The 69,270-nt window shown below is 42.0% G+C and overlaps 7 protein-coding genes and 1 long non-coding RNA gene across 17 annotated transcripts in view; 4 read left to right on the top strand and 4 right to left on the bottom strand.

Moving 5' to 3' along the window:
• ttyh1 (tweety family member 1) overlaps positions 1-5,645 on the bottom strand; it is a 14,411-nt gene extending 8,766 nt beyond the window's left edge. For 2 of the 5 annotated variants that reach the window (XM_035384862.1, XM_035384871.1), the window contains exons 1-3: positions 4,579-5,640; positions 2,816-2,968; positions 877-1,106 (exon numbers count right to left, since the gene is read on the bottom strand). In XM_035384862.1, coding sequence (XP_035240753.1) covers positions 877-1,106; positions 2,816-2,941 — 356 coding nt within the window. In that variant the 5' untranslated portion in view covers positions 2,942-2,968; positions 4,579-5,640. Of the gene's footprint in view, positions 1-876; positions 1,107-2,815; positions 2,969-4,578 lie in introns of all 5 variants that reach the window. The other 3 variants (XM_035384853.1, XM_035384842.1, XM_035384880.1) reach the window with 3 other exon arrangements.
• Positions 5,646-6,102: 457 nt separating this feature from the next.
• On the bottom strand, positions 6,103-13,913 carry leng9 (leukocyte receptor cluster (LRC) member 9). 2 transcript variants are annotated; one of them, XM_035421242.1, is made up of 7 exons: positions 13,776-13,913; positions 13,103-13,288; positions 10,876-10,975; positions 10,443-10,576; positions 9,708-10,037; positions 9,038-9,516; positions 6,103-8,637 (listed from the first exon to the last, which is right to left on the bottom strand). In XM_035421242.1, exons 2-7 carry the CDS (start codon positions 13,260-13,262, stop codon positions 7,981-7,983), a joined length of 1,860 nt encoding a protein of 619 aa, XP_035277133.1. In that variant the 5' UTR covers positions 13,263-13,288; positions 13,776-13,913; the 3' UTR covers positions 6,103-7,980. The 2 variants fall into 2 exon arrangements, with proteins under 2 accessions (XP_035277133.1, XP_035277142.1); XM_035421251.1 differs by lacking the exons at positions 10,876-10,975; positions 13,776-13,913 and having other exon boundaries at positions 13,103-13,223.
• flcn (folliculin) lies at positions 13,316-24,340 on the top strand. 4 transcript variants are annotated; one of them, XM_035421272.1, is made up of 12 exons: positions 13,316-13,455; positions 15,094-15,300; positions 16,205-16,351; positions 16,575-16,796; positions 17,789-17,955; positions 18,180-18,271; positions 19,399-19,562; positions 19,686-19,799; positions 19,965-20,088; positions 23,100-23,228; positions 23,316-23,418; positions 23,639-24,340. In XM_035421272.1, the coding sequence occupies exons 2-12, from the start codon at positions 15,094-15,096 to the stop codon at positions 23,844-23,846; spliced, it is 1,677 nt and encodes a 558-aa protein (XP_035277163.1). In that variant the 5' UTR covers positions 13,316-13,455; the 3' UTR covers positions 23,847-24,340. The 4 variants fall into 4 exon arrangements, with proteins under 4 accessions (XP_035277163.1, XP_035277155.1, XP_035277148.1 ...); XM_035421264.1 differs by lacking the exon at positions 13,316-13,455 and adding an exon at positions 13,906-14,018; XM_035421257.1 differs by lacking the exon at positions 13,316-13,455 and adding an exon at positions 13,933-14,180.
• A 1,728-nt stretch (positions 24,341-26,068) lies between these two features.
• On the top strand, positions 26,069-29,895 carry zgc:174888 (uncharacterized protein LOC558116 homolog). The gene is made up of 5 exons (XM_035430467.1): positions 26,069-26,560; positions 26,962-27,059; positions 27,297-27,368; positions 27,664-27,795; positions 28,159-29,895. The coding sequence occupies exons 1-5, from the start codon at positions 26,548-26,550 to the stop codon at positions 28,480-28,482; spliced, it is 639 nt and encodes a 212-aa protein (XP_035286358.1). The 5' UTR covers positions 26,069-26,547; the 3' UTR covers positions 28,483-29,895.
• A 7,740-nt stretch (positions 29,896-37,635) lies between these two features.
• On the top strand, positions 37,636-42,649 carry grwd1 (glutamate-rich WD repeat containing 1). Its single transcript, XM_035380662.1, has 7 exons — positions 37,636-37,884; positions 38,302-38,419; positions 38,511-38,673; positions 40,193-40,406; positions 40,850-40,995; positions 41,120-41,311; positions 41,717-42,649. The coding sequence occupies exons 1-7, from the start codon at positions 37,656-37,658 to the stop codon at positions 42,023-42,025; spliced, it is 1,371 nt and encodes a 456-aa protein (XP_035236553.1). The 5' UTR covers positions 37,636-37,655; the 3' UTR covers positions 42,026-42,649.
• Positions 42,355-46,750, bottom strand: cdc42ep5 (CDC42 effector protein (Rho GTPase binding) 5). Of its 2 annotated transcripts, none has more exons than XM_035380684.1 (2): positions 46,544-46,750; positions 42,355-45,165 (listed from the first exon to the last, which is right to left on the bottom strand). In XM_035380684.1, the coding sequence occupies exon 2, from the start codon at positions 45,161-45,163 to the stop codon at positions 44,222-44,224; it is 942 nt and encodes a 313-aa protein (XP_035236575.1). In that variant the 5' UTR covers positions 45,164-45,165; positions 46,544-46,750; the 3' UTR covers positions 42,355-44,221. The 2 variants fall into 2 exon arrangements, with proteins under 2 accessions (XP_035236575.1, XP_035236567.1); XM_035380676.1 differs by having other exon boundaries at positions 42,355-45,168; positions 46,544-46,747.
• Positions 46,751-51,554: 4,804 nt separating this feature from the next.
• Positions 51,555-55,371, bottom strand: LOC118234868. The gene is made up of 2 exons (XR_004766737.1): positions 55,294-55,371; positions 51,555-52,763 (listed from the first exon to the last, which is right to left on the bottom strand). It is a non-coding gene; the product is annotated as an uncharacterized LOC118234868 (long non-coding RNA).
• Positions 55,372-56,136: 765 nt separating this feature from the next.
• Positions 56,137-69,020, top strand: leng8 (leukocyte receptor cluster (LRC) member 8). Its single transcript, XM_035431651.1, has 16 exons — positions 56,137-56,214; positions 56,361-56,453; positions 57,332-57,464; positions 57,735-57,935; positions 58,206-58,280; positions 58,435-58,876; positions 59,044-59,170; positions 59,302-59,472; positions 59,556-59,813; positions 59,902-60,069; positions 60,290-60,584; positions 60,681-60,782; positions 60,933-61,001; positions 61,083-61,212; positions 61,566-61,773; positions 61,896-69,020. Exons 2-16 carry the CDS (start codon positions 56,413-56,415, stop codon positions 62,056-62,058), a joined length of 2,583 nt encoding a protein of 860 aa, XP_035287542.1. The 5' UTR covers positions 56,137-56,214; positions 56,361-56,412; the 3' UTR covers positions 62,059-69,020.
• Positions 69,021-69,270: the final 250 nt, after the last annotated feature.

Here is a 69,270-nt window from a genome sequence, read left to right as displayed (position 1 = left end):
GAGTGTTTTGTCAGGGTTGGAGTGAAAATCTCCAGGAACAGCGTTGGTTACCACTACTGTAATAGCACAACCGTTCCCAGGTGACTTCAAATGTGACAAGCTCGAAAAAAAAAAGTAAGGAGAGAGTATAGAGAGCTCTATGCTACACCTTTCACAAACAAGAAGATGGCTGACATTTCAGTGCCTGTGACTCCTTCCAGAGTTAAAAGAAAACTTTTTTATGTTAACATATGTTTGTCCTGGCTGTTGAGCATCAGATTACTCCTCTTTACAATAACTGGGCTAAAGCATATCAGGCCCTTTCTGTTACAGTTAAGCTGGGTCTGCAGAAGGGGCATTGACAAAGACACCCAAGATAGACCTAACCCAAAGGACCAAAATAATGACATCAAGAGTAACAGCAATGCATTGACTAAATTAGATAATTTCAATGTGTATCTCCAGGCAAATATGAACAGACACTGTCAGGTTTTCATGAGTGCACAGTACCATCACTGTGATATCCTCTCTATTCGCTAAAAATGACATCACGCAAATAAACCTCACTACTTCATCATTAGCATTTCAGAAGTGTCTAAATCTTAACTATTCACCTGTGAATAATCATCTGACAGGAATTCAAACAAAACGTCTTTCCTCAATGCTTTGCATTGCAGCGTAGCTATATATTAACAAATAAATATCTTTTATCCCCAGAAAGAAAATAATTATTTGGAGCCACAGCAACATGTAGCACCAACAAATAGTATTTCACTCTCACATCAGACAGAGAAAAATGGAGGCTGTATTGTTCTACCCTAAACTGACGAACAACTACACCACAGAAGCCGGGAGGTAAACAAGACAGCCCATGGCATCATAGGGTGGTGACCTCACCAGCAGAGCGTGACTGCCGCCACAGAGACCCAGGTGACACAGCAGATGCCCCGCCCCTTTCGACCGCCATATCCGTGCCCACCGCTGGCATCGTCGTCCTCCTCCTCGTCCTCTGACCCCGAGCTTCCATCACCACGGCGACAGCAGCAGTAGTGAATCAGGAAGGAGAGAACGACAAGGAGAGAGAGAACAAGAGCAATAGCCGACAGGCTTGAGAGAACCAGTAGGGTCTAAACAAGAGAGACAGGGAAGACAGAACCAAAGAAAGAAAGGTTAGCACGCAGATCTCCCAGCTGATACATCCACTGGTTTTTAAGAGAGAAATGGGGTGAGTTATGGTGGCATTGCAAAGGTATACAAATGTGTATGTGAGCAACTGAAAAATTATTTTTGAAACTATTTTATCACTTTGGCCAGGAGCCTCTTTCACCCACGCCTTACCTGTACACCAACTGTCAGACTGCGTTTCTCCGGTACATTATCTCCTCTCATCTGCCCATCTCTCATTTGCTCTCTTTTGCTCCTGCTTTATGCCCTGTTGGCTGTAGATTCCTACACCCCAACTCCCCGCCCCCCCATACCCAGGCCTTTCCCCACATTTTCCCTCTCCCATTTCCTCTTCCCAACACTTTCCCTCCCCCTCTCAGCCTTTCTATCCATGCCACTGAATCTCTATTAATAATCTGTGACCTACTTAAATACATTCACTGCCGCTTTCTCTTTCCCTCTCTCACTCTCACTTTCTCACTACCTTCTACTGTTCCACTGTCCTCTCCCTGTCACTCGACCACTATAGTTCACCCCTACTGTACTCTCTCAAATCCTCCATTTCTTCCAGAACCCTGAATCCCTCTATCCATAACACAAAAACGTCCTGCATTTACAAAAAGCACAGAGTGTGCAGCTGAGTACAAAATGTACAATATTCAGTTCTGTGCTGGGATGGACAGATATAGCAGTTTACTTGAACAGAGTGTATATACAAGTATAAATACGCACACAGAATCTGTAGAATAATTCCTGCAAGACCAGTTCAGTATAGCAGAGATATGACAGCTGGCATCCATAAATCAATTGAATATCCTGGCAGCAGATCAAAGATGATATACAGTAAAACAAAACATTGTAAATAATACTACTGAGTCTCACTACAAGATAGTACAAAATTCAGTTGCTATTTTCAGCAGAAAAATCCAAGCCATTTTATTCAATTTCGAAAATCAATTTCTAAGTGTTTTCTTTTCAATTATTGCCATGATAACTTAAAGTGCTTGAAGTGCTTAAATACTGTAGGGCAGGTTCCTTCAGATGAATAATTTAGTCTGATGAATGTATGACCAAAAAGGTCAGAAAATTATGAGATGATCCACAACGGTCCCATAAACAAGCAAAGAGCACATTTACATTAAACAAGCTACAGAGAACATTGAGATAATGCCCTACAACAACACTGGGGAACAAAAAGCGCATTTACTTTTAACAACTTTAATAAAGCATTCTAAATGTAATATACAACAACAGCACCAATGAGAGCAAATTGTACATTTACTTAGAACAGTGTGAATAAAACATGAGATAATGCATCACAACAACCCCAATGACAGCAAAAAGCAAATTTACTTTGAGAGTTTTGACTTTTGTGAGATTTGCGAAATTATGTTTCAGTGTATTAACTTTTTCCCGTTGTCTCATTTTATCTTCACTTTTCAATGACATTGTGGTAGCAGTGTGTCATAGCCTTCTGAACCTCCCAGTAGGATCAAATTAAGATCTGATCAAGATTAACAGCTGCAGGCTTACGCCAAAGGAATGGGAGGAGCTTCCTCGAACGTGCGACAGAAAATCCCTTTTTCACTTTTTAAATTTTTTATCAAACGTATAAAAATATACATTTAACTTAAGTTGAAAAGCAAGCTTTGGTAAAAAGCCATTCATTTACCTGCTGATATTCCCAGCTGTCTGGAGTGAAGACATTGTCTCTGGTCTGCAGGGTGAGGTCCAATCGAGGGAGGGCGTGGCACACCCTTACCCACAGTGATGGGGAATAACCAGGAACTGTTGCCATGGTAACCACTCCAGAAACACCCCACTGCTTAAAAAATAGGAAATATAGTGATTAAGGTGAGGATTAGCTAGAGGTGAATAATAAGACAATTCAACTAAAATAGGTAACAAAGGGGTCATACTATATTTAGACAATACAATATCATTTCACAATTCAAATCAGTGTCTGTTTTGCCTGTTCATTTCATCCTGCATACAATGGCTTTTATTTATTTATTTCATAAGGAACAGATTCTTGTCATTTTCGTAGCTGTGCTGGAGTTAAAGCCAGTTGCTGCTGTCGGGTTGTCAAATGACTGGATTATACTGTGAAATATACTACATGTATTGCTTTGATTTAGCTTGTATCATGTAGCAATAAAGAATGAGTAGCAAAGTGACTATATTGCCATAAGGAAGCACCTTGAACCAGCAGTTACTGAACAGCTGTCTTGAACCACAAACTCAATTTGACGTGATGCCTCCTGTCAGCTAGTTATCATGGGGCTTGTTATTGCATAACTCAAGGCAAATAAACATGAGTTTAGTTTATATGACAGCAGGAGGAAGCTACGAAGCCAGGGAGAACGGCTCCAGAGAACGGCTTCGCAAACAAGTAAAATGCGGATGAAAAAAAATAACCTGTGAATTTCCAATTACATCTGACACAGTATGAAACATTACAAAAATATTTACAATGGATTAATGAATTAATGAGTATTCCTGGTATAGATCAAGAAGAAAACATGTTATACAGTTCATTCTTCAGCACAGTCTGCTCAATAACCATTTGCATTAACTGCAATCCATTATTAAATAACATTATTAATTCAAGAAGTTTTTATTGCACCATATAGATTGCCTTATTATGCTGTATTCTGCTTGATGCTTCACTCACAGTCCCAGATGTTAAGCCTGTCAAAATACATAATGTGCTGTACAATAGCCAATAAAACATGACAGCCAATATAGAATATAGGCAATAGCTGAATATGCCCTCTTTGAACAATTTGAGTTAATTTCCATTCTGACAACCCTATCACAAAGCAATTTGGCAGTGACATGATTCTTAATAAAGATGAACACATTTCAGACTTGTCCTCGGTGCACCCTAATCGGTGTCCATTTCTTAAACTTCCCTTTTGCTTGACAATTGAAGTCTCATCAGCATTCTCATCATTTCTGACTTCCTTCTATGTTCAGAAGCCATTAAACAGCCTGAGTACACCCAAAACAATTATATATTTACATTGCAACGTTCACATGAAAAATAATGAAGTGGTGTAGTTTCTTGCCATGGAAATTAAATTTTGACACTAATATGAACATTACGAGGTTCTTGTACAACATGGTTTAATTTTATATTATGATGAGCTGATCATTATAAACTTAAGACTGAATTTGTAATCATAAAAACAAAAATGTGTCCATGGTGGAATGCCATTAAATATATATGGTTAAATGGTCATCTGTCATGAGACTGAGTTGCCGTGCGTTAACAGTAATATTCACTATTATTCATTATAAACATGAATCTACCATAAATACAGCAGCTTCATAACTAGGTCATTAAAAACATGCTAATTGTTTCTAGACAAAATAATAAAAATGACAAATGAGTCACTGAATCAGAATCATGAAATGTTCCTAGTGACTTACCTTTAACTGTAGTTTTAGGAGGTATTGGAGTTCCTGGTCCTGTTTGGTTTGTAGGAAGTATTTGCCAGTCACTGTAATTTAAGTATCAGTGCATATTGCTTTTTTAGGAGTTTTCATCTTAAGAATAAAAATGAAACCTGAGATAAGTATAATTTTATTTTAGTTGTGCTTATATTGCTTAATATTAAGTCTAGTGACCCCAGGGATATGAGAGGTAGTGTCCCAGCAGTCAGTTTCTTAATGCGATTGAGCGTTCAAATAATTAATACACCATAGAAGTTAATTGCCACCCATCCTTCCACAGGAGCTGTGGTAAATGTGACTAAACACGGTTCCCATGTTTGGGTACTCCACAAAAAAAAGCTCAACTGAGAAAAATGGGATGTATTGGGGGCAATTCCTTTACACCCAATATTTTTTTTTAATCCGAAAAAAAAAGAAAATAATGAAAGGCAAAAGTGGAAAAACAATGAAAGATCCAAAGTGAATTCAAATTCCGTTCAGGACTACAGGAAAAAAACATCAAAATCAATCAAACCTTAGAGCAATTTCAAAATCCATATGGTCAAAAAATGTTTTGTTTTTTTTTTAGCACTGAAGGGAAAAAATCCAGTTGGTCAAATTCCTGAGTAACTTGTTAGATAGGAATGTATTGCTGTTGTTACCGTTTCAGCAAGGATGCTGAGAGAACGCGATGCACATATATATTTAGACACACTCAGAGAGCAGAATAAGTACACTTGGATGAATACTGAAAGGGTGGGGGGGTGGGGGGAGGGAGAGAGAGAGCAAAATAGATATTGTTGGGAAAAAAGGGATTTTCACACAAACTAAACAGAGGAAGGGAGAGATAAGCATGCATGGATCTGTAGATAAAACAAATTTCCAAAGGGACCTGGAAAGCAATGTCAACAACTATGGCTTTAGAATGAATAATACAAATTCTGAGATGGAAGCAGATGGAATGGGAGAGAAAGACAGAAAGAGAGAAATGGAGAGTTGCTCTCTCTTCCACGGTCTGGATGGTCTGACCGAAAGAAAAGGGGGGATTAAAAAAAAACAATAAACACAAACAGTGGAGGGAGACAGCGAGAGAGAGGGGTGTTTGTGTGCGATTGGAGGATGGAGGGGCAAGCGCAGGAGTGGGAGAGGGAGGGGGTGGCGTTCGTTTTTCTGTGTCACTGAGAGAGCAAGAGTGGGGGAGGGGAAGCTGAAAGATAACGAGACCCAAAGCGGGAGTGCGAACACAGTGACTCAGTGTGTGTGTGCACGTGTGTGTGTGTGTGTGCGCACGCGTGCGTGCGTGTGTACGGATGTATGCGTGAGTCTAGAGACAGCCAGAAAAAAAATGACACCAAGCATGCAAGAGTTATTCAGTGAATTAACCCCCTCAGTATCTCAGAAACAAATTCTATGTGCAAGACGGTTCCACTGTCACCAGTGATCACATATCAACTCACCTGTTTTCTGTTTAAAGAAATGAGCACCAATTCCATAATTAGACATATTAAAAATAATACAGAGTTTGATAGTAGTGCAAATGTATTTATATCCAAAATATAATTAAACATTTGATACAAATAGCCATTTTAAAAGTCAAACATAACAGTACACAATAATGTCCAAGGCTGATTCACCAGGGGACATTTAAGTTACATAATACAGCACATAAAAGCAGGATACATCACAAATCATTTTTATCATTTCATTTAACCCCCTATACCCCTCAGACTGCATGAAATGATTATAATTAGACACCAGTGTCATATTTAACGCCCACTGCAGTAAAAATTACTTTTAAAAAAATGATTTACTAAGATTGATTCACCTTAAAGAGTTATTAAATATTTGTCAATTAACATTTAAAGCAAACAGAAACCAAGATTTTGTGCGCACTGATGTTGGTCCCAAGTTGTGTTTTCAAATGTGCAGCACGTGCTATTGCACATTTAGGATATTAAGGTATCGATGATTCATTTTTCAGCGTCTTTTCATGACACTGCCACAAAGAAACACCTCAGAAACATCATTGCAAAATTAAAACAAAATGCATGTGCATTAAAGTGCATGTGCATGTTTCTTATGGCAGATCAAAGAATAAATTTGATAGTTGACTTGATTTGGTTAGTGATTCATTCTCCTTCAATTTCCATGAGAGTTGTTCATACATATAGATATGAACAGCATCTAAGCGGGGAAGTGAGTCTGTAAGCTTTGGTTTAGACACCCAGCACTCCCCACCCTCCATGCTGTGCTGCCATTCCCATGGGTTCCCATGGAAAAGGAGGTATGCAGCTATTAGTGGAAAAAAGTGCTTCCTTGCTTCCTTCACAATTAGTACATTCAGGCACATTCTCTTAGCAGCTCCATCCATTATTTATCTTAACCCATGTATTACCAAGTCACTTGTTATCTTTTTCTGCCTTCCCACCACCACGCCCCCAGCCAGCTTGCGTTTCCATGGTTATTTTTTCCCAGGGCACGCAAGATCAGCCTGAGCAGTACTCCTGCGCTGACCTCACAGACAGCCTTGGGCAGTGTTACCGTGCGGAGCGGTGATATCATGGCAGAGCTGAGGTGTTTGCGAAAGCTAATCCTACCGGCAACAAAACCGCAAACTGAACAGGCTATAGGGGAGCGCTAACGATAGAGCAGCGGAACGTTAAAGAGAAGCTACGCGATCTGCCAAACCAGCCCAGCTGTGGAGTCAGATCTGACACCATACAAAGGGAAATCAAACCTTCAGGGCATAACAAAAAGACTTGTGTGGCACAATATAGCCACTTTGTAGATCAGTGTCAGAGTAGATCGATGTGAATTTCATTTTTTAAACAAGCAAACAGCCTTCCCCATGGCTGAGCCCAACAGCTTCAAAACTGCAACTTCTCATCCAGGTCCTTCATTAGGGACCAGGACTACGCAGGAAGACAAAGGAACTCCCTCCTACCTGTACTGTGGGTTTAAGTTAATCAGGGTTCCTCCTGCTCGAATGGCCCTCAGCGTTTCACCAGGCACTTGCAGGTAAGCTGTTGTCCACAGTGAAAGACAACGCTCTCCCCCCCCCAATCTGGACGAGCTTTTGTGTGGTACGCAGTTTTGTTTGCAGTCAGTGACTCACAAACCATTCTGTGACTCCATCTCAAGACACCACTGAAATCCACATAGCCACCCTGCTTTGGGAACGTTTTATGTGGCATACTACTATGAAAACATCAATGCAAAAGGTGCCATGCTAAATAAAATGCAAACTAAATGGGCTATGCCAGTGCTTTGGTCCTATTCTCCACCTTGGTAAACTAATCTCATCACTCCTCAGCCTCAACCTCTCAACCTCCTGTCCCTTCTGGCATGCTCCTTCACTGACACAACCACACGTTCATTCATTTTCACTCTCACATTTCCTCACTGGAGGTTCACTACACAGAGAGTCTCGTAAAAACCATCCTCCATCTTGGATTTGCTGTTCACACACAGACACAGCTGATTCACAACCAGTTTCCCGAAATCTATGGCCCTCAATCGAGCCACGCTGTACATGTCCACCACTCTCTTGAACACTCTCTCACCCTCATTTCCCTTCATCTTTGCTAGCGTCAGGTGGTAATTGGGGGACACGGAGTCCCTGTGAAGCCAGCCCTGCTCGCCGTACACCTCCTGCAGGGGTCTGTTTAGAGACTGAAGTCCAGACAGGGGTTGTGGTGTGAGGAAAAGGACCCTTCCTCCAAAATGGTCCAGCTTTGGCGGGAAGGAGAGGGAGAGCGGCGGCTGGCTGCGTTTCTGGGCGAACTCCCTCAGGATCTTGCAGGCCGTACTGACCTCCTCGGGCCCTGAGAGGACCAGGAGGCTGAGCGTGATGTGGAGGGATTCGGGGGAGACCCAGTGAGGGGCGGAGCAGGGGAAGAGGGAGGTGATCTCCTCCCGGAGGCCTTGTAACCCCGAGAGTAACGTGGGCGTGTCTGCGCGAAAAGTGATGAAGTGAGTGGGCCTCCCCCTGCTAGGCCTCTGCCGCTGCCCCAGAGGCTCTGACCTGGCTCCGCCCCTGAAGACCGGACTCTGTTTCTAGAGGAGGAAAATTAATACATTTTGGGTTAAACATCTGACCTGGTTGGTCAGTACTTCCCTGTATGGGCTTGATTTGTATGAAATTTACTGGAGAAACATAAATGATTACTGAGCACGTGTTGCAACACAGTCAACACAGCAAAGACTAAGATAATAGATGATTTGGAATGCAATTATCTGCAACCGCAGCTGCGTTCATGCGTGTTTAAGTTTTCAAAAGTGAAATTAAATTTAAAAACACATTTCTTGTCAATGCATTGTGGTTTGTTTTCCCCAAAACTCTTCTGATAATGCTTTTTGAGCCGATGCAGTAGGAACTAAAGTTATTTGTGTTAACTGACTGACTTCCCACTTGCGGTAAGTGCAGGGTTCCATTTGCAATACTTCTTGGAATTACCTCGGTTTCAACTGGCGAGCGGGAGCCCTGTTTGGATGAAGACCAAAGCTGCCATGACAACTGTTCTTTTTCTTCCTCTTCCCATTCCTCTTTCCACTCCTCCTGTTCTCCATCACTTCCTTCTCTGTTGGCATTACCTCTCTCAGAGACAGACATTTGGGCTGTCGACATAGACAACTCAGAGACATCAACTGCTTCCTTTTCACACGTTTCTGATTCGACTCCTGCAGTCTGAGTGCCCTGCGGGGTGTCATTGAGAAAGCACTTTTGGCTGCTCTGAGGGTCTCCTGCTACCTCAGCCAATGTGTGAGAGAGGTCTCCTGTCTCTTTCTCCTCGTCGACCCCAGGATGCATGTGAAAGCTGTCCTGATCATGGGCTTCTCCTGCATGGCCACTGGTGCTTTCTTCTCGGAGTTCGTTGCACGTTTCGTGTAGTTCTCCTCCTGATTCCTGTGGTCTAGCTTCTTGCGATACATTTCCTGTGAACACAGTATGGAAAAGCTTGTTATGCTGCCAGCTCATCGTGACGCTGACATGAATTTAGAACACAGCAAAATCATCATTTTAGCAGATCATTTTAGTTTTGTTTATACATTGGCATATTATGGTTAAAGTCACTGATTTTTATGTCCTTAATCACAATCACTCCAGTTCCACTTGGTGTCCTTACCTTCCTCCTTCTCACCCCCTGCAGCAAAGGGAGGCTCAAGTGGCCCCCCAGTAGAGCCAAAAACCCCATCCATCCTGCTCTCCCTGTCCCAGACACGTCGGCCCCTGTAGGTAAAATACTGAAACCTGTGTCTGGGAAGAGCCAGCTCCTCTGAGTAGTCACAGCTGCAGATATCAGTGTCCCATGAGAATTCCGAAAAGGGACGTTCTAACACCCCCAGAAAGCGATCCAGGTACCCCACACTGAAATCGGTCGGATCCAGGGAGGGATCCCACAAAATCCTGGAAATTACATCATCGGCTGTACGCATACGAGGCTTCTTGGTATATTCTGAGTTGAAAGATACAGAGTGAGAAAGTTATTAATGTATATAGTACATTACTTGATACAGTGGTGTACATAATAACATACAACATATAAGTTGACAGATGACACAATAGGTCTTGGAGCAATGAGACTTACTGAGAGCATCCCCCCCTCTTAAAGGAGCATGCACTGTTCTAATCATTCAAACAAATGTTGTATATGCTAAACACAAAAACATGCCACAGCATTTCTCTGTACACATACACAACAGTACAGCCACAGCAAATCCAGCTTGGTTTTCTGCTCTGCATTAACTGACTTAATACTAATTGTTTTGTCATCTTTTATGTTTGTTTTATGAGGAAAACTTCCCAGTCTGTTTATACTAAAGCTGTGGATCTAAAGCCTCGTATTACAGTGAGCAATCACCTTTTCCCTCCACTTCCTTCACATTTTTCCCTCTCTTCTGCATTTTCTTCATCTTTCCAACCTTCTTTCTGTTTCCTGCATCCTGTTCTGTGTCATGTCTGCTCTCTGGGACATTTGAGGCAGACTGGGGCAGGCTGCGGGAACAGAAGAGGAGACTGAATGAGTGATTGATAGAGGTGGAAAGTCTAGGGGTCAGAAAGTTAAAGTTCTGACATGTGGTTCTTCCACCCATTAACACACTTTTACTAATTAGTTCCACCTCCTGAGAGAAGAATTGTGCTGGTTAGCAAATACTGGGGAGGGCTCACTTTCTGATCCATGATTTTCCAACCTCTGATGATTGACTCAACACTAAGCAACTGTGTCAATGCAAGCAATCAGAGTGATGATGGAAAGAGGTCACAGGGTGGGCGGGAGGCAGAGGATGACACACCTGTGTGACAAACGACATTTGTTTCCAAAATGACACCTGCCCAGCAAAAAGAACTGGCAAATGGCCACTCCATCAACCTCTTGTCCACAAACATTGTTCCCTGCAAGATATAAAGAATGAAAACCTGCATGTCATAATGTGTCCCACAATTAGCCAGTAAGTGCATTCCTCTCTCTCTTTCTCTTTCTCTTTCTCTCTCTCTCTCTCTCTCACTCTCTCTCTCTCTATGAGCACTTAACAACATATACACAGCTATCTGTACTCACTGTGGTCCATATTTTGAATTTAAATTGCCTCTGGTCATTCTCACCCTTCACTTTCACCAGTTAATTCCCTGAGACAAGTAGACGTTTGTGTCATTTTCCACACTGAAATGTATGAGCCCTATAATCCAGAAAAAAGCAGCTCAGGCCTATAATCTAATGCTGGCGGGTCATAGATGGTACGGCTCCCAAATGGCAAAATGAAGATTTAAACACGAAAAGGCAGATGCCAGATGGAGTCTGGCTGGGGGGACTTCTGGGATATCATGCCAGGAAAACCGTGTCCTAAAACGCCAAGCATTTGTCATCACTAAATGATCATTAAACGGTGGCAAACTGATTTGCCACCAACCCTTGATTGCTTGCTAGACTTAATAATGTTAAGACTGCAAAGGGCATTTACGTGAATTCATAACATGATTGCTCTTCGCTCAACAAATGGTGCTTTTATTACAGTGTCACTCAGTTGCTTCTTTCCTCTGTATTTAGCCATTTACATTGTCCTCCGCTCTGTGCAATTACCCACATGAAGACAATCTGTTCAAAACTGGCAGTCTAAAATATAGAGGAGGCGGTGTTGCCATTGGTAACCAACAATTGCAGTGTGTGCATGACCCTTGTGATACAGAGCCAAAGACAGTATGTGTGAATTCATTTTGGAGATAATTAAATAATACGAAAAATGAACGAGGAACACTCGCTGCCATTACATAAGAGCTGTGTTTTGTTATCCTCCTTGACTGGGCTATGATAGGACGCCCCCCCACCCATGAAACATATGAAAGATGCCAAATTACATTCAAGACACATTAGTAAAATTATGCCTTAGTCCCAGAATCCTAAAGAGCTCCTGGGGAATACAGAATAGTTTCATAAACTGCACTTCTCCATATCTGCCTCCCTCTCGTTGCATATGCGTGCAGCAGAAGAAGCCACTCAAGTAATCACTGAACACTATACCCTTTCAGCCTGGCCCCAAGCTTGCTTTCAGCTGGGTGAGAGTGAGCTTTCAGTCCTAATGCCACTACCACATTCACGTCCATTAGATTGGCCGAAATACTGACGCAGCTATTCACAACCATGCATTTGTGCATGTCCAGCTAACCCCTGTCAGTCTTCTGTAAAAAAAAAGACAAGCTTTATTAATGGGTGCGATTGCTGCGTAAATGTGTGATAATTCCAAACAATTCATGCATGGTCTAACTGGAGGATAGTGATATTGATCTTCAAAGGGATATTTTCTACCATCTGCTGTGCAGAATGGGAAACTACACCACAGGAGAGGACAGTACTTCCTTTTCTTTTTTTAGATCTATGAATTTTGTTTAATGAAAACAATACATTTTGTTAAATTTTACTACAAAAACCTTTTTATAAGCATAAAGAGTGTTGCCATATTTATTAGTAAAAACAAAAACCATCTACATCCACTACATTTGATCATAAGTATACAGGAACACCAAGATATATTTAATATGACCTGTATACATATTAGTCTATGATTTGAAACATGATATGGCTCTTGACCAAGTACATTGGCAATGTCTGGAGAATTTTCATTATTTTATATAGTATATCTGACTATAGCAATGTATTAGTAAATATGTTCAAAATTTTTGTTCTTCATTTCAGGAATTAATTTGACCAACTATCAAACAAAGCAGTTGTTATAACGGTTAACATTAATGTCATTTGTAACTCTTTGTAATTCTTACATTATATGAAGACAGCCATTGGAAAAGTCTGAGAAATAGTAAAGAATATAAAATATTCAGAATCAAAAAAGAGGTTTATCTAAAGCAGATATTTCTACCGACGCAGAAACAGACCCACAAAAGTCCTGCTTTCAGTGTAGGTTGTAACGTAAATTGCATTGTGTCGAAGTTTCCTCAGAAGCAGGGCTCTGAGATGTGATATTACGGAGCTAGTCATCTGTGGGGGGGGAAACTACATTGTTCTTTCACCTGAAAGGTCATCCTGTGGCTTTTCCTTGTTGTCACGCCCCACCACAGTTTCTCCAGGATTCAGGCTTTCTCCCACGTTGGAGGACATGTGCTCATCCAGTGGTCTCGTTCTGAGGTCCTCATCTGACCCGCAGGGCAAACTTGCACGCTCTGCGGCCATAGTTTGGACTGCAGTTGTGTTATTTCCTGGAAAGATAAACGAGTATTCTCGCGTATTACATCGCTGTATACAGAAAACGAGAATGAAAAACTTAGTAGATCATATTCGTTCCTGATAGCTATTTTACCTAGCTAACGTGATCTGTCTGGATCATATCACAAAATCACCACAAACCAAGATATAGCATGTACAGGTAACCTTATCTGTTTTAAAGAATAGTTAGCAGGCGACTCATCTCATGAAACACAGCTATTCGCATTCCATTAGTTGTTCACAATGAGACATGTTATACAGGTTTTACATAATACGCGATAAATTCTGCTAAATTAGCACTACGATCATAAAACTTTCTTGTTTTCAAATCAAGCTGGTGACAAAAGCTAGCTACTGCAAAACTGAACTAACGCACTTAACTAGGCTAGCACAAGTGGCTAGCTGTCACCCCAGAAAGCCTAAAGCTAAACCACACATTCAAACAAAAGCGTGTGGTTATTACATATAAATATCAACTACCGTTTGAAAGGACAGCTCTTCCACTTTTCTTGTGTTTGTCTGTGTATTATTGCTCTGATTGGGAGTACTCTACACGATGACTACAGAATCAAACTAACTCAGTTCCGGGGTTGGTAACAATAACAAAGTAGCTAGCTAGCTAACATTTAGAAATGACTCAGTCATACACACGATCAGTGTGCTTTGCGCGTGACTGCCGCCACCATGTGATGTATACCCGTGTAGGAGGAAGACTGGGCTAGGGTAAATGTTATGAGTCTATGTTGCTGGCTGCAATAGACTGCTAACTATATTTTTTTGATATTGCTAGCTAATTTAACTAGCTGTCAGAGTGATGACAATTCCGACTACTTCATCAATGCAACGTGTACATTCGTCGTAAACGGGAATAATTGTTGAATTAAGGTATCACCATCTCTATTTTAAGTTGTCAATACCAGGCAGCTAACTAGCTTCCATCTATTTTCATGTTACGAGACGGCTAACATTAGCTAATAGTTTGTATTTTGTGGGTATGGATTCGTCAGATGTCTTGAATTAGCTAGCCAAAACTGATAGCTTGGTTTTTACGGTTAAGGGTACGTAAAATCCATCTTCTTGGTTGCTTGTCAGTTATAGGTGCCTTTGGTTGGCTTTTTTTCTTATTACTTGGCTACCTAGCCTAGCTACAATAGCAAAAAGGGCAGTTAAATGTAGCTAGCTAATTTTAAGTCGAGCGTGATGTCTTTAGACTAGTTAGCTAGTTCGCTGACAAGCATATACACCGAGTATAGAGTAAACTATTTTATGGTTTTGATCGTCTTAACGCTAGGCAGCACAAATTAACTGCTCTGTAAAATGTGTGAATCAGTTGATGAACCGATAATATTAGTTAGGATGAGCTCTTTAAGTAAATGGACGAGACACTCCGATCAACGAAGACCAGTGAATCTGGGCGGCCATTCTGTGTCATTGATCCAAGACGTATGTGCCTGCTGCTGGTTCGCAGCCGCGGCCCAGTTAGTGACTGTGGATATACATTTAATATAATGGTGCTTCTTTTTCAGTTGCCATTGGCTAACAGCTAGGCGATTCTCACTGATAAGCTAAGGGTTAAACCTCATCTAGTAGTTATAAACGTTAAGCATCTTGTATATTAAATTGTATACCTTATCTAAATGTTTTTTTTTTTTTTTTTTTAACTGGCATCAGAGTTCACCTGTAATCAGGTGTGCGGTGGAAAATTGTGACACTGTCCCAGTAATGTTTTTCTGTCAGGTATCATATGGAAGCCCAGTTAAGTGAGAGGGTGTCTGTGTTTCAATCATTTGCCCTGTAGATGAATGCTCTCGTGGCCTTGTGCCACTTCTGCGAGCTGCATGGCCCGCGCACCCTGTTCTGCACCGAGGCTCTGCACCCGCCATCTCCTTCACCCCCCCAGCCAGGCGCCGCCATACCGGGAGACAGGGGCAGGGAGGGGGACAGTGAAGGAGAGGGGCTCACCATGAGAGCCAGTTCAGCAACGCAGAGGGCGGACATGTGTGAGGTGAGCTGGCCAGAAATTGCGCTGATTTTTCTGCGCCTGTCGTGTACCGTTTATATGTCCGTATAGCAAAGCTCAGCGTACGTTGTGTAATTGGCGCAGTACATAATAAACATCTGACTTCTGAAAGGCTAATGCACAGTTTCATCGCTAGCAGACTTGATTATTGTAATGCTGCCCTGTCTGATTGGCCCAATGAACTTCTAGGCAAACTGCAGACAATACAAAATCCAGCTACACACGTCCTGGCCAAGACCAGAAGGGGAGATCACATTACACCTGTTTTAAAGTACCTTTATTGTTTGCCTGTTAGTTTCAGCCTTGCTTTTAAGATTTTTCTATTGGTTATTAAATCACTCCGTGGCCTCTCCCCTGAATACATGTCTGATACGCTTTCGAGGTATGTTCCCAGCAGATCCGGCAGGAACAGGATCCAGGGTGAGGCAGTCATCAGTGTTTATGGTTCACACCTTTGTCTGCCAGAGGATCTGAACACATCATCGCCATCTGTTGACATTTTTAAACAAAAACTTAAAACATACCTTTTTAGCTTTAGCTTTTATGGAAGGGTTTTTTTTATTTAACTTTTTATTTTTATCTTGTAATTATGTTTTTAATTATAGTCATTACTGATTATAGCGTAGTGATTTCTTTTACTTGGTTTTTATTGAACTTTATTGAACTTTCCACTCGTTCTTATCTTAATTACTGTGAAGCACTTACTGTGGCACGAAAGGTGCTATGTAAGTAAAGGCTGAGACTGGAGAGAAATGCCCTGTTACAGAGATCACTTCTCTCTCCACTCTGCTGTTCAGATATTGGCACTTTTCATGCTTGTGTTTTGCTGCAGCTGCATCATGCGGCATTGTGGGTAATGTAATCCCCTGTCTGCTCTTGCTTTCGGTAGGGCTGCCGATCCCTCCCAGCATCTCACCCAGGCTTTGTCAGCGTGGACAGTGAGACGGGGATACGGTTCCTCAGTCACCAGCACCCCAGGCAGCCCCAGCTCTTCAGTGTGGTGCGACAGGCCTGTGTCCGGAGTCTGAGCTGCGAGGTAGGGTGTGCTCGTGTGTGCGCATGTGTGCATGTGCACGTGCATGCATGTGTGTGTTTGGACGTGTGTGCGTGTGATTGTGTGCGTGTCTGCCTACTGAGGTGCCCGTTTCTGTTTTCTGAACGTGAGCAAATCTCTGAGGCTTTGCCTCCAAGGCAGGCTGTGCAGGCTGAGGCATGTAAACAGGGCGTCCTTATCTCTCTCTCTCTCTCTCTCTTGGCAGGTGTGTCCGGGCAGAGAGGGTCCAATATTTTTTGGCGATGAGCAGCATGGCTTTGTGTTCTCCCACACCTTCTTCATCAAAGACAGCCTGGCGCGGGGGTTCCAGCGCTGGTACAGCATAGTCGTGGTGGCCATGGACCGGATCTACCTCATCAACTCCTGGCCCTTCCTGCTGAGACACCTGCGGCTGACCATCCAGAGTCTGCAAAGCACAGCGCTCAAGGTTCACACCGCTATTACTGATATTAAGACTGCATTAGCTTGGCTAGCAGAAGAAGCGTCACTTTTCACTGGAACCATACTGATCTGGCAAATAGGGATTTTGCTGTGATATTGTTAATGAATAGAATTGATGGGAGGTTCTATAATGCAATCGGGGCTCTTTACCATGATACGCAGGCATGTGCGCAAGTCACTGAATTCTGGACAGACTGGTTTCCATTACATTACATTACATTTATTTGGCAGACGCTTTTATCCAAAGCGACGTACAAAAAGTGCATTTCATGGTCATAGACAACTACTAAACACAGGTTCAGTAAGATACAATACTTATTTTGTACGGCTATTTCTAGCCAAGAACACAGTTTAGTTCACACAGTGAACACTATTCAGACCTAGCCTCTGCAAAGCCAACTAGGCAGAACAATAAGCTACAGTATTAGGACAAAGACAAATTACCAAGAAGTTCTGGGATGGGGCAACATGTAACAAGTGTCATGAAAAGGGGGGGGGGGTTTAGAGTGAAATATACAGCGTGGTGGTGGTTAGTCTAGGTATAGTCTGAAGAGATGAGTCTTCAGGCCACGGCGGAAGTTGGGTAGTGAGGGGGAGGTTCGGAGAGGGACAGGGAGTTTGTTCCACCACTGGGGAGCTAGGGTGGAGAAGACCTAGTTTCCCTCACTTGTTGGAGTGAAACAGGGAGATGTTCTCTCACCAACCCTGTTCACCCTTAGTGTTAACGACTTGGCAACGGAAATTAAATCTGTTGGACTTGCAGTTAGAATTGGAGACTTAGTCGTGTGTATATTACTGTGTGGTGATGGATGGAACTTGTTACCTTTAAACATCAGCATTCACCTGAACCTTATGTGACTCTCAACCTTAGAGTCAAAGGTCAGTTTGTGCCCAGTTGAGATCTGGCACTGTGTAGTTGTTTGGGAAGATGGGATGTGTAGTTTATTGATCTCTTGTTATCTCTCTCTCCTTCCGCAGGTGTTTGACAGTGAGCAGTGCGTGTGTCCCCAGAGGGCAGTACGGATGAATAGTGCGTTCTCCCCTGCTGTCTTCCCCCACCAGAGAAGCGGTAACGCTGCCCGCTCCCTCACCTCCCTCACTCAGCACCCCAACCTGTGGGCCAGTCTGCACTCCTCCTTTAGTTGGTAAGGCACTGTCACTCAGAATTCTATGTACCACTATGCTCTCCAGTTGCCAAATGTAGACAAACGTGCATATGACTTGTTCCCAAGCACACAAAATATGTAAGTGTATATGACTGCGACGTGGACACGTAAAATATTGAACGTTGCTTTGGATAAAAGCGTCTGCCAAATATATGTAATGTCATGTAAAATCATTGTTAATTCTTACATTCCCATGTCCTCAGGCTCCTGAAAGCTTGTGGGAGCCGTCTCACAGAGAAGCTTCTGGAAGGAGCTCCTACTGAAGACACTCTGGTGCTCATCGAGAGACAGACTGGTAGGATTGCCGAGTGTGCCAACAAAAATAACATTAGGATTCTGTTGTGGTATGGCTGAAGCTAGAATTGGCATACCTTACACACCCTTGTGTGCATAAAGACATCTTGAGATTTATGTGTTTATGAGTTATGTTTTTTGTTTCGGTTTTTTACTGGACCGTTGGGAAAATCATGAAAAGTCCCTGAACGCGGCACCGCATATGAACAACGTGCATACTCAATGCGGTTTCAAACCGTTCGTTGTTCGTTTGGTGACACTCCACTCTAGTGACAATGATTGACGCACCCAACACAGAAAACACCAATGGCTGCACCGAAGGAGTGGAAACCGGCAGATGGAAGGTGATGGTTTTGAAGACACTTTCATTTTTTCAGCACTGAGGAAAGATCAGATGAGGAGATGGGATGGAGAGTATGCAGCCATCAATGTGAAATTTTGGGCCAGTTGCAGGCACTGTCTGCATTGCCGCCGGCGCGCAAACGTCCCGGCTAGTTCAGCTCACAGGGATGCGCACCCTGTGGTGGCCGAAGTCAATGAGCAATTCTGTTTTCTCCACAAGCGCATCTTGTCAAATGCATCATTAGTTTGTATGAAAGGTATCAAAGGTTCGTTTCCACAGCATGTATATCGTCCGTATATTTTCTTCCACAGATCGGTGATTGTGTTTATTAGTAAACCAGTATGTTTCACAACTTCATCTTCCTTTCCAAACTCCACAGCTTCACAGATACTTAGAACCCAGCTTATAAGAGCCCACTAGAGCCAGTCCATATGTTGTAAAGTGTGACAGTGTCCCAGGCACTGTGGAAAGTGTACTTGGGTCTCAGAGCCAGGGCCACCACCTTCCACTGCTGAGCCTTGTCCAAGATCCTAGACCTCTAAGATGTAGCAGTAGAATCTAAGTCCCAAGACCTCAAGAGTACTGAGTAGGTAACAAATCCCAAGACTCGTCAGTGTCCAAAAATGTGAACCTGTTTTCACAAATTCATTTTCAGTTTACATGTTTTGAAAATGAATTATTATTTTGATAATTATGTTTGTTCTCATTGCCATTTAGTTTAATCTCTAATGATTCAATTTGTCATGACAGAACAATACGACCATGTTTTGTTTTTTTTCCTGCAGAGCAAGAGGAAGAGATGATTGGGTGGGAAGGGGCAGAAGGAGGGGCATCTTTATCTCAACATAGCCAGTCAGAGACTGAGCTGGGGAGGGACTTCCTTTGTGAAGGTGGGAAAGGGGATGAGCTTCCAGGGCCAAAGTTCAAATCCCTGAGACACCTAAGACAGGTAAAGTTTGTGGAGCAGTATATCATGCAGTGTCCTGAAAATGAAAGCCATTGAGTATTCTTCTTGATTGATTCTTAAAGGCTCATTGTCATGGTTGGTGTGGCATACTGATTGTTGAACCAGGTCCTTGGAGCCACAGAGTTCCGGCAGCTGGCATGGCACGTGCTCATGGGAAACCAGGTGATTTGGAGAGGAGCTGACCCCTCGCTCATACAGTCCGCCTTCACTGTGCTCAAGGTGAGCCAAGCACCAGTCGGCCTGTCAGCATTTCAGCTACTGTAGACGATGTGCTTATATCTGATGCTGTTTTTATCATTTTGATTGCGGTCCTTCATTTTACATTTCTCAGTCCACCAGTATGGTACTAAACATTTGGACTTTGGTCCTCCTGTGTCCCATCAGGCCTTGCTCCCAGTTGGCTGCGTGCGCTCTGTGCCCTATAGTGTCCAGTATGAGGAGGCCTATCGGTGCAACTTCTTAGGTCTCAGCCCTGATGTTCCCATCCCCATCCATGTCAGCTCCTCCGGTAAGTTTCCCACAATGCACTGCTGTCATAATACTCTGAACAGTCAATAGACTAAAAGAATAAGTGGAATAAACCCCTCCGGGCTGTCCCGTTATTAGAAATTAATGTACTTCGGTGGTGGTTAAGCGACCTTGGCTTCGCCTCGGCTGCATCACCACTCCCGTCGTACATTATTTTCCAATAACGGGACAGCCCGCTGTGGTTTATTCCTTACGTAATGGCATGCACTATGCTGCTCATCACTGCACGTACTCTTAAGAAACGTTATCTTAACTCCATACTAGCTGAAAATTTTATGTAACTTTTTAAATGCGACATAGCTCAGGAGGTAAGAGCGTTTGTCTGGCAGTCGGAGGGTTGCCGGTTCGATCCCCCGCCCTGGGCGTGTCAAAATGTTCCTGAGCAAGACACATAACCCCTAATTGCTCCCAATGAGCTGATTGGTACCTTGCATGGCAGCCTTTCACCGTTGGTGTGTGAGTGTGTGTGTGAATGGGTGAATGAGAGGCATCAATTGTAAAGCACTTTGGATAAAAGCGCTATATAAATGCAGTCCATTTACCATTTACCACTTAAGGATAGTCCATCACCATTCCACCATGCCCTTCTCCTGACATTAGCTAGTAGATGGTTTTACATGAAGCTGAAGGCAGGCATTGACTCTGCTGGGGAAAAATAAAAATAAAAACAGGTCACATCCAAACCTTAAACCCCATGGAAAAATGAATGAGTTAAAACGGATTAAAAAGCATTAGTGGAGGAAAACAGAACTGCAGATCCATTGTGACATTTTAACAGACAAACTTGCTAACTATGTGGTATCGGAGCAGGCAAGCGAGCTTATTTCTGTACAAACAAGCCTATCTGTAACCACCGGGACAATCCTTGTTTTTGACGATTGACTGCCTGATAAACCCTGCCCCAACTGAAAACTCCAGGATGAAACCACTCTGAATTTGGCATCCTTTTCAGAGACGAGGGAATGTTCTAAATATCCTGAACCACGTCCTCCAGGCTGGCTGTTTCACAACACTTTAATTTGCTATTGTATGGCCCCCTCTGAAAAAGAGCACCCTGGACTCCTAAACTCTCAGCAATCACAGACCAATCTCAGACTTAACTTGTTCAAAATGTGCTATGTAAATAAAGTTTGATTTGGTTTAGTAGATATAGTGTGTGATATTTTGGATGATGTGCTCCTCTTGCATGAAATTAAACCAGTGAGCTCAGCAGATTCCTGGTTGTAAAGCGTAAGCTGTACATTGATCTTTATTACTGGAGTGGAATTTATATGGCAGGTGTAGTGCTCCTCACTGTTGGGTAGAGACCATACTGGCTAATTTCTGTAGCAAAAGGCTTGCTCTAACCCTTTACTTCACCAAGCGGCAGAAGAGAAGAGCTGTGCCCTCACAAAACATTTTGATTCATCTTCAGGCAACAGCATAGCACAGCACCAGTACCTACTCTACATTAAATAAGTGTTTAGTTACTATAATAAATATTTGTTAAATATTTTGTTATTATTCAAAGATTTCTCATTTCTTTATGTGCCGTAAAATGCTGAAACATTCAAATGAACCTAAAAAAATTTAAATTGAGAAAATCAAAAAAATATTGGTGTAACAAATTGTAGTAAAAATTGTAGGTTTATCCAAAGAACTTAAAAAATTATTATTTTTACAGCCAATGGAGTCTTCATTCTTTTTGAGAAATAGCAACCAGCAGTTTATGGTATCATTTATAAATTATTTTCATTCTATAATGTATTTTAATCAAGAAATTCAATCTATTTGCAGGAATATATTTACTAGATGTGTTGAAAAAGAAACTTGAGGTTGTTCCTTTCAAACTTAATGCTGCTTATTCAATGAGTTATATATATGGTTTGACAGTACAGAGAATATTATATAATACCTGGCACACATTTTTTTGAATACTGAGATTTGTTTTATATCTATGTGAGAACAAAGTTCATTTTATTGCTGTTTGGAATGTTGAATTTAACTTATGCATTGTAGTTGTGTGCAATTGGAAAAAAAGAGCACAGAGAATGTGAGAATATTAAGTAATAACACTCTTTTGACTTTAGAAAGTACACTTGTTTGTATCTGCAAAATGTCCACATACATTGACATGATAATCGATGGTTTTATGCACTAACTCTTTTTAGTGCAGTGATTGTTTTCTGATCTTATTACACTGAACTACAGCTGGTCAGTATATGATATGCTACATCTGACATCAGAACAACGTGAATTTTTAATTTGGGTCTTTTTGGTATTAACCTCTGAATTGTATTTTGCTTGAATACCTCTGGATAGTCTTGAATATTTATTTTCAGCCAATTTACTGCCAAGCAAATTTCTAAATACGATATATGAACATATTTGAAATCATATTTTGTTTAAGGGACTCTTTCAAACTGACTGTTTGCATTCCAGACCCCTGTCCATGAAGTAACATCAACTTTGCTGATCTCTTATCAGTGAAATGCTTCTGATCTCTTAATCTGGCACCCAAAATTTAGTGTACCATTTATTTATCCTCTAACCATCTATACTGAGCAAGCTATATCTGTCTGCAACTATTTGTGGAGGACTGAGATGAACTCAACTGAATCAAACACGGACCTGTCACGGCTTGTCGGATCATAGAGTGCGATTAACTTTGTTTAGGAAGTGTGCCCCAGGAAACAAGCCACAAGACGTCGTCTTGCCATCCATTGTAAATGCTAATTATGCTGCCTACCCTCCCTGAAACCAAACTGCTTGAAACAAGTCCTGCATCAGTAGGGACAAAAGGTGCTGATATTAAGCATGCGATGCCAACTCCCCTCAGTCGCATGTAAAATTACAGGATTTTCCTGATTTGAGACAGCAATGCTGTGGAGTTCATCTCCTGTGCGAGCTGTGCACTGCGAACGTATCTAACGGGGACCGCTTTACTGCATGTTCCTTTGCGGTGTTTAGTCAGCAGAGTTTAACCGCAGGTTTTCGCGTGTCTCTGTACAGAGTTCTCCGTGCTGGTGGATGTGGTCAACGCAGAGCGAGGCTCTCTGTACACCGCCGTCTGCGACGATGACATCCTGTCCCTTTACCAGTTCAACATCAGCAGCGCCAACGCTCAGCCCACTGACAGAGGTAATGTCACACACACCGCGTCGTACACAGCGGACCCTGCAGTCTGACAGCGAGCGCGTGACCGTTGGTGCTGTCTCTCTCTCTCAGGACCCACGCTACTCAACAAGGTGGAAGTGGCACTTTCCAACGAGAACCTCTCGGTAGAGGTGGTGTCCCACTGTCTCCTGTGTCTGAAAGAGGAGTGGATGAAGTGAGTGTTTCATTTATGATCTCGTGTCCTAACCCCTAGTCGTCTCTGTGTCAAATCACAGTAAAAGTTGGCCAAGGCCAAAAAGGCCATGGGACAAATGCGAATGATTGCGATTATGTTATCTGACTTTGACCATAAACATGATATAACCAGTGTCATAAAATAGAGAAATAACATAAAGTGGACTTCTTACCTTCCGTCCCTTCTTCTCCTCACCCAGCAAAGTCAAGGTGCTGTTCAAGTTTTCCAAAGTAGATGGGCGAGGCCGGGAGGACACCCAGAAGGTGCTGGGGCTCCTGGGGGCCACGGGGCCGGGGGAGGAGGACAACGTCCGGCTGCTGAAGTTCTGGATGACAGGGCTGAGCAAGACCTACAAGAGCCACCTAATGACGGCCGTCAGAGGAGGCGAGAGGACTCTGAGTCAGTGAGACAGGAGGGGAAGCGGATGGACATGGGGTGAAGGCATTCACACAGGACAGAGAACATCTGGAATGGGAGGATTTGGCTACTGGGAGTATGGTCAAGCTGCAAAAGACACTGAAGAGCAGAAGAACCGGGCGAAGCACTGGGATAAAGAGGGGAACGGACAATGCCCACAGCAACAGATTGGAAAACCTTTATATATGCCCTGGTCTGTTATTTTTTATGATATTTACAGACCGCATCTACTGACCATGTAATGGATGCTTCTCTGACTTTCTATGAATTGCATTACACTGAATTTTCCTGTCAAGTTTTTGTTTTTTTTTTGTAACAAAGCATAGCTTATGTGTAACATCGAAGGGAAAATAACAGAATCTTGTTGAGAAGGGTAACTTTGGGGTTTATGCATTAAATTTTTAAAAATGTGTAAATCTAATTATAAATAACTCACTGTATAGATACTTGTATTATTTAATAAAATAATTGATTGTGCTCTAAATTGCTTGCATGTGTAGCTTATAATTGAATAATAATTGCAAACAGCAGCATCATATGGCAAAAAGACACAGCTCAACAAAAATTAACTGCATGTGTAAAAAAAAAAAACAAAAAAAAAAACGCAGACCTGTTTGTGCAACCCTTCCGAGACCAAATATGCCTGTTAGGTCAGTTAAACTGAGGAAGAGGAGTTTTATCAGTTTCACGTGTTTCGTAACAAGGCATATAGGCTATGATCCTCTTGCACGATTGAGTATGACGCACAGAAACCTCTTGAGGAAACTTCACGTCTGTTCACTTCCGGTTAGTTCGCTACTTCTGAAATCGAGCAGACCCCTGCGGCTCCCCAGGCCCAGGGTTGGCCACCCCTGGTGTAGGGTGTAATGGGGTGGAATGTACTGATTCATTTAACTACTTAGGGCAGTGGTCTCCAACCCTGGTCCTGGAGAGCTACAGGGTCTGCTGGTTTTTGTTTTCACCTTAAAATCAGCACCCAATTGAGACCCAAGACACCAGGTGAGTTGAGTTAACTGTGTAATCAACTGCTCTAATTGATTCATGAAGTGCAGAGTCACTATGAAAACCAGCAGACCCTGTAGCTCTCCAGGACCAGGGTTGGAGACCACTGATTTAGGGTGTACAGGTGCAGTTGTCTCAAAAACCTCCAGGACAGGTGGATGTTAAGTCAGTGTTTCTCAGTCTTCATGGCAATTGATGTAGCAGCTAAGTGAAATACATTTGACTTAATATAGATGCTCAGGACATGAGCAGAATTGTTGTGTTTTTCTTCAGGACAAACTAGTATGCAAATCAAAAGGATTAACTGACCATAGGAGAGTGTCAGTTTCCTATATTACTTCAGTCATGTTAACATACAACCATCAGGTAAAAACATCACAAACTGTCCAGAGACAAAATGAATATCACAATGTATTTTGAGCCTTACCAAAAGCCTGTCAAGATTATTTAAATTAACTTGATAAACATGCTGATCGTGTTGACATTTGAATATTGTGAACGGAGCGCCCATCCTTACCCTCGTCATTGAAGATGTAACTCAAAAAACATTCCGTGAGACAGGAATTACTGAGCCTTTTTGAAACCTTCTCCACAAGCGATGGAGAAACATGCAAAATGGCTCGAGTTTCATGTCTCACTCTGAATGTTGGATTAACAGTGAATATCCATTTCACCCGCAAGGAAGCAAGGTAACTAAAACGCACCTGAGATGGCCAATACGGGCAACAGCTGTTAAAAACTGAATTGAACACTAAATGCAAATGAACGCTAAATACTATAAACATGGTTTAACGGAAATATGAAAGCTAACTCTTTGTAAAATGTCACTGAAGTAGGCCTACAAGGACGCCAACAGAGCAAGCATATGAATACTAGAGGTAGCGAAGATGTGCGTCACACTCGATTGTGCAAGAGGCACCGGTCATGATTTCATCTTTAAGAAATCCCACACTGACTGACAGCCAACTCAATCGGCCAAAAGTCCCATGTCTTCCATTTAAAATCAATCAAGAAAGAGATTTTCCCAAGTTTTAAATGTTGTTGTGTCACAATCATTAATTTTTTTCTCAAATCCAGAAAAAAGGGGAAATTAAAATGAAATCCATATGGCACAGTTGCATGACTAAGCTGCACACAGGCCTACATTGAAAAAGTGTTGGGGCGGGGGGAGCGAGGTTGGTCACTTGTAAGGGGGAGGGGCCAAGAAGCGCAGCGAAATTTAGAGCAGATAGTTTCACTTTTAATCACGTTTCTTCAACAGGACAGTGCTGTCGGAACGGGACATGCTGTCTAACGCATGTCGCTACTTCTAATAGAGCTGGAGAGAAAATAGGAATCCAAATTAGTTTGTCTGAAATATACGCGCGGAAGAGAGTGAGAAAGACTTAAGCTGCAGTGATTTCATTTCGGAACCGGGAAAGTCCAAAGTGGGCGTGAGGAACAAGGGAAGAGTATTTGGAAAGTACCAGATTGAGCTGCGGAAAACAGTTTTCTGGATGGGAATGAAAAGGACGAAGACAAAGGAATAAGAGATGGCATGCAAACTGTACCCTAAAGGATAAATCCAATGCAAGCGTTGTAAAAATGCTTAAAGAGAAAGCACAGCTCTGGAAACCAACTCGAGGTTAAAATCTAACAAAAAATACGCATGGAAAATGGAGAAGTGTGCTCACATTAAAAAATGAAAGGATGTCACGACCAGGTAATATTATTCTTAACAAGCCACCTGCTGACCATCTCGACAGTACTAAAATTAAGTAGCATTATAGCCTTTGTTAATGTATTTACATATTCATGTGTTTACATGTACAATAAATCCAAACGAGCAAAACATGCGTTTGACATTGTATCTCAATGCCATTTACTGCAACGAAGGACTCATGCGTATATTCATGTAATTGCTGGTAACACAGAAATTATTTAACCCCACTTCCATGTGTTGTTGTAATTAGTCATGACAAATGTACACTGTCTGTCCGTTTCGTTTACTGGACAAGTCTTCAGTGTGAACCCATTTAAACCCCAATTAAATAATAATAATAATAATAATAATAATTTTAAATAAAAAACCCCATAAGTATTTATTTCTTTCTCTCTCGACAGTGTTCATACTGCTGTCAGTGCTGTTAGTTCAAGGAAGAGGGTGTGATTACTTTATGAAAAATCTTCTGAGCATCATGGAAAATGAACATGGCAAATTCGTGAGTTTCTCATCCCACTTGCCTACGAGGCACTTTGGTGCCAAGAGTACCGTTTTTTGGCTTTGTGTTGCGATGTAAAAAAGTATTACTTTTTTGTTTCCAAGAGATTGGCAAATTCAGCCACAACTAAAATGAATTTTCCAAAATGTGTTTGTGAAGCGAAAAAAATGTTGATTGAATATAAACCTTCATGGTGATTTGAAGTTGTGTTCATTTCATTGTATTTTCTAATTGCAGCGTAAGGTTTTTCCTATAGATTATAAAGTCACGCACCATTACAATGACAGTCTACTGTCCGGCAGTGATCCAGTGAGTATACGTACAACTGCTGTAATGTGAAGTCCTCTTGAATCAGTGTAAATTAAAATATAAGAACTGACATAGAGTATCATATCTCTTAAAGTGTTACAATGTTAAGCTGACCATGATAATGATTTGCTTATTAATGTTTGTGTTCATTAATGTTTCTCACACCCTCCCTGTTCCTCCTCTGTATTTCACTCTGCACATTCCTCTCTGCCTGTATCTCTCACTTTCACTGTCTTTATCATTTATACATTTTCCACTCTGAATCTCTCACTCTCACGTTCTCTCTGTCTCCCAGTGCCGTATGGTCAGTGTTGCATATATGTTGTCGGATTCCTGGGCCCAGCTCCGTATAAACCTGTGGGAAGAAAACATTCATAATTCGTTCATCATGCAGCTGGTGGAAAAGCTAGACAATATTTTCAGTGGGGTACGTTCTGTAATTTAAATTAAATCAGACAAACAAATGGATACACATAAATAAGAGAACTATGGATAAACACATTTGTCATGTCTAGGAAGAAATGAGCTTCCAAAATAAATGATACTGTACATGTAACGCTTATGTAAAGTAGCATTTATATCTCTTTCCCAAGGGACTTTCAAGATTCTATTGAACCAGCTCAGTGAGGTCATATGATACGATTTTGTTCCATTACATGTATTTCACTTGCTTATCAGGTCAGCAGTGTGTCACCGGAGTTTTTTTTTTTTTTTTTTTACTTTACTTGAATTACTTATCCGTAACTTTAGCTACCCTTGTTTGATTCTGCTTTTATTGCCATGTTTACAGAAATTACAGAAGTTGCCGGATCCCTCTGTTTTCCCTCCTGTGTCCTCCACACCGGAAGCCCTTCTTGGCTTCACCTCGGCCTTTTTTTCAACATGGTTGAAGGAACGATGCCCCTCTCCTGTGGAGCCCTGTGTGTTCCCTTCTCCCACAAGTTTCCACAAAGAGGGAAAGAGAAGTAATCATGCACCCTTCAACGCCACCCTGGACGAAATGGAGGGAGGGAAAAGACCTCAGCGGAGTGAAGTACCCCCAACTAGTCTCGCTACAACGACACATCCTTCATACATTTTTTGGTGTTTTCCTCTGCTCTGGACTGTACTGTAGACTATAGCTATGCTTTATACAGGAACACTTTGGACTCAGATCAGTAGTTGGAAAATGGCAGACCAACCAGGAAGTGTAGACAGGAGACCAAAAAATATTTAGTATTTTCTGCTCTTTGGCACGGTTCATATTTGTAGTGTGAGGGTTGCGCATTGTGCAGTTGCGGCCAAGGAAAATTAAGTTTAAAGAAAAATGCAACATAAATAGCCAGTGATTCATAAAGCAACCAGCCCAGCAATGACATGGCCAACAGTAACCCTCCCATAAGTAAACATGAAATTAGATGAGAGTACAGAGGTTAAAAGGCATATAAAGTGCAAGTCAAGGGGCTGATAACACATGGCTTTCAAGTTCATAGTAGAACACCACATTCCAAATGGTATGTACTGGGGGCCTGAAGAGAACTGGGCTTGTTACCAGAAGTTTGCAACCAAGAGACGTGATCCATAGGTAGACACGTTTTCCACCTATGACACTGATGATGCACCATGAACAAATAGCCTAACCAGAGTTTCTCCTATTAATATAGGATGACGGAGTGTAGCACAGTGGGTAAGGAACTGGACTTGTAACCGAAAGGTCGCAGGTTCGATTCCCGGGTAGGACACTGCTGTTGTACCCTTGAGCAAGGTACTTAACTGAAATTGCTTCAGTATATATATCCAGCTGTATAAATGGATACAATGTAAAATGCTATGTAAAAAAGTTGTGTAAGTCGCTCTGGATAAGAGCGTCTGCTAAATGCCTGTAATGTAATATGTAATATAATGTAATATCAGTGTGTCAAACCATATAGCATATTTTCAAACGTGTGAGCAATGACACTGATGAATGTGGCTGAGAGCCCCGCGGTGTGGTGCACTTCTGACCATGTAATCTCCCAGAGATGCTACATTTCAGTCGGCAGTGTTGTCTCGATGTCTCGCTGTGCGTCGCGACTGCTCTGCTCGAGCAGGCACCTACAGTCTGTCTTGCATCAGCTGAGCAGGAAGTGCTGGCCTCCAATACAATGACTGACACGGCTTGGCTGGTGGACTGGCTGCATGCATTTCACAGGAGCCTCTTCTTGTTATGTAAATGCATCATTCTTGTTCTGTATTTTTTTTGCACATATGAAATGAGCTGTGCAGGACTAAAAGGCGTTGGTATTGAGTGAGAGATTTCAGTGTATTGCATATACTTTCACCAATTTTTTATTTTTTTTGGATTCTGTTTTTCAGCATGAAGGTCTAATCCTATTTTTGACTAACAGTTACTATAATCTGTGAATACTCATGTGAAGCAAGTGTCTTTTACATTACCTATAAATGCTTCTTGTGATGGTGTTTGGGAAATCTTGAAAAAAAAACCCTAAATGCCTGAAAATCCACCTGGATGATGGACTAAAATATGACAGGTGATTTATGAATTCCACGTATGATTTGTGATTTTCCATTGTGCGCCAAAGCATTTTATTCTCCTTGCCACAGTTGAGCCACATGTTACTATTATGGTATCAATCAATCAATCAATCTTTATTTATATAGCACATTTCATACAGTGGCTGTAGCCCAATGTGCTGCACATGACCGAAAGACAACGCTACAAAAACAAAAGTAAACAAACAGAGGTGGGCAAAGGCACAAACAAAAGCAAAACAACAATTAAAATAATAAAGGAGTAAAAGAATAAAACAACAATAGATGAATAAAACAACAAATGACGAGGCACCTTAATTAAAAGAGGACGGAGTGTAGCACAGTGGGTAAGGGACTGGGCTTGTAACCGAAAGGTCGCTGGTTCGATTCCCGGGTAGGACACTGCCGTTGTACCCTTGAGCAAGGTACTTAACCGAAATTGCTTCAGTATATATCCAGCTGTATAAATGGATACAATGTAAATGCTATGTAAAAGTTGTGTAAGTCGCTCTGGATAAGAGCGTCTGCTAAATGCCTGTAATGTAATGTAAAAGCCAGTAAAACAACAATAGATGAATAAAACAACAAATGAGAAGGCACCTTAAGTAAAAGCCAGGCGAAAAGGATATGTTTTAAGGTTTCTTTTAAAAACGTCTGAAGGACCTGCTAGGTACATATCTAAAAAGCATGTCTGAGAGATAGGCTGGTGCCAGGCCATTCAGTGATTTAAAAACTAATCATAAAATCTTAAAATCAATTCTAAAACTGATAGGCAACCAATGCAATGACTTTAGGGTAAGTGTTATATGTGCTCTCTGTCTGGTCTTTGTCAGACCCCACAGGTTAAAAAAACCCCGGCCAGTCAAATATGATCTAAACCAACTTAGAACCATTCCTGAGAGACCAACCCAGTTTTTAAGTCTGTGCAGTAGGATTTTGTGGTCAACGGTATCAAAGACTGCACTAAGGTCCAGGAGGGCTGAACGCTTTTTTGAATCAGTTTAAATTCTTATATCGTTCACCACCAATGCAGTCTCTGTGCTGTGGTGGGCTCTGAAACCTGAATGAAAAGAGATATTGCTGTTTTTAATGAAGGTATTCACCTGTTCAAAAACAACTTTTTATAAAATCTTACCTAAGAAAGGAAGGTTTGATACGGGTCGGTAGTTAGTAAAAACTGAGGAATCTATATTACTTTTTTTGATAAGTGGTCTAACCATGACAGTCTTTAATGCATCAGGGAAGGTGCCTGTGAACAGAGAGTGGTTTACAATACATAATAATTCCTCTGACAAGTAATTAAAAACATTTTTTTAAAAGAGGGGTAGGTATGGGGTCAAGCGAGCACGTAGAGGGTTTTAACTCAGAGACCACCTTCCTAATCATCTCTGTATCCACCAGACTAAAAGAGTGCAAAGTATATTGACTATAGTATATTGAGTATAGTGCTTAGTGCTTTCTGAAACATTATCCGGCCTTGTCTGATTAATATTCGTTCTAATTGCTGTTATCTTGTCTCTGAAGTAGGCTGAACATTCGCTGCACTTAGTATTTGAGAAAAAATCACTGGGGCATGTGGAAGTGGGATTTATCAGGCTGTCAATGGTTGTAAAAAGGACCCTTGGACTGTTATTGTTCTTATTTATAAGTTTACTTTTCCTCCATCTACGTTCAGATTTTCGGCAGTTTCTTTTAAGTTTGTTAACAGTCTCATTTTTCCACAGTGGCTTACATTTTAAAACAGGTTTTTTTAGTTTTAGTGGCACAACAAGGTCAATTGTTGTCCGTAATTTAGTATTGTACTCATTTACTAGGGAATCAACAGATGAAGGGAGAGTTTGTAAGGGCAACATGTTCACATGCATAATGAAACTTTCTGCCACTTCAGGTGTAAGATGTCTTTTCTTTACAGTGAGTTCAGCATTAACTTGAGGCATGGGCACTGACGCACTAAATTCAATGCAATAATGATCAGATAGAGCGACATCTCTAATTGATGACATTTCAATATGTAGCCCCTTACTAACTACCAGGTCTAACGTATGGCCATGATTGTGGGTTGGTCCATAGACGTGTTGTGTGAAACCAAGATCTTCTAATAGATTAATAAAATCGGTGGCCCTTTTGTCATTTGTGTTGTCTATATGTAAGTTTAAATCACAAACAATAAGAATTTTATCATAATTTGTGTTAACAATAGATAAAAGCTCTGAGAAATCTGTTAAAAACTTGGAACAGTGATTTGGTGCTGTATATACAGTAATTGTTAGTATACATAAAGAAAGATTTCCTGCTGTAGTGTCATTGCTAGTGAATGGCAGTCTGTATTAATTTCTAATTGTGGTTCCATAACATCCCAAGCAGTACATAATGCCACAAAACAGCTACAGCACTACTGCATCCTATTGCACAGTGCACAGTAAAAACAAGTGCACAGTACAATAGTAATACTGTTTATAATTTTACAGTATTTAGTATATTAATGTATTTTCTTTTGCATACAGTGAGGTATTAAAATGTGTGAGATGTCATTATGATGTGTTGGCTAGATTAAAAACAATACAAACATTTTTATATTCCAGTTAGTCTGAAGAGCCATATTGAACATGATTGATGCTTGTCCTTAATGCACCCTCAACAATAGCCTAACCCTAACCCTAAGGTAATATTGTTGATGTGAGCGGCCTAACACAGCAAAGTGTTTTGTTTAAACATATAGGCGTTTGTGCAGGACTGTTGAATGGACAAATTAAGTTATAAAGGGACATTAAATTCAGAGCAAAACCAAAAGATATAGTTCTAGAACACTGACTTAGAATTTAGAAAAAACTTTTTTAAAAACATACTCTTCAGAGGGTTAAGGGAAGAATTTGAAATGCATGCAACTTCTGTACCAGCTAGATGTGCTCTGAACACCTACATTGCCTGGATTTCAAATGTGGAATAACAAGGAAAAGGTTTATTTGAATCAAGGGCTGTTGCTTAACTAATATTTTTTAGCTTAACACAAGCATGTTCCCTGTTGAATACTGAAGTTGCTTATTACCTTAAATGAATGTTGCCTATTAAGGCAGTATTTCTTTTTAACCATCATAAGAGGGCAATGCACAAGTGAGTGCCTTACAGTAGCTATTTCAGTTTTGGAAAGAAACTCTTCCTTTCCTCTAAAATCTTACATTTCATCCCTAGTTCCTCTCAAGCACTCAGATGAAAAATGTATATTCTGTTCCCCTTTCCCAATGCCTGTACTGTTAGTACTGTTTGGACACTACAGTGACCAGGTTGGTCACACTTTTTTGGTGCTTCTGAGGAATGCATTTTTGGCTTGTAACGTGTGTGCTGTGCACCTCGACTGACCCTTAATAATTATATTTATTTATGCTTTCTTAACTTCCTTGGGTGTGGCTTCCCCCTTTGTGAGGACATCTGGAAGTACCTGAAGAAGAACAATGTCTGTTTGAAATATTGACCGTATCATGCAGCTAATGTGGAAGTGCCAAACCATGTGCAGCTTTCATGCTATAATTTATCACTTGCTCAGTACCAGGGCTGACCTTTGCATGGGTGTATTACATTTTCAGGAGAGCTGGGAGAACTCCAGTACTACTCAAAGCATCTGTTTTATCAGTTGAGTGGGGCCTTGGTTTACCTTACTTTCTTATGGAGCTAGTGCTTTGATGTAGAAGTTGGAGATTGATGATTGAGCCCTTTAGCCACTACCTGCTCATTCATGTGTGATCAGATTCAGGGATATTATAGAATGCTACATACCTATGTAGCCTAATGGTGCACCAGGCACATTTAAATTTAAATTATAACCGTCCTTTCTCACTTCTGAAGAAGAAAATTCACAATCTTACATTATAATCATGGTATTGATTGTGTGCTGCCAAAGTAAGCTTGGTCAGGTAACCTCGGCTCTAGTTCGTGCAAGCCCTAATGGAAAAAGGGGGGACTCAGAGTTATTCAAAGTTCAGAGTGATAACCACAATTGAAGTCGAGAACACCTAGAAAAGTCAATATCTGTAAGCTAAAAACAGCCTATGTGGGTTGCAAGGGTCCTTGTGTGAACAAAACTGTTGTTGTGTAAATGTAATGACTCATCTTTTTCTTACACTTATTGGTAACCAATAAGAAACATACACAAGAGCAAAGTCCAAGATTTATTGACTATACTGTATATTGTGTGTTCTCTCATTCATGCTTTGGAATTACTCTGACTTCTCCATGTCTTCAGTCTCCTCTTCAGCAAGTGAAATGCATGTTCTACTGGATTTAAATCAGATGACTGACTTGGCCAGTCCAAAACCTTCCACTGTTTCCCATTGTCTCGTTGTCTTTGTGTAGGATCAAGCACCCAACAATGAGGTTGGAGGAATTTCTTTGTACATAGCAAGACAAAATCTGCCTGTATACTTCCTTTCTCCACATTTTCGGCTTTCCATTGCATTGGTAAAGATATCCATAAAACTTTGTTCCTGAACTCTTTAGACTTGTCTCTGTATTTTTGATAAAATCTAATCTGGCCTTTTGATTCTTGTGGCTGATGAGAAGTTTCTTGTTGCGTAGCCGCTATAATTCTGCTCTGGAATTATTCTGCATTTGGTGACTTTATATTTTCACCGCTGCCCTCTGGAGACTGCAGATGATGTCGCTGACTGTTGTTTTAGGGTTTTTTCCACAGCACTTAAGATTTGTCTGTCATCTACTGCAGTTATCTTCTGTGGTTCTGTGGGAAGTCCAACAGTGGCTTTTTTCCTCTTCAAGACTATCCAAACTGCTGTACTTGATATACCCCGTTTGTTATTTTTTCTGTTGTTTCATCTTACAGGTTAGTTGTTTGTCAGCCATAATCAGTTATTTGGTCTGCATGATGATACATGCCTCTGACTCCAAATGCAATCTTCACAGATGAAAACAAAGGGCAAAACCAAGACTATGCGTGAACGATCCATGCAAAAAATGGTTAGCACCTGTCAGTCATCATCTGTTCCACCCCGCCACCCACCTCCCGCCTCAACTCTTCCAGAAACATGCCACCCACAAGTAAACAAACACATGTGACTAGCATGGCCACATCTATCTAACTAGAATGGCAGAAGAGCAGACTCAACCGGCTGAACCAGTGTCACAACCCAGCTCGGGAAGGACGAAAGAGGGAGAGATTCCATTACACTACTATTATTTATTTGGCAGACGCTTTTATCCAAAGCGACAAACAAAAGTGCATTTTGTTGTCATGGACAACTACAAAACACAGGTTCAATAAGATACAATACTTATTTCGTACAGCTGTTTCTAGCCAAGAACACAGTTTGGTTCACACAGTGAACACTATTCTGACCTAACCTCTGCCAAGCCAACTAGGCAGAAGAACAAGCTACAATATTAGGACAAATACAAATTACCAAAAAGTGCTGGAATGGGGGTACCGAGTGTCATGAAAGGGGCGGATTTAAAGTGAAATGATATACAGAGTGGTGGTAGTTAGTCCATATATAGTCTGAGGAGATGAGTCTTCAGACCACGGCGGAAGATGGGTAGTGGGGGAGAGGTTTGAAGAGGGACAGGGAATTTGTTCCACCACTGGGGAGCTAGGGTGAAGACGACACATGAATAATGGAGTTAACTGAAGATTTAATGATGACCTTGAAGTAGTTAACTAATACAAAAAGGTACAGTATGAAGTGTGCAAGTCAATAGGATCAGTAGTGAGAGGAGTGTTTGGTTGAGTGTAACAAGTGCTGGCAGGTGTTGTAAAGTGTAAACCCAAAAGAACATTACCAAAGTGACATAATCCACAACAGAACAGAACCAAACAAGCTAACTTGAAGAGTAGGTTAGAGAGAAAAAGGACTTCGCTTCAGCTGCCTTCATAGAGGTGAGAGTTACGGATTCCCTCCAGCAATCCCAATTTCAGGTAGGTGGTCTTTATCAGCATAACGAGCACCTGGCAGGTAGGCAAGGAAGCAGCACACACACATGCAGCCAGACAGACTGAGGGCTGTCACACCCCCCTTCTTAAAAAAAGTGAGTATTACTCATACCAAAACTAAACAAATCTCAGTACCCAAATACACAATACCAATGTAATTATGTAAAAAATAAAATAAAAAAAACACAGGACACCTCACAAAACCTGTGCCCCAACTATACCACCAACCACCCCAACCTCTCTAGACTCCCTCCTAAACTCCCAACTCATTAGCCTTGGTACCTAGGAACATCCCATTTTCTGTGCCTTTAATATGACGTAACTAAATCATATGGCTGTAAGAATACTGCCCATCGCATTAGCCTTTGGTTCAGATTTTGCAACGAACATAAAAAAGTAAGAGGGGTGTGCTCAGTATAGACCACAAGAAGAACTACACCAGAACCTACAGTAAGTACACATCAAAATGCTATGAAGACCAGATGAGAGCAAGTGCTTCTTCTTCAATTTCAGAGTAATTGAGCTGGCAGGAGTTGAGCTTTTTAGAAAAGTAACTTGACTAGCCACTGAGGGGTTGTGATATCGGTATAGTTCTTGTAGGGCTTGGCTTGAAAGGTTGTATTAAATATTACTCAAAATGATATTTTAATGCTGTAAAAATATATTAAAACATGTCCAAACTCCTGAAGCCCAGGTCCATGTGGCCGCCCTTAAAAGTGCCACCTACTATCAAAGAGGTCCTTTGAAGGTCAGACATCAATCCTGACAGGTTTTTCCAACATACATCCCTTCCAGTGTCATACGAGTCCTCTTTAACACACCGAATACACATAAAACAAATACATTCACAGAGGCATGCATATAGGTACTGATGTCTGGAAGCCACCTTCGACTCCCTGAACACATACCCCAATGCATTAAGCCTCCCTGAACATATAGCCCAATGCATAAGCCTCCCTGAACATATAGCCCAATGCATAAGCCTCCCTGAACATATAGCCCAATGCATTAAGCCTCCCTGAACACATACCCCAATGCATAAGCCTCCCTGAACATATAGCCCAATGCATAAGCCTCCCTGAACATATAGCCCAATGCATAAGCCTCCCTGAACATACAGCCCAATGCATAAGCCTCCCTGAACATATAGCCCAATGCATAAGCCTCCCTGAACATACACCCCAATGCATAAGCCTGCGGGGTGTTACAGGCCCTCCCTTGACCTTCTTAAATTCTAGGAATGTGAGATGGAAAACGGAGATGGGTCCTCTCTGCCCTTTTGTGCTTTCTTTTGGAATTCTGAAGCCGTTGTGCACATGATAAAAGACACACTAGAGAGAACAATGTAAACATAACAGTGTACATTCTAATTTTAACACAAATGATCATTTTCTTTCATAATAAGCATTAAAGTGTCTTACAAATTGTTATTTTCTTGAGTATCTTCCTATTGTGGAATGTATGATCACAGTGTTTTTGTCACTGACTGAGTCTATCCTGAATAACTATCTCAGATAGCTTGATTTACAATTGGCAGTAGTTAAAATCACAGTGGGTATATTTTGTATATGCCATTATAAATAACTGAATATTATTACAACCTCTGCTATTATGTATACTTATGTACAAGCCATCGAATACTTTCCACACCACAGACCACACAGTACATCAACAGAACTGGCACCAATGGAGAACCGTATCTCAGCAGGAATGGGCAGCGCAACTCAGCGGCAGAAACACACGCGCACATCAGCGGCAGAAACACACGAGCACGCACGCCGCACACAAGTTATGGTGACTATTTTCCGGTTGACGTCATCCCAGACTTCCCTGTGTTGACTATGCTGCCATTTTCTAATATGTCCGCCCCCGAGGAAGACACGTTTTCCAACGAAGAGGGGGAAATGGGAGAGATGGAAGCGAGTGACAGTGATGACGGGATGGATGAAGAGAAAGATGAGGGAGAAGGACCAAATAAAGTTTATGTCCCCGGAATAGAGCCTCTAAAACCAGGAGAAGAGCTTGAAATGGACCGGTCCGCGTACCGCTTGTATCACGAGTGTCAGACGGGTGAGTAAAACTTCACCAATCAAAGTTACTAACGCACTGCTCATTTTAAAAATGTATTTATTTTGTATGTTACTCGTCTGCTGTATGTAACAGTTGCTGGCTATGAAGTTCGCAATATTTGTTTGACAATAACAGTTAGTCTAACTATTGCCCAGATGCTCAAAATATCGTGGCTTTTTAGAACAAAAAGCCAGGAATGTATTTTCTACTGTTAAATTTCTAGTCACAATCATTTGTACATGTCAGCCATTATTAATTTAAGCAAATTCGTTACAACCCTATGCTACATGATGTAAACTTTCAGGATAGCTACTACTTCTGCTCGCCAGCCAGCTGCAGCCTTGCGTTATAATGTATAGACTGTTTAATAACGCTGTGTCAAAGGTAGAGTTAGACTCTTTCCCTCCGTATTTACAGGTGCTCCTTGTCTGAGTTTCGATGTATTGAGAGATGAGGACGGAGACGGAAGGGAACAGTTTCCCATGTCCATGCTGCTGTGTGCAGGTACACAGGCAGAATCTGCTAACCTTAACAGGTACTCTAACCAGCTGGGCATCCCGTGCATGCAGTGAGAGATTCCACGCCCTCATTCCCTCCCACTCTCAAACCCATTTTCCCTCTTTCAGACTCCTAGTCATGCGCATGCACAACCTGTATGGCACAGAGAAAGAGAAAGAAGAGGAAGAGAGCAGTGATGGGGAGAGTGATGATGATGAAGAAGATGAAGACAAGAAGCCTCAGTTAGAACTGGCTATGGTTCCACATTATGGGGGAATCAACAGAGTTAGGGTGAGTGGATTTTCGCTTGCACATTACTGTTAGTTATAAATCTATTACATTTTATATAGCAGTAGTATCTGTTTTCACAACAGTGAAGTTGATCTGAATATATTTACTGTGCTATACACTCAGTGACCACTTTATTAGCCATACTTGCTTGTTAATACAAATAACTTGTTCCTCCGAAGAGGAAATCTTGTGGCTACAACTCAATATGTAAAGCATGCAGACGTGAACAGGTTTAGTTTTTGTTCAGCCAAACATTAGGATGGACAAATGGTGGTATGATTGTTGGTACCAGACGTGGTGGTTCTAGCATCTTGGAAACAGCTGCCCTCCTGGGGTTTTCACACACTACAGTCAGTTACAGAGAATAGTGTGATAAACAAAAAACATACAGTGATATACAGTCCTATAAGTGAAAACGCATTGTTAATGAGAGCTCAGAAGGAATGGGCGGATGGCTTCAAGCCGACCGAAAGGCCACGAATGTTTAAATAGAAACAGAATCTGGAGAAAGAGGACTAGTTCTAAAACCACAGTACATGGATTGTGTACTTCCACATGACTTACTACTGCCTCTTGCTGTGGCAGTGTGAGAATCACTGCCTACACTACAGTATGTACAGTGATTGACTGCCTAGCATGCTGTAAATGTGTGTAGTTGAAGGCTGCGACACTGCATTTGTAAAACATAGCATAGGGAAGTGGAGGCTTGCAAGAGTGCTGCTCTTGGTCTGCCATGATAGTGATGTAGCACGTGTGACTACTTAGCCACTTTAGCTTGTTATGCAGGGATAACCAACTGCCAAGGGCAGTGCTTTTCAACTGGGTCAAGTGAAATACCTTGGTAGCACTGCACATTACCTGCGGTGTAATGCTAATTTAGCCCTGCTTTTGATTGGATTGGTCAGACAGTGCAAGTCAGAGCAAGTTAGACCATTTACATTCTTCATAAGAATGAACTGTGAGTGCCAGTGGCTGCTATCTGAAGGATCCTGCCAAGTTATGGCTTGGTGGCACGCCTATACAGCACTGAGTTTGGCACTTTGCACAGTTTCCTACTGAAATAACCACAGTGACCACAGACTCCCAGCCCTTTAACGTCTGTAATTTATAACCTCATGTAAACAGACAGAATTCTCAAACGGCATCACACGTCCACATAATACGTCCACACAATAAAGTCCCAAACTTGGGTGATTTTGCGTTTTTGCAAGCGCTGTCAAAGGTGATACTCTCTTGAATGTAACAGTACAGTAGATCCTGCCTTGGTGGTCACCTTTGTATGGCATGACAGCCATTTTTTGAGACCATTTAGATTTTCCTAAGAATTAACTGTGAATGCTACTGGATGTTACCCAAAGAATTAAATTATACTAGGAGAGTACAGTAACGTCACTGATCTGCAAGCAGGCTTTGAAATGTTTTGATGTAGCCTAAACATGCTGTAATCTATGGAATTTTTTCTGTGAAATTCTGTTACTAATGTACTTACTGCATTTCTACCTAATTCACATTAAACCAGGTGATCCAGCATGGGGAGCTGTCATTGGCTGCTGTGTGGTCAGAGAAAGGTCAAGTGGAAATTTTTGACCTCAGACCACAGCTGGAGGCAGTTCATAGCTCAGCTGCCATGGAAACATTCCTGAAGGAACAACAGAAGGAGGCCACACCCATATTTAGTTTTTCAGGTCACATGACTGAAGGCTTTGCCATTGATTGGTCAACCAAAGTACCTGGTAAGTACCATGCAAAGTAACTCTTCGTCATGCTTGTAGTCAAATACGAAATGTAATATAAAATATGGAATGTAAAGATTAATGGGCCTCAGAAGTCTGACATAACGCAGAGGAAAACCTTAATTCATACATGGTTTCCTGCATCTAAGGGTAATTTCTCTGTGGAGAAAATGAATGGGAGTTTGACATAACCGTCCCAGTTAGTCTGTGATTTGAATTGGAGTTTCCAGTTTATGTTCAGTTCCCTAATTTGATGGTGCCAGCCATATCCCTGTGCAAAAATTGATGTTAATTTTTGTAACACTATGAGCATATTTGTTTTGCATTTCTATATTGGATCATTTCAATGTTGAATTGTAATATTTTAAATATGGCAAAACATTCAAAGCAAAACAATTATGTTGAATTGTCTATTTAAAAAAAAAACATTACTATGCTTAAAGGTCGCTTGGCCAGTGGAGACTGCAAGAAGAATATCCATGTATGGGAACCGCGAGAAGATGGGTCTTCCTGGCAGATTGATCAACGACCTTTCAGCTCCCACAGCAAGTCAGTAGAGGACCTCCAGTGGTCACCTACTGAAGCAACGGTAGGCTAGTTTGGTCAATGTGTGCATCAAAAAAAGAAAGAGGCAGCATATTTGCATTAGAGATTGTAGAAACAAATGAGCAGTCACTAATGTCTTTAAAAAAATGTTTTGTTTTTTTTAACAGGTTTTTGCCTCCTGCTCAGTGGACCAGTCCATTCGCGTCTGGGACATCCGTGCTCGGCCTAACTCCATGCTCTCAGCTGATCAGGCCCACTCCTCAGATGTAAATGTAATCAGTTGGAATCAGACTGAACCATTCCTCCTGTCAGGGGGTGACGATGGACTGCTGAAAGTATGGGACTTAAGGCAATTTCAGGTAAGGAATAATAACCTCTTTGAAAGGGTGTTCATGTAAAAGCAAGAGAATTTACACCTATGAACCCTGGAAGAGCGGCAGACATGGTGGTATGACTTTAAAAAAGATGCAACTTTTGCCTCATGATCTCAGAGGGCTTTAAAGTAAAGGAGGGAGAAACTCATTCTAATCAATGCCATTGGTGATAGGGAATTTTGTTGTCATGTGCATGTATATATTTTTTGTGTCGCTTATTTTCATAAAACACCGGTGAAAAGAGTTCCTTACCATATCAGCTTCACCGAGGCATGAGTGTGTCTCATCACTCAGGATCCACTCCACATTTTCAGTTGAAAATATTGCCTCATAACACCATATACCATTTTGTAACCACACAACTTTCTTGCATCTCCCCCTCACCTTCAGTCTGGCCGACCGGTTGCCACCTTCAAACAGCACAGTGCCCCTGTGACGTCTGTGCAGTGGAACCCCCTGGACTCCAGTGTCTTTGCTGCTTCGGGTGCTGACGATGTGGTCAGCCAATGGGATCTTTCCGTGGAGTCGTGTGACATGGGAGCAAACGCAGATGCCTTGAAGGAGTTGCCGCCACAGTTGCTGTTCCTCCATCAGGGCCAGACGGAAGTGAAAGAAATCCACTGGCACCCGCAGGTTCCAGGAGTTTTAATCTCAACGGCCTTGTCAGGCTTCAATGTATTTAGGACAATCTCCGTTTAGCGTGTGCCGTTCACCCTGTGCCGTTCATGGTCAGTGTGTACTGTTCACACATCTCCTTATCTTGTTTCTTCTTTTCATTTGAAGACAGTGTCCATGTCCTGCTTTTAGGTTCTCCATCAGAATTCAGGGCTTGTCCATGCGTGTAATAAAACTTTCAAATAATCAAAATTATGATTTCATTTTTGTTTCTTAATTTTGATGAGTCTTTTTTTTAAGGTAAATTTAGGCTAAATGTTAATTCAAGATGAATTACTCTGTGATATTCTTTTGGGAATAAGAAATGGCTGAACAGATGACTATAGAATACACAAAGACAACATGAACAGACATTTATTGATGCAGGTAAATATTTATTTAAAGTAAACAGATCACAGATAATCTTAAGATTTCATATTTAAAAACCATAAGAATACCTTTGGGGAAAACAAAATAAAACCCCTTTAAGGAATGTTTATATATGTGGTCCATAAAAAAGAAAAACAAATACATCGATATAGCAATTTCTACTCTCACTTGAGTAACTCCCATGCTGCATTTCTGTTAATACTGAGACAGAATTTGCCCCAATTTTAAGGCAATACAGGCTCACCGTTGTCCTGGAATTAAAGTGTCCTGATTTTTTCATTAATAGTGTTTTGTGTGCTTATTTAGCTAGGTCTTTTCCCACATCACTAAGAGCTTTTATACTTTTGTATAACCAAAACATGGTCAAATGAGGATAGCTCAGGTAATTAGCCAAGAGATAACAAGAATAGCTTAAGGATAAGGTTCAGAACTGAAACTACCATGAGGTAAATCTTTAGCCACTGAATTAGTTTAAAGAGAAAGTGAGTTTGTCCATTTTGAATTAATGTTTAGCCTTAAATAGTGCAGCCAAACATTGATGGCAATGTATCTACAATCCAAATAGAATTGTACAATTGATTGGCATTTCATTGTTGATAAGTGTTCTGTAATGTATACTCATTCTATAAAATGTCTTAAGCAGTTTACTCATAAGCAGTTTACTCATACTTGTTCATTAACACCTTTCTGGCTAAAGGTTTGGCGTGTAGAGCTTTTGTTGCTTGGACTGTACTCAGAACTGTCCACACTAGCATTTTTAAACTGCCTTCAAGCATCTACTCAGTGCCTTGTAAATGCAGTTTGTCTGAATCTTTGATGCTGGGATTCAAACAGTATAATTTGGTGTCACAAAATTTGAGATCATCTTGAAACCCCCACCTGTAATGAAAACAAACTGAAACTCTGGATTTAAATCAATGATTTATCAAAATTTCTCGTGAGAAAATAAACTGCAGTTTAACCAGCGTCCAATGAAGGAGGCAGCAAAAGGATGGAGGGATACAGCACCTAAGTTAGAAAAAGATACATGCCTGTGATGTACCCAAACTGCTCCTGAGCACATTGTTTCTTCGAAGAATAGGAATAGTAAAAAAAAAAAAAATTTCAATAATGCACTTAGTGGCAAAGGTGGCAGATGGCTCCTGCCATTACTAAACTTGAAATATTCCACAGTACTCTTCATATCAGACATGACAACATCTCAGGTCTCAGATTTTGTGGCTTCTGTAGAACCAAATCTGATCAGTCAGACCACCCTACATCATCAAATGGCATGTACTAAGAAACAGCCATGTCCACAGACATGTACACGCCCCTTTCATAAAATACATTATTGTTCACAAATTCATTTTCTTTCATTATCAATCTTCAATATTTACCTTCTTTCCACACAGAACATGTTCAGAGTAAGAACTTGCACTTTACTAGGAAAATTAGAGGGCAAATCTTTATGATGCAGTCACGAGTACATGCCTTAATCTTGATGCATGCCTATCCTGTAAACCTTCCATGTTCTTACAAGATAACTAAATGCGCAAATACATAAATATTAAGAAATAATGGCAATAAAATATGACTGCTTCACAGAAAGGGATTTGAATAGTGTACTTTGAGATGAAGAAAAAACATAATTTGCACCTATAAACTACATTTATGATGAGACCTTTATAATTTCCAGTTTCAGTTTTAAAATGGAAAATTCTCAGGTATACTTTGGTCCAACTCCCTTTAATATAATCTTTTTTAAGTTGTAGGGGAAAAAACAGAAAATAGACAATACTATACATGATTACTGAGGACAAACAAAATTCTGCTTTGTCATTGGTCCATGTACTATCAGTTCCATATATCCTATAGACCAATCTCATCATCAAACTCATCCTCAAAGGTGTAACCTTGCTCATTGCCTGTTCCCTCCTCTTCAGAATCTGTCTCTGAGTGGCCATCTTCCTCTCTCCTCCTGTCTAATGGCGAGACTCCCTCATACTCCGAGCTGAGTGAGGAGGCAGGGCTTGGCGGGGATTCTGCCAAGTGATTGGTGGGCTCTTTCCCATCACTCCCCCTTATGGCAGGCTTGCTGTCAGTTCCAATGCCTGCCTCACTCTCTCCATGTACAAGACTCAAACGCTCAGCCTCATACACGTCTTGCTCCAGCCCATCACCTTCTTCCTCTCGACCAATGATTTCCTCTCTTTTGTCACTAAATCTTACTTTAGGCCTAAGCCCCACTCCTTTACATTTAAGACTACTACTTTCTGACAGCTGCCCATCTCCCTTCTCCCTAAACTCTTGCCCATCTTGGCTGATCTCCCATTTAACATTCACCTCATTTTTAGCACTTAAAAGAGACTCTTCTCCATTTCCACTAAGTTCCATCTCTGCTTCTCTGTTGCTTGGACTGAAAACTTCTTCCCCACCAGTAGTGGTCCAGGCAGAGTCCAGCGCTAGTCCATCCATTACTCCCAAAACATCTCCCAAAATTGATGGACCCAAGTCCAAATCCAGGTCCAGAGACAGAGAAGATACAGATTCTGAGTGTTGCAATTCACAAGGCTGTGGACTGGAGGCACTGGCAGTGCTATCGCTGAGCTGTGTTTCAGAGTTGGTTTCCGGAAGGGCCGCTGGGACAGAGTTAGAGTTGGGTGGACTTGGGCCATGAGTGGACAGGAAGGAAGTGTCACCAAATGCATCACCACCTCGACCTATGTGCATAGTATGGCGGAAGTCCCCAAGGGGAGCTGAAATCATGGTGGGGTCCAGGCGATGCCCGCGAGATGACTTGTGGAGAGGCATGACTGCTGAGAGAGTGAGACAGCGTAAGGGATGTTAATACAGCCTCCCAGACGAACACATTACAGTTAGTGTTAGCCTCGTCAGTCACGTCTTCAACACTGTAAACGAGCACACAATGCACTGTGTGAGTTACTGGTGCAAGATGCCATTGCAAGTGAACTGTCACAAACAGTAAGTGAGAGAATGACCATGGTACATATGTCCTGTCAATTAAAACCGCCATTAATGACCAAAGAAACGGTCGTACTGCTTTGGGTCAATTTGTAGTTCAACTAGGCCTACTATAATTCAAGGCCAAAGACGGAAGACATTTAAAATGCAATGGCTTGGTGAGTGTGCGGAAAAACAAATGAATCATTTTCTTACGCCAGCCTCCGAGCCGTGCTAGGACTTGCAGGTAAACCAAATCTGTACAACGCAAGCACATTTTTGAATTCCTTCCCCCGGGGTGAGTAAGAAAACGTCCACAGACCAACACACGTTTCCCCACGAACTTCTATGTAAAAGGCTTTTCCAATAAATATTCCTTATCATGTCCAGCCAACATTCAATAAACCAAAGAGGATACACATATAGGTAGTTAACGGCTAAATTTAATGAGTGAAACTTAATTCTGCGGATTATTTAAGAGCGGAGAACCTTAGATTTAGTCGGCGACAGCCTACCAGCAAATTCTGCTGTAGGGCTCCGTCCACAATTTGGATGATCTTATACGTAAATACAAATAGGCTAAGCAACAGTCCGCTACAGTAAATAATATACCAACAAATGACGACTTGCTAAATACCCCTTGTAGTAATTAGCTACTGGCAACACATTTTTTTATCAAGTAGCTACATGTATTTCAAATAAATCTCCGGTTGCCCGCCAGGTGGATTACACGTCAGAATTTTCGACATTGTATAATTAACAGTATAAAAATGTATTAGAATACAGGTATCTTCCCATTTTTATATGCAACTGACACATATTAATAATAATTATTACTCTTATTCGGGAATAGACGCGCTGTGAATATGCTCACGCATAAGTAGATAAATGACGGGAATTTAGCTATCTTTACACTCATGTCCGCCCCACTCATTTTGTAACCAAAAAAATGAGTACCCCTTTTTTCTCTGTTCCCCTCCCCCTCCGACATTCCAAATTTTTTCATTCGAGTCCCAATTACAAAATTAGAAAAGCATAAGAAGCGGGGGGAAGAGTGAGAACGATCAAAGGGCACAGAAATAAACTTTTGCGCAACTGACAGTTTGCTAGGTAGCTAACTGAGCCTAGACTTTAGCTATGTTAGGCTACTTATGAGGAATGTTACCTAGCTACATAGCCAACCAGTTAGCTAGAAAGGTATCAAAGTTAGTTTAAAAAAGAAAAACTTACTTTGTTGCGCGTACTTTCGTTGTTCGCTTGCTCCCTCCTATACAATTCTCTTTTCATCTGGCTTCCACTCGTTTACCTTCACTTTTCGTCTTTTTCTCGGTCTTTCCTTGCTTCGTTCCTTTCTTTTTAATATTTCGTTTTTCCCTTAGGGATGGGCAAGGAAGTGACGCTACTTTTATTAGGGAGTGTTTACAACTTGCGCTAGGCAGAGGGAGAGGGAGGGAGTGAGGAGGAAGAGTTTTTTGTCGAGTTCTGAATGCTTAAAAAAATCTTCCAGTCTCTGTGCGTCAATTAGGATAATTAGGTTTGGTTTGAGGATATGACTGAGTGAGGACTAGAGAGGCTTGTACTCTTCTTTTGTTTACTTGTTTGATATAAGTAGCCTGTTTATATTCCTATTCGACATTTTGTTTGGCAGAAGTGTTTTTGGCTGGGCGACCTTTTGTCGAAGTTAATAAGTTCCAATAATATTTACTGGAACAATCATAGCAATAGCATAAGCACAGAACAGCCATAATGAAAACAGTAATCAATCTGAAAAATAACACTAAAACTTCTAGGCTACTGCGGGGATCCAGTAGCTATAAATTTATTGTAGTTTCAGTAGTATCGGTACAGTTAAGTTTACTGAATTATATATATTTTTTCAAGTGTCACGAATGAAAAAAAAACCGTAAAGAGCAGTATTACTTTTTAAATCATAGAACAGGTGCACAACCACAACCTCTTAATACCCATGCAATATCAAAGCAGATCAGCATTCTATGACAATTGAATCAACCATAATTAATAAAAAGCTGTTTAGAGGGGAATAAAACAGCAACAATAACACCACCACACACAATTGATCAGAATTAAGAAACACTCTTTCAGGTACTATCATTTTTATTTATTTATTTATCTGTCATTCCGTACCATATAGCCAAAAACAGACACTCGGCTGACCAGTTTCAGTCCAGGTGAAGTGGGGACTACTAGCTAATTAACGGGGCTCACAAACCTATTAAACCAAGGCCACATCAACCAGAGATTCATGAATAACTACAAAATGTTTGTGAGCAATTTCCTGACTAACCACTGCTTAGACAGATGATCAACAACTTTTAATGAGCACATAGAAATTAATGTAGTACTTACTGTATATCCAAAATTGAAACAGTATACCATAAGTAAAGTAAATAATTTAAAGTAATAATAATAATAATAATAATAATAAATAAATAAATAAACAAACAATACTGTATACTCATTAAGTAAAGGGCAGTAACCAGACAAAACCTTTCCCCCTACTTACCTAATTTGTCTGTTTCGCACTCAAACAGATTTACATAATATGTCCTGTAATATTCCTCATCTGGCGATCCCCTCTGTTAGCCATGTTTACCACATGTGTGGGCAAAGCCATACATCCGGGAGATACAGTGTCAGAGGTATCTGACAGGAAACGGGAAGGGTGAGTAAGGGGAGATTACTGTAATACATGTGTGCATGACTGCCCCTGCTTCAATGGCACATTGCTAACAGTGCTCTTAAAATATGACGATGAGAAGGATAATTCTGTGGCGTACAGACCTGGGTCAAATATAAATACGTATTTGTATTTCAAAATGTAGTCAAATACATATTTGAAGTATTTTCAAATGCATGTTCACATGGAATACTTTGTATTTGATTTGTTTAAATTATTTTTGTGGAAAAGCAAATACTTTCCCAAATAGTATTTAAAAAATACATTCCTTTAAATAAATACTTTCCTGGGAAACCAAATACTTTTTCAAATAGTATTTAGAGCCTTTTAAAAAATACATAAAAATACAAATACAGTTTTAAAATATTTTGAAATATTTCTGTGATAGACAACAGAAATGACTGAGCCAGCAACAATGTAGGCTTTATACTGAAGGAGGTATCTCTGAGTTCTTTGTACAATCTTTGTGAGTGGACCAGCGAGTTATAATACTGAGGGCACTCCAGGGGAACTACAAGGAGCTAGGGGTTGAATTTGGATTATGGGCAAGGCTATCCTACGCTGGCAATTTTAAACAACCCATGCACTGCCTCTAATAGACAGTAGCCTAAATGCCCATACATGTCTTTGCATGGGGGGATGGCAAACTCAATACTTCTTGATAAGCAACTTGCCAGTTTATTTGTACCCATGCAATTTTTTTTATGTTAGGGGCCTTTTAGTGTATTTCCTCTTTTTTATGTTGTCGTTGTTCAACAGCTAGATGTACAGTGCCATCTTTTACATTTTGCAAGGTTAGACACAGATAAAATATAATTCAGTCGTGCATATTCACTACCGATTAACGATGAAAATTGGTACAATTGGCCTGGGGGCCGTCAGCGGTCACCTAACCAGAGACTGTAACCTAACGCATTCTCATCAAAATACTGGACTCTAATTAGACAAAATGATCAACTTTCGAGCTGATGGGTTCTCGCAAATCCAGTGCTTTTCAAGTCTTTCAACAGCTTGACTCAATTGCACGTTGCACCACTGGCCTTATGTCGTGAAAGTATTTTCAAATAATAACATTAAATGAAACACTTTGTATATTTGAAAATTCAGTATTTAAAATTTTTTTAAAGACATATTTTAAAGTAATTGCAAATGCATGCAAATACTCCTTTGTGTATTTTCAGATACATTTTGTAAATGCTGAATTTAAAATAACTTCTAAATAAGTATTTACAAGTAATTAAAATACTTTAAATATGTATTTGACCCAGGTCTGATCCTCACCAGTTTATAGTTGTGTACTCTGGCAGTGATGGCTGCTACTTACAATGATATCAGCATAAATATTATTTGTTTTACTGAAACCTTGTGATGACATGAGTATCACTGTGTAAGTGAATAGGCACTGCGTTCCAGCTGTATAATTTGCTGAATTATTATGTTTTTGAGCAACTGAATAGTTATCTTAGTTCAAATACAAAGTCATATCTTTACAGATTTCGATCACACCATTATTCTGAAACTGCACTTGTCCAGGTAGTAAATGTAACTGCTGTCATGAGACTGCAACTTGCCATCCTTTGTGGTGCCAGGAAGAGAATTAGGGTGCTGCCCACCAGGGGGCAGCACTGGCACGACAGGTGGTCATGATTACATCTGTGGTCTATTGCAATCACATCAGCTGTAGCCTATTGCCTAATTATGGGCTCTATAAGAGGCCTGCCTCCCAGGCCTAGAGGAGAGGTGTTTGGGTGCTGAGGAATGCACAGTGGTGGGTGTGTGCTAGTTTTTATTTTGTGATTTTGGTTTCTTTTCCTTTTCATCTGAAAGAATTGGCCATTCTTTTGTTCTGTTTTGTGTTTTTGGTTGAGAAGGTTGTAAGCTGACACCTTTTTGTGTTTTTCAGTCTGTTCAACACGTGAGCAGTGGCCACCCCCAGCCCTGCCCCACACCTTGTACTTCTTGACCTAAATACACTTTTTGACATCGCTTAATCAAGATCATTTTTGACAGATCACTAACTCAAAAGGTGTATTGAACTTGGGGGATAGGCCCTCTCCTGCTATAAATCATACATCTTCAAGGGGTCTCCACAGGCACTCCAACGGCACAGTTTATTGATTTCATACAACTTTTGATGAGTTTGTAATTGAGAAATTTAGAAACAATTAATTTAATATGGGGAGAATCAGGAAGGCATGTGAACATGGATAGAAGTTTTAAGTGCGATGAATAGCATGCCTTTGAACCAGTGGTCCTCACTCCTGGTCCTGGAGAGACGCAGAGTCTGCAGGCTGTCGTAAGTCAGCGCTTGAACAGCACAGCAATTGATCAGTTGAAGCCGTTGATTACACCGTTAACTCGGGTAACCTGGTTTTTTGGGTCTGAATTGGTCACTGATTTCAAGGACAAAACAAAAACCAGCAGACTCCCCAGTACCAGGATTGAGCATCATGCCACTGATATTAAGGGCTGGATTATTTTTAATTTCCTGCTTTTAAACCCAGATAAAACATTTGTTTTATGTCCCAAAAACTATTGGGGAGTAACCTTTCCTAAAATTAATTGCTTTGTATCAAATCTGGCTGTGAAAGACCTTGGTATTACTGACAGTGTTCTCATTTTTGATCTCTGTATAAAAAAAAAAATGATTTATTTTAATTGTGGAATATTTCAGAAATTCAGATAAATTAATCCATATGTTTACCATGTCGTGTTATCTGGCTGGTCCAATATTTCTATGAAGAACCTCCAGCTGCAACAGAATGCAGCTGTTCATATTTTGATTATACAAGCAATGAACAGTAATTTACATAAGATTTTCTCTACTCTCTACTTTTGCAAACCGTCCCTGCTTCCAGTTCCACCTCCCCCACTCCTCTCACCTGCACATCTCATGAAAATGACAGACGTGTACATCTCTCTTTTTTTGCAATTTGCTCTGCTTGAGAAACTTATATTCTAGTCTGCACTGCAATTCAGACCTATTGTACCTTTTCCCAGTTGACTCTTAATATCCTCATACAGTATCCATGGAACTAGCCCACAACCACCTGTAAAATAATCAACTTAATCTAAAACCATCTGGCTTCCAGTGTCTGCCTCAGAGGCAGTTTACTCTTCAAAAGTGGTCTACACGTCCTGGCCATCCTGGTCCCATCTGCTGCATTCAAATAGTTTCCAGGTTCAATTTTTAACTCTGGTATCCTGTGCACTACCTTCAGCTAGATCAGTGGATCTCAACTCGGACCAGAAAGGGCCGGTGTGGGTGCAGGCTTTTGTTCCAACCAAGCAGTTACACACCTGATTCTACTAATCAAGGTCCTTAGTAAAGACTCCAAAGGTTGGTTAGTAGAATCAGGTGTGTAACTGCTTGGTTGGAACAAAAGCCTGCACCCACACCGGCCCTTTCTGGCCCGAGTTGAGAACCACTGAGCTAGATCATGCTCTGTTGCAACACTTGAGTTTATGTCATACAGCCTACACAAGGATTCAGGCAGAATATGTGCCTTAAATGCTATCACTTAGGTTTGATAAATGGTTCAATTGAGCGGTGTAGCTGAACAATAATTCAATTTTGAGACATTTTCTGGCATTCCAAGATATTTCTGCTGCTGCCCAGTATGTTACCATATCTACATGTGAAGACTTGGACCAAATACCATTACGATTATATTTTTAGTGCAACACATCACCATGTACAATTTAAGCTACTGACCCTGTTAATCTTGATTGCCTGCTTAAGTACTCTCTCCCCTTTAGCAAAAACAATATATTACCAAAGACCTCTAAATTGCTGTTGCTCCTTCCTCAGTAATTACTTTGACAGATGGTGAAATTACACAATTGTGCCAATATAAACATATCTATGTTACAACAGTTGACAAGAGCGCTGAAATAATTACAAGGTTTCCTCATGCCAACACCCTGAAATTTCTGGAAGGGATCCCAGAAATTAACCATAAATTCAAATGGAACATGGGAATTGTACTTTGACTACAAGTGCAAGCATGTCACATTCTGTTTTATCAAAACCTACTGTTCTTCTCTGTTATTCTGCACAATGTGATGCCAGATTTAATTTCTGGGGGAAGTAGGGACTGCTTATTTCAAAGTCCGAAGGAGAATAGACTTCTAGAGATTTATTTTTCTTTACCAATTCAGGTTAAGGGAAGATGAGTGTGTATGTGCTGGGAGCCTGCCAAATGATATGAAACTCTTATTAGTTCCCCTAAAAGACCACACTGGTGGCATATTAAGGTTTCTAAACCACACTTTAGGAGCACGTGGCAAATGTACCCTCATTACATTTTATTAATTTACCTGATGTTTTTGTCCAAAGTGACCTTCAAGGCCGTTATTGTAGCCAACACAAATATACAGAAAAGAACCCCCCACTAATCTTCTGCAATAGCACATATGAGAAATTAAGGGAGCTTGGATGAGTAGCTGTGACAGTGCAATCTCTTTGATGAGGAAGGGGCAGATTCTTCTGATGTGTGCATGGAGACCCAGCAGGACCAGTTGGTTGCCATGATGTGTCCCAGTTAGCTCAGGTGATGATCCAGGATCACGCCAAGGTTCTTAGCAGAGCAGGAGACACTGCAGGGCTGCTGACAGCAGCTGAAGTATCAATTTGCAGAGAACCCTTTGCCAGGAGGCACAGGCGTTCTGCCTTCCCTAGGTTGAGTTTCAGGTCACGGGGGGCATCCAGGCTGCAGTGTCAGCCAGGCATGCAGAAATACGTGCCCAAACCTGGGTGTCAGAGGGAGGAAATGATAAAAACAGTTGAGTGTTATGCAATCACTACACCAGTAAATAAAATGAGATATTAGCTACACAAATACTTCACGCAGTGCTTTTTACAGAATGTTTGTTCCCTAATTTGTCAATTTGGCAGAATTGGCAGGTTTGTCTATAAAATAGCATTTGTGGTATTATTTACGGCATGTCATCAAAAATCCACCTGGTGACCAACTGGCGAAACAAATGACAACCTTGTCAACCCCTGGCATAAATGTTGCTTAAATGTCTATACAAGCATTGCTTGAATAAACTAAAAATATGTCCTCTGTTGATGCAGGTGATTGGGATGACAGGTTTGCCAACTAACCATGTTACAGCTTAGAGGGACAGTATGGCCCATACCTATACAGCACCAAGAGTTTGGCACTTTTCTGGTAATATCTTACAGCACCAGCTGTTCACTGCACAGGTCACTTCCCACAGTTCATCGAAATGTCTCCCCGAAACAATTATCTCTTCACACAGTTTGCATTTGTCTATCACTTAATTTGCTATATTTTCAGTGATATCTACAGTAGATGTAAAAGTAGCGGAATCTTTGCAACCTTCTCCACTGCCACCTACAAATTTAAAGGTAAGCAATTACATGATGGTTGATGTATGATGGCAGCCAAAACAAAATAAATTAAAAACATTAGGATATCACTTATATAGGCCTAGCACACAAGGTGAAATGTTGTGGATTTTATGCGTTTATTCTAAACCCTGGTAATGAGCTGGTCCTGATGAAAAAAAGTCATCCCATAAGTGGGAAATAGAAATTTTAAATTTTGTAGTGTCCAACTCCAAGCTGTGTACGCTTATTTCAGTTCCAATTGAAATAGCCATTTCATGGTTCTGGATGTTATTTTGTAAAGTGAGATGAAGGAGAAAGCCATATGATTGGACTGAAGCTTACGTTTTGAAATATTTATACAAGTGAGCGGTCTAGCTCTTCAATCAAGCTGTGTGAAAGACCCCCAAGGCCTGTTATGCTCGAGCATATAAAGGGGCTAATCACTGATATGTGGTTGATTGACTGTAAAAACACACTTGAGTCCCAAATGCTGAAAGTGTTAAATGCCTGATTGCTGAAACCTAACCTAACATTTGCCTATGGGAAATAAAGTCCTAGAAAATACAGAATGGAAACAAGCCGAACATCAGGCTTGTTTGAGATTAGCTAGGCATGCGCAGTTTTCACCACCGACTTGCCAAGCGCACTGACGGTTTCAGAATGTTGTCCGACTTTGCTCTGGAAATCCGACTGCGCGAGCCGGGGTGCGCCGCGGAAATCTCACGGGAGCGAGGCGCTCGCAGCTTTCAGGGCTAAGCGACGCAGTTGCTCTCCACCGACTGCACAACTTCATGCATGATGGGAAACGACTTGCTCTGGTTTGAGCGAAGCGCCTATTGGCTCAGAAAAGCTGTCACCATCCACAAGGAAGTTATGAGACTTCCATTTTACCCATCATTATTCCAAGATAAACTTCATGAACTGTCAGACAGACACCAAATTATTTTTTATCAGAGTACTGACATACACTGGGGCAACATAGCTCAGGAGGTAAGACCGATTGTCTGGCAGTCGGAGGGTTGCCGGTTCAAACCCCGCCCTGGGCGTGTCGAAGTGTCCTTGAGCAAGACACCTAACTCCTAACTGCTCTGGCGAATGAGAGGCATCAGTTGTAAAGCGCTTTGGCTAAAAGCGCTATATAAATGCAGTTAATTTACCATTCATAAGTGAACGCTTTACACATTCCTCATAAATGCTGTATTAATAAACATCTCTGCAATGGAGTTTATATCGAAATAACTGTAACAAAACCCCTGAATAAAATATGAGAAAGTAATTAGAAGAAGCTCTTGATACACAATCTCCTGTATCCAATAATAATAATAATAATAATAAATGAAGACTTGATTCACATCAATTTGTAGTGAGTGTTATAGTACTTCTAGCTGTTCTCGTATACCCCCAGTAAACCAAAGAATAATTAGCTGGCCAAACATTATCAATGGTCTCGAAATTATAATTAGCCAAAATTGCCAGATGTAGTGGGATTTCTATTGCATCCACTTCACCGGCAACAAAGCACGCGAACGCGATATCTGCCATTGCTAGACGAGGCGAGCATGCTAGTCAACCAAGAAGTGTCCGAGTGACCCCTCCCCCGACTGCAATTGGCTAGTCTCGCCTGTTTTCGAGGCGAGCCGAAAGTCATCTCAAACAAACCTATTGTCTTCTGAGTTAATCTTAATCACGGTAGCAGTTCCGTGCTTGAAATTACCTTAACCAATCACGGAATTGGTTGTAACAGAAGCCAGCATTCACGGAGGTCCACAGGACCAATCTTAAAAAGCACTCTCTTAGAACAAAGTGGTTTTGTGTACATCTCTACTAACACAACTCAAACTGACAAACAATTTTTGTTATAGCAGGTTGTAAAAGACTATCATTACATGACTTTTAAACTAGGCTACAGCATGTCTTACGTACAGCAGGGGTGGACAGCACTGGTCCTGGTCAACCACAGAGTTTACTGGTTTTTGTATTCACCTTAAATCCAGCTACCAATTTAGACCCAAGTAGCCAGACGAGGCAGGATAGTTAACCATGTAATTAACTATTTTAGGTGATCAATTTAGCATTGAGTTTGATCATTGTGAAACTAGAGTAAAAAATCTCACCAGGAATTCTGCAAGAGATGAGATGCACTGGTGATAGGTGATATGCTATTTTCACTTCCCGCATAGACATTCCATTCTAATTGAAAACATGAAAAGATAACTGTACCTCAAAACGTTTCCCTTTTGATTTATCTCATAGTCCAATTACCAGTATTGCGATGTATTTTTGTGGACACTAGATGTCACTTTGAATACTTGGTCCAATTTAGCAGTTTGTAGATTCAAGCAAATACAGATGATATTTTTAGTTAAAGTGATCGTGTGATAAACATAATAAAGTAATCAAACTGGAATGCTGAGTAAAGGTGCAAGTTTTCGCTATTTCAACTGTTCTGTGCACCCAAACAACTTTACAGTAGGCTATCAAAATCTTGGGAAGTAGCAATAATATTTGAGGCAATGTCTACAGTAATATTAAATGTTACGAAATTGGTCATAATGCTACATTTTAAAATTAACATTGCTCTACTAATATTGTGCAACTATTCAAGTTTAAATCCCGAAGCAATTGTTTTCTCGTCGGGGAGAGTTTAGTGTCTCTGTCCACACAAAGATGTTACAAAACGGTAACCAAAGTTTCAGAAATCACATTAGCCTTTGATGTTATCGATGCAAAAAAGAGGAAACACGTACGGGATGGGCGGTGTTTTAACAGAAGCCATTTTGTTTCCACTTGTGTCCGTACTTATGTGGAAATGGCCGTGTTATTCGTTTGGTGACGGCTGGCGAGGTAGTCAATCGTGGTACTATTTAACGTTTGTGAGGCGCGTTGTGTTCGTGTCAACAGATCATTTTATGTGAATATTTCTGCAAACAAAACTTTGAAGAATCGGATACAATTTGAGTTTTTTCTACCCCATTTTTTTCTCGTGTTAGGTTAGATTGGATCTGAGGAGCTGTTAGCTAGCTTGCTAACGTTAACGTCAAAATGGCGGCCAACTCGACGCAGTCAGCTCAAGCTGCTAGTTGGTAAGAATATGGCAGTCCATCTCTTTATGTTGTACTGTGTCACACTGGCCATATGTTGTCTGCCACAGAGTTATGTTGTGACTTCTGAAGTATTCGGTTTCGCTAGATAAATCGTTGATTCCTTTAATCAAAAGTGAATTACGTTACCTGACCAGCTCTTTCTTGTTTAGCATGTAGGCTAGTCTAACGTTAAGATGACCCCCAAACGCAGAACATTTTTATTCAGCAATGAAGTTAAAAGTAGTCTAGACTAGCTGTCTTGCATATTTTTTTCTGACAATGTAGTCTAGCGAAGTAGTTCAGTATGTTTTCGCCTAGATGGCGTACCGCGTAAGAAAATACTATTTTACCCTGTACGTGTTACCCAATTAGTTTGTAGCTAATCCTGTTGGGTTCTGTGTTAAGTTAGCTAGGGCTAGGCTACTGTTCCTTTTGCGATGTACCCCACCTAGCCAGATATGGTAAAAATGCTGTCGAGTCTAGCTAACGAACGTTAGGTCTGGTTGGCTATATGCGGACTGTATGCTGCTCACTGTGTGATCAATTGGAAGGATGGCATTTAGTCTAATATTTTCACGAACTTAACTAGCCAAATGGTATCGTGGTCTAATGTTCATTAGCTGATTATCCTAAAGTTACACTTCCAGGAAAGTGAAAGTATGTAGATAACGTTAGTATTTTAAATGAACGTACATTCGACTGAAAAGTATGAAAAGGCAGAGGTTTCAGAACTCTGAGCTTAACGTTTGTACCACTGGATCATATCGGCACACATTTTATTGATTTCTTATTGCGCATCTCGACCTATCCTTGTGAACATTGCAGATGGGCTGCGATACGACTGTACTTGTATATTAACCATTCTCTCTTCGACTTAGGTCTTATGGCTCTGGTTCTGATGCCCCAGTCCACGAAAATCCAGAGTGGGAGAAGGCACGGCAGGCCCTAGCTTCCATAAATAAGAGCCTGAGTGCTACCAAAACTTCCCAGGCCAATCACAGTACGGCACAGGTGAGCAACAGTCGGCCACCACTGCTTGAATATCCATCCTCATGTCGGTCGATGACCAGTCCTTTGAGAGGTTGCGTTGTGTTTTAAGACTGCTTTAAGGCATCCACATGATGTTCCTAGCTGTTTTGTGCAGGTAACAATGTTTAATCTAGTTTTATATGTACACTGAACTGTACATATAACGTGCTGGTCCGTGTTACTTTTAGATATATATTGCAGTGCACCCTCCATCACCTGAATTTGTTCTTCATTTTATCATGTTTCACTCAGGCTGGCCAGTATCAAACTCCAGTGACCGATTCCACTGCCCTTCAGCAGCAGCAGCAGCAGCAGCAACAACAACAACAACAACAGCAGCAGCAGCAGCAGCAGCAGCAGCACCAGCAGCAGTACTATCAGTGGTACCAACAGAATCAGCAGCAATATGCTGGATACCCATATCCATACAACTATTACTACGCCATGAATCCTGTAAGTTTTTACGCACACCAGCACTCTTTATCTGATATGTTAAAAAAAAAAAAAAAAAAAAAATCACACTGACAGTTTGTTTTCTCTAGATGAACACTGGCTTTAAATCAGTCAATTGTGAATTGATTATTTGAATGGGTTATTTATGTTAATATGCATTTATTTATGTTAACACAGTTTTGCAGTTGCACAGTCAGCTGGGGATAGCAGATTACTTGTGCATAAGTTTGTGCGTATTGTATGTAATCTGTTTTTTTGTCTGTTTTGCAGTATGTAGGGGGTTATCCTCAGGGCCAATATGGTGTTCCTGGAGCGTACCAAACTCCCACAACACCCACTGGACAGGTATGGAATTAAAACAATTTCATATGTACTGTTAAAGGAGCACTTTCAGGAAAACATAAATATTTTGCTTTGCGATTCAGTAGAGGTTCAGTAGTCTTGCTGATAAACGTATCTTTGATCTGATACCCTGACATTCTCTCTGTCTCACCTGCAGCCTCCTCCTGTTCCTATGCTTGATGACCAGTCTTCCAGTTACCCCCCTCAACCCCAGCCACCACCCCCCTCTGTCCCTCAGCCCCCCCCACAGAGCCCTACCTCCTCTGAACAACCACCTCCCCCACCCCCACCTCCCATACCTCCCCCACCCAACTCCCAGTATCCCCCACCCCCCTCCCAGTCCCAATATAACCCTAATAATTCCCTGTCTTACCCTCCCAATGACTCTAACCAAATGAGGGGCTATGGCCACAATCACAATCAAGCCAGGCCTAATTATAATCAGGGATACCAGACCCAGAACTCTTACCAGAATGCCCAGAATAACCCCCAGCAGCAGTCCCAGCAGCAGGGCCAGTACGGCGGAGGGGCAGGAAGAGGAGATGCAGGCAACAAAAAAGGCAACAAAGGAGGACAGCAGTTGTGGCACCGCATGAAACGCAAGTCATGTTTTTTCCTCTGCATGTTTATTTATTTTTTAATTTTATTTATTTGTAAACTTAAAACTCATTTTTAATATTTCCCTGAGTGTTTTTTTTTTTGTGGTTGTCCAGACTTGGATGTGTGATTGCTGTGCTGAACCCCTCTGTACTCTTGTCTCCTGCAGAAGCTCCAGGAGCAGGAGCAGTGAAGTTCAACATTCCCAAGCGTCCCTACGTTATGACCAATTCAAACTTCCCATCCGGCGACCAGGGCAGCGGATTGGGTGGTGCCTCTGGGACAGCTCAAAGCCGGTGAGGAGGGGTAGAAGCTTGCTCCAGGCAGTAATTTACAGTCGGGACCAGTTAATTCTTAGAGGGGTGGGAAAGACGCACAGAGCTGGCTGCCTGCAGGCCGTTAACCCGGCTGTCCCCCTGTCCCGCAGGCCTCAGGACTGGCCCCAGGCCATGAAGGAGTACGTTCAGCGCTGTTTCACTGCCTGCGAGTCCGAGGAGGACAAAGACAGGACCGAGAAGGTGCTGAAGGAGGTGCTTCAGGGCCGGTTGCAGGATGGTACTGCGTACACCATCGACTGGAGCAGGGAGCCTCTGCCTGAGTGAGTGGACCCGCCTTTACCCCTGCCTGAACCGTGCACCTCCGATCAGGGCCCATCCTAAACGTCCTCTCTCCTCTCGACAGACTGAAGGCCAAGCAGTCTCGCTGGGAGGCCGTGCCACCCTCGCGAGCTCAGGACAGTTCCATCAGCCGCGGAGGCGGGGCCGGTGCAGCCGGGCGGGGCCGAGGGGGCGGAGCGCGGCTGGGTCACTACCGGAACGTTTTCTCCTCCCAGAGAAGCCCCTCCTCCAGCTCCTCTCGCTCCTCCTCCCGCTCTCCCTCCCCGTCATCGCACAACAGGCACCGGGACAGGGACCGAGGGGGGCCCCGGCACAGGCACAGGTGGGTCAGCCGAACGTCGCGGGTTCGAGCGCCGCTCCGGGTGAAGCCGCTGCGTTCGCACCGCCGTAACCGCCTCTTTGTTTTTCAGCGACTCTGACTCTCAGTCAGACAGCAGCATGTCCAGTGACCTCCGACCCACGCTATCGCGCCGCAATCAGAAGGGAGGAAGAGGACGGGGCGGCGATAGGGAAAGAGGTAGAGCAGTTGGTGGAGAGAGGGGACGAGGAAGAGGAGGGAGAGCCAATAGAGGAAGAAGGTGAGTTGGGCAGTGTTAAATTCCTTTGATTATTAGCACAGAGAATTAAGATGTCACGGCAATACGCACAATAACGTGCTACTTCAGGTGATTTTCATTGTGTGTGAATTTTAGCTTTTGTTTAAAGGTAACATGCAAGAGCCCCTACCTGACCATTTAGCACTGCTCCCAGGTTATTTTCTGAAGGGCTAGCTGCATTGCACTGACTCTTCTTCTCCAGGAACCTTGACGACGGCGGGAGCGGGCCGGGGAAGAAGAGGAAAGGAGGGAACGCCGGCCTGGATTTCCCGGACCCCAACCGCGAGGCCAAGAAGCAGAGCCGGGCGGCCCGCTTCCACACCAAGCTGCGCACCGAGCCCCTCGTGCTCAACATCAACTCCCTGGAGCCCCCCAACGGGGCGCAGGAGGGCCTCAGCTGGGAGGACTGCCCCATCGTGGGCACCTGCCAGGACATCACCAAGAACTACCTGCGCCTGACCTGCGCCCCCGACCCCAGCACCGTGCGGCCCGTCCCCGTGAGTGCCCGTCGGGCGGTGCCCTCGTTAGACGTGCGCCATGTTGCCGTTCGGCCTGTCCGGTGTGGTGACCTGCCTTTTTTTTTTCCACGGCAGGTGCTGAGGAAGTCCCTGGTGACGGTGAAGGCCCACTGGCAGACTAACCAGGACTACCCCTACGCCTGCGAGCAGATGAAGTCCATACGACAGGACCTCACCGTGAGTGGAGAGAGCAGCCTGTGCCTGCCTTTCATTCTGTTCCTTTACTTCCTGTCCGTATGGCTTCCTGCGCAGTTGAGTGCCTTTGGAGCAGGCCTGCAGGAGGGAACGAGCCAGTTAAGAATGAGCTTTTCTCTCTCCGCCCCCCAGGTCCAAGGTGTTCGTACGGACTTCACCGTGGAGGTGTACGAGACCCACGCCCGCATCGCTCTGGAAAAGGTAACAGTCTGCTCACGGTTTATGGTGTCGTATTCCACGCCATTAGTGCAGCACTAAGGTCGTGATGTTTTACATGAACAGGGCGACCATGAGGAGTTTAACCAGTGTCAGACCCAGCTGAAGGCCCTGTACAAAGACTGTCCATCGGAAAACGTGGGCGAGTTCACGGCCTACAGGCTGCTCTACTACATCTTCACCAAGAACTCCGGAGGTAAGCCACCCACCTCCTTTTCCACACCGTGCCAGCTTCTGCCTCCCGTCCCGCGTGTAGGCCACGCCTGCCCTACCTTGTTTCCTGGAGATCTGCCGTCCTGAAGGTTTTCATTTCAGCCTTAATTTGGCACGCCTGATTCTACTAATTAGCAGTTCTAGCCGTTGGATGAGGTTTGCTTTCTTAGGCTTGGTGTGGACAGTAGATCTCCAGGGAAACAGGGTTGGGCAGCCCTGGATTGGACTGCGCTGCGCTCAGCTCTGCCGGTCCCAGAGACACGGCGCGCGTTCTCGCGGGGCGCTGGTCTGTCGGCGGCGGAGCGCTAACGGTCCTCGCTCGTCTGCCCCCCTCAGACCTGACCACGGAGCTGGTGTACCTGACGCCGGCGCTGCGCGAGGACGTCTGCGTGGCGCACGCGCTCTCTCTCCGCGCCGCCTGGGCCCTGGGCAACTTCCACCGCTTCTTCCTGCTGTACCGCCGGGCCCCGCGCATGGCCGCCTACCTCATCGACAAGTTCGTGGAGAGAGAGCGGAAGGTCGCCCTCCGGGCCATACTCAAAACGTGAGTTGGGGAGCGCTGGGACTGCGGAGGGAACGGGCTTTGCACCCTTTCTAAGTGCTTGCTTTTTTTTTTTTTTCGTACCCACGTGTATGTTCATGGTTGTCCTCTTTCTCTCTGTCCAGGTTCCGCCCAGCAGTACCGTTGGAGTATATCCAGTCCAGTCTGGGCTTCCCTTGTTTAGACACTTGCCTGGCCTTCCTGACTGGGCTGGGGATCTCCTTTATGCCCGGAGACCCCGGCAAGATAGACTGCAAGACCAGTTCTGCCTGCCTGGCAGCCTCATGAGGGGGGGGGGGAGGGGATGGGGGGTGACATGCTACTGGGAGAAATACTGCTGCATGTAGTGAGGGAGAGGGTGAGGGAGACAGAGAGGACTGTGGGACGCTGCACGATCACTAATGGCTTTACTGACCGAAGGTAGGGAGGGAGGGAGGGTCGTCGTCACGGTGAAATGCAGACTCCTCAGCAGTGACCCTGAGAGTGACTAGAACGACTGGTGCATTACACTGACCGACTGTCACAGAGAGACTGAGAGGGATGGAGGGAGGTGCTCTGTGAGGGACAGACGTGATGTAGAGAGGGCCCACTCACGCAGACCCGCTGCCAGAAACAGGAGAGAGAGAATGCCCATGTTTGAGAGAAAGAACGAGAACGAGAGAGAGAGACTGCTAACTGAGTGGAGTAGCTGCTCTCCAGTACAGTCAGACACATCAGCACTTGCAGCTCTACCACACCTACAATCGCATCACGATAAATATATTTAAGTTGATACTGATTTTATACTGATTGATTCCTTTCAAAATGAAGAGGTCCGTTTTTTTTTTTCCTTTTTTTAGTTGAGTGGGCATTACACCTGAAGAGAAATTCCATCTTAATGGGAACATGGACACATTTTTTACTGAGTTTTTAATACAAACACTTAGGTACTTAGAAGGGACAGTTTTAGCTACTCCCATTCAAGAGCATTGTAATTTTAAGCTAACAGTGTTCTATCTTCTTATTTTTCTCCCTCAAGCCTACAGCTAAACGCAAGTGAAGATATTTCTGAAAATCAAGACAAAAGGCAAAATCCGCGTATCAAATCCTGAAAAGTCAGTCTTAACGTCCCAAGTCCAAGCCACCTCCAGGAAGGCAATCTCCACCTGCCCAAAGTGCGGATCAAGAGTTCTCCCCCAAAGACTTTTTGCTTTGGCTGCACCCAAGATGCCTCCTGGCTGGAAGACGTCTCTGGTTTGTATGTCCTCCTCCGCCCCAAGTCCCAGATGTGCCGGTGTACGTCGTCAGGTGGGGAGAGGGTCTTCTCTTGCAGCTGTGCCCCGCCCCGCCCTGCCCTGCTCCGCCCCCCCTCCCACCAGGGCCTTGACTGAGAAAGTGAAGCGGAGGCTGCAGGTTGTGAGGGAGTCGCGCCCGCGGCGGCGGCGGCTGCAGTCTTTTCCTTTAGCGGAGCTCCAAGTCTCTGCCAGCCCTCGGGGGCGGTTCCTGCGCTGGCGAGCGAAGTCCCGCCCGTCTCGTGGAAGAGTCCCCCCTGTTCTCAGGAGAGTCGCTGAGGCCCAAGCGGGCAAGTTGCTCAGCCTTGACTTTGAGATCCAGGCAGATGCTGCGCACCCCCACCCCACCCCACCCCCCTCGCCTGCTCCCCCTTCCACCCCCCCATCCCCCTCCGCCCCCTCGAGATCTGCCTACTAGATGTCCGGGTACCAGCCGTGGGAGGAGTGCGGCCTGCTGTTCCTGCTGTTCCAGCTGCCCGTAGAGCCGCGTGGCCCTTAATACAGAAAGGCTTTCCTGCAGCTTCTCGGAGGCAAGCGCATGCCAGGCCTCGCCAGGCTGAAGCTCCCCAGCCAGAGAAGGGAGAGCATGGGGTTTGTATGTGCTTTCACGCTTCATCCACACCCACCGCGAGGCTCACTACGTATGTATGGCTGGTAAGAAAAAGACTTTGATTTGCTGGAAGGAGATGGATGTCAACTCAAGAAAGCATCAGCTATATGATTCACATACAAGATATAGTACATATGAGGTATGGTTTAAAGATAAGGGTTTTAATTGGCAGACCTTTTACCCAGTATGTGCCTCAATATACAACCCAACCTGCTGTTATGCTGCCATTTTGTATACTATTTTAATTAAGGCCCTAATGTTAGCCATTGCAATACTTCTTCTAAACTGTCACACAATTATAGCCTGAAAAAGCAATAACTTATGCAGACACATACTCCCTGGAGTATCTGATTGACGTTGTCATTGCATGGTCGCACATGAATTGGTTGAACATCGATTGGGGGGGGGGGGGATGTGCACATTTTTATGCAGTCATTTTATAATAAAAAGGGGAAAAGTAAGCCTGCCACTCATATGTTAATGTTTCTCCATTTAATGGATTGAGCTGAAAGGGGTATCTTTCATTATGTCACACATCCCACCTTGGGGCTTAATGTAGATGTTCTGTTGGGGATGTTTCAGTGTGAAGAGGGATGGGGGGGGTGGAGAGAATATTAGTATTATTTTGGTGACCCTTCAGGTTGGTTGGAATCATTACTGTAAGTCTTCTGAAAGTGTTGAAAGTGATAGACTTCCAAGGCGTTTTGTTCAAAAGCTTTTTTCTTTTTTTTTTCTTTTTTGAAGAAGCTGAGCATAGTACAGATGTCCTTTTTTTTAGGCCCTCAAATGTAAACGATTACATTTTGAATCTGACAAAGGGTTTAGAGTGCTAACTAAATTTACCCCCCCAGAAATGTAGCCCAAGCGTGCTGTTCTGCCTAAAGACATTTTGCTCCTGATGTTTTGCTTGTGCGGTCTGGATGAGATTGTAGGATGTCCCGTGGAGACCTGCTAAACGAAACACCTACTTTACAGTCCATTTTTAGTTGTGTGCATGATTGGCTATATGCCTATGGTGCAACACAATTTATTTTTCCACCGGTGGTGAATTCGTCACTTAACTAAAAATGTGATCCAGTTTCCACTTTTCCAGGAGATTGGACAGAGGCAAATTCTTGTACCTTGTAGTTCATGGTTTTTCAGTTGTCCATTTTAATCGAGAAACTGTGCAGCCTCGCTGTTCTGGGTTCACTGAAATGTGCACATATATATTCACATATGCATATATACATACAATAGCATATATTTCCACTTCTCGCTTTGCGGTAGCTTCATATAAAAAGGATTTGCTAAACAGTTTGAGACATTGATTCATGTAGTACTGGTACATCCATGGCCATTATTCAGGCAGGGCTGTGATTTTCAGTTGCAACATGTGGGCAGTATATGTTGTGTACATTCCTGTAAGTCACATTTATGTAGGCTACTTTGAAGTGTGAATACTGTACAGATGGGTATCTTGTAAATAGGCTTCTTCTTTTTTTTTCTTTTCTTTTTTTAAAGTAGTATTTTGATTTTTCCTAAATTGTACAGGGGCAGTGTATCAGAGTAATACATTTTTCTATGAAGGTCACTGGTAATGAATTGAAACTTGCTGCTTTGGTGTTGGTGTGAAGTTACTATTTTTAATGTGTTTTTGATTTGGTGACATTCTTGTGAGAACTTTGGTGAAATTGATGCGGACAGCGAATGGCCAAGTCATTTTGATTGTCCAGTGATGCACATATATTGGACAGACCATACTAATCCACCACAAAGTAGATCAAATATTCCAATAGGCAGTACGTGGTTTAAATCCATTGTCTGTGACCTTTATGGATAGTAAAATATGAACCGCATTAAATGGTGAACTTCATGTGGAACACTACATTGAAGACCGACAATGAGTGTCTCTGCTTTTGTTCCTGTTATTACACCAAATCCTGTTATTAACATTGCCCAATGGCGTTAATGCAGTCAGTTTGACTTGATTCCCTCTGTAGAATTGGTTATTAATAAGTAAATCTCTTCTAGCGATATGCAGTTTGTATGCTGATTAGGCCAAATGTTTTTCTTGCCATTTCCTTCAGTGTGCTTTGAAATGGATTTAGACCCATATTATTGCCTTTTGCATATTTTCTTTCCAGTTCCTGTTTTTCCCCCCTTTGACCTCCCTTGCCGTTTTTACCTGCTAACTTCTATGCAGCTTTCTTTTTCTTTGTTTTAGACATTATTTGTTTGCTTTCCTTTTATACTTTTCTTACCAATGACCTTTTCCCTCCTATAAGCTCTTATCAGTACACATCATATATTATTAATATCTCCATTAGCCATTACTTAGGAAATGTTGGTGTTGCGAAGTCAGTCACACTGCAGTTTTAGTGGCAAGAGAGAGGTTTGGTACTAATGCTGTCCTAACACCAGCCAAGAAGCATAATTGTTGCTGTTCATCTACTAGAAAAAGGGGTACTACGTAACTGTGGATGACCGCACGTTGTCTGTCTCTGGTTGCCTGGCTTGTGTGTATATTTCCCTGGATGTGGTTGATTTGTTTGTTGGTGTGTCGTATCCATGTGTGATGGTCTGCCTCTTGCAGTGCATCAGTTCCACTTGGCCATTTTTAGGTGCAAATACTGAATTTCAGCAGGTACAAGAAGTTTGTTGTCTGGTGTGTTCCAGACTGGGATCATGAGCCGTGTGTGAACCTCTGGCTTTGTGTGTGTGTGTGTGTGTATTTGAGCTCTTTGTATAAAGTGATGACCCTACAAAAGACAGCACAGGAGTATCTTCAAAAGCTCAAAAATAGTTTTGCTGAAATTTCTGCATCAGTCATTTCTCTGACCATATGCCTAAGACAGTGAATTGTATGCACTACTCCCGCTGTTCATTTCAGTGCTGTTAAACAGAAACTTTCCATGCTACTCATCTTTCAATATATTTTCCCAGTCTCATTACCAGATTTATTTATTTTTTTTTGTCCTTGCAGTTTTGAATAGCAGGAGAAAATCGAGGGGTGTGTGGGTGAGAGAAACGTGCTCAAAGGCGAGAAGCTAGCTGAAGAGGGGAAAGCAAATGAAATGTTGAAGATTCAGCCCACTCAAGATGGCCCATTTCTTGTATATATATTGGGAATGTCATAGTTATCTTTCAGTGCAGCGTGTCTGAAGACGCACAATTGTTGTTTTTGCACTCACTGACCTTGGCAAAAACCAACTGAAGTGTATACATGTGTGTTTATACCAGCCACGGGTGTTACTGTTTTTCTGTCAGCTGCATGGCTGACTGAAGTATTATGAAACCTCAGTTTTGAGTGAAATGAATTGGAGCAAATTAATTGATATGGTGTTCCCTGCTTGTGAGAGACATTGGACAGCATGAAAATTCTTTAGGTTTGTTGTGTTTTCCCTGTCTGCCACATACATGCTAATGTTGTTATTATTGAGGGAAAACAAAAGTAAGATTTTATTAGTTATACACTCTATAGATTTGCTGAATACATGCTGCAAGTCCAGGTAGATTTGACAACTTTTGCAATTATTTTGCATGCACAGATGAATTGCATTTGTAGTACTAGTGCACTAATACATTGTGATTTTAGAGATGGCGAAACCCTTTCTCATTTTGTGATGATGTAGCTTTCTAGATGTTGGTTTGTTTTGAGGTGGGATAATCATAGTGTTAAAATTTCACAACGGCAGGTAATGTCTGTATGGCTATTTCTGTGTCAACGTTTAACTTATTTACACACTACTAAACATTTTTAACTTGTACATTATTAATTGTACCTGTGTGTTAATAGTAATTGTAGGTGGTCATTCTGGGTTGTGTAATAGTTGACTGATGGGTTTGAAACAGTGGAACAGCTTGGGTGTTTTCATTCTTGCTTGTCAGTGTATTCATACAGGAAGTGTAGTATTTCTCTACATTGCTTATGATGAGCTCCCATCCCCCTAACAATTGGTCATGTATTTTATGAAGCAAAATTGCACTTTTGTCAGTATTTATAAAGCTACAGTGATATTGGTTGTGCAAAATGGAATGTACCTGGGCTTGTGGTGTGTAGTTCAGTAATTTGATAAACATTTTTTTTTTTATTGAAAAATATCAGTACCCTTGGATTTCTTTATGTTGCATATTCTGGATGCATCACTGTCCAGTTTCGCATAGCCCTTTGAATTTAATCTTTTCCGCTGTTTCTTTGGCTCTTTGGTTTTGACCAAATTGCTGACCTTTTTGACGTATACAGGTTTGTTTGCTCTTTTCTATTTGTCTATAAACTTTCTCCAATTTAATTTGGTTAAATATTTCATTTTTATTTATATTTTTTACAGTGGGTCATAGACTTTATGTACCGAAATCAATATTTTTCTCTAGTTTGTCCCAATAGTATTTTTTATTTTCTGTATTTGCTCCTCAAAGCACAGCGGTAACACTGCAACGTTTTTTTCTTTTCCCCACTGATTTTCACATTTTGGTGAAAGTTAATTCAGTGTTAAAATGGGAAGGATATCAAATGCAGTCCCTCATTTCCCCTGTATTAGAATGTATTGATTTCCACATGCAATTTCCTACTGCCTCATACTTTGATTTGCATCATCTTTCCAAGTAATTAATTGGCCTAGCTTTTCTTACCTCACCAGCAGTTTGAGTGCATAATTGTATCCAGTTGGTTTAATATTAAATGTCCTCTTGTGAGAATCTGTTGGTTTGGACAACGAATGAATCTGTTGTCCTTTTTACATTGCATTTCCCCCCCCCCCCTTTTTTGTTTTTGTTTTTTTTAACCTGTAGTTGTACATACCGCTTTGTGTCCCACACCACCACACCCCTTTTCACCAGTTAATCCCATTGCTCAGGTGAAATTCAGTTCTACCTTCTGGCTTGATCCCCCTCTAGCGTGTTTGCTTTTTCTTTAATCCTGTTCAGCTTGTCTACAGAGAATGTCTGACTTAATATTTGAGTTTGGTTTTTAAAATGATCCCCTCCATATGTGTTTCCTTTCTTTTGTCCCTCTAAAGGACTTCTTTACTCTCCATCTTTTCCTTTCCATGCAGTCTGTGTTTCTGCTTTTCCTGTCCTGTGGTATTCCTGCTGTCTTGGCTTTTTCTTACTTTAAACCCCCCCCCCCCCCCCCTCTCTCTCACACACACACTGTTGAGTGTTGCTATGCTAGTGACTAAATCCATTTGCTGTGTGCAGTGCTGTACCCTTCCCCTGGTATTGATTAAATGCTGTTTTCATTGATCTGTTTCTTTTTGCAGTTCACCAACTCATTCAAGGATATAGCTGTCACCCCTCCAAATATACCGTACTGCCATGTGTAAATATTTATGTAAATATGTATTTTTTTTCCTCAAAGAATCAAAATAAAAGTCAAGAGTTTGCAATCAGTTTGTTTTAATTGGAAAATTTTATGCTCACGTTACCTTGTCTAAAGATGGGCGTTTCAAATCTTTTGAATGTATTTTCTTGCATTTAGACTTGGCACACAACCAAATCAGGCTTTTGAATGTGTTGTGTGTACTGCTCATGTAAGGAGAATTTAATGGTGGTTTAACTTCTGAATGCATTTATATTGAGGTGTATAGTGTTGCAGTTGAGTTACCACACAGACACTGCATTTATGCCAACAAAAAATAC

This window comes from Anguilla anguilla, chromosome 1 (genome assembly GCF_013347855.1).
Source record: "Anguilla anguilla isolate fAngAng1 chromosome 1, fAngAng1.pri, whole genome shotgun sequence".
Classification (NCBI taxonomy): domain Eukaryota; kingdom Metazoa; phylum Chordata; class Actinopteri; order Anguilliformes; family Anguillidae; genus Anguilla; species Anguilla anguilla.
This window is presented reverse-complemented; position numbering and strand designations above follow the sequence as displayed.

Coding starts and splice junctions, on each gene's coding strand:
- zgc:174888 (XM_035430467.1), top strand. Junction 27,369..27,663: donor TACTGTCCGGCAGTGATCCA/GTGAGTATACGT, acceptor TCTGTCTCCCAG/TGCCGTATGGTCAGTGTTGC. Junction 27,796..28,158: donor TAGACAATATTTTCAGTGGG/GTACGTTCTGTA, acceptor CCATGTTTACAG/AAATTACAGAAGTTGCCGGA.
- leng9 (XM_035421242.1), bottom strand. CDS start 13,262: ATGGCCGCAGAGCGTGCAAGTTTGCCCTGCGGGTCAGATGAGGACCTC. Junction 10,577..10,875: donor AAATGTCGTTTGTCACACAG/GTGTGTCATCCT, acceptor CTGTTCCCGCAG/CCTGCCCCAGTCTGCCTCAA. Junction 10,038..10,442: donor GAAGGAAGTGGAGGGAAAAG/GTGATTGCTCAC, acceptor CTTTCAACTCAG/AATATACCAAGAAGCCTCGT.
- flcn (XM_035421272.1), top strand. CDS start 15,094: ATGAATGCTCTCGTGGCCTTGTGCCACTTCTGCGAGCTGCATGGCCCG. Junction 17,956..18,179: donor CTGCACTCCTCCTTTAGTTG/GTAAGGCACTGT, acceptor CCATGTCCTCAG/GCTCCTGAAAGCTTGTGGGA. Junction 19,800..19,964: donor CCGCCTTCACTGTGCTCAAG/GTGAGCCAAGCA, acceptor GTGTCCCATCAG/GCCTTGCTCCCAGTTGGCTG.
- grwd1 (XM_035380662.1), top strand. CDS start 37,656: ATGCTGCCATTTTCTAATATGTCCGCCCCCGAGGAAGACACGTTTTCC. Junction 40,996..41,119: donor GGTCACCTACTGAAGCAACG/GTAGGCTAGTTT, acceptor TTTTTTTAACAG/GTTTTTGCCTCCTGCTCAGT. Junction 41,312..41,716: donor GGGACTTAAGGCAATTTCAG/GTAAGGAATAAT, acceptor CCTCACCTTCAG/TCTGGCCGACCGGTTGCCAC.
- cdc42ep5 (XM_035380684.1), bottom strand. CDS start 45,163: ATGCCTCTCCACAAGTCATCTCGCGGGCATCGCCTGGACCCCACCATG.
- leng8 (XM_035431651.1), top strand. CDS start 56,413: ATGGCGGCCAACTCGACGCAGTCAGCTCAAGCTGCTAGTTG. Junction 60,070..60,289: donor AGAGCCAATAGAGGAAGAAG/GTGAGTTGGGCA, acceptor CTTCTTCTCCAG/GAACCTTGACGACGGCGGGA. Junction 61,002..61,082: donor CCCGCATCGCTCTGGAAAAG/GTAACAGTCTGC, acceptor TTACATGAACAG/GGCGACCATGAGGAGTTTAA.